At 39.3% G+C, this 72,089-nt stretch overlaps 2 long non-coding RNA genes and 1 other non-coding gene across 3 annotated transcripts; all 3 read right to left on the bottom strand.

The window, feature by feature from the left end:
• Positions 1-48,521: 48,521 nt before the first annotated feature.
• Positions 48,522-61,858, bottom strand: LOC141638432 (uncharacterized). Its single transcript, XR_012542089.1, has 3 exons — positions 61,776-61,858; positions 49,760-49,858; positions 48,522-48,834 (listed from the first exon to the last, which is right to left on the bottom strand). It is a non-coding gene; the product is annotated as an uncharacterized LOC141638432 (long non-coding RNA).
• On the bottom strand, positions 52,605-52,711 carry LOC141638573 (small nucleolar RNA R71). Its single transcript, XR_012542121.1, has one exon. It is a non-coding gene; the product is annotated as a small nucleolar RNA R71 (small nucleolar RNA).
• Positions 61,859-62,078: 220 nt separating the features above from the next.
• On the bottom strand, positions 62,079-67,496 carry LOC141638242 (uncharacterized). Its single transcript, XR_012542056.1, has 7 exons — positions 67,423-67,496; positions 67,176-67,277; positions 66,451-66,506; positions 65,891-65,957; positions 64,196-64,383; positions 63,200-63,286; positions 62,079-62,134 (listed from the first exon to the last, which is right to left on the bottom strand). It is a non-coding gene; the product is annotated as an uncharacterized LOC141638242 (long non-coding RNA).
• Positions 67,497-72,089: the final 4,593 nt, after the last annotated feature.

Below are 72,089 nucleotides of genomic sequence, written 5' to 3'. Positions count from 1 at the left end.
CGCCTATCTAAGTCACAATTGGAGATTTTAAGTTTGGTTTCTAAAACTACTAAAGATTAAAAGGCAAGAGAAATAAAGCAGGAGCAATAAAGTGAGAAAATGAGATATAAACGATCAGATAAGAGAGAGTATGTCAGGATTTCGGTTCACCATGGCAGTTTATCGACTCAGTTGTAAATAGCCTAGACAATCTAGTATGAAAAGGGCAAGGGAAAGGTCCTTCCCGTCCGCTATCCACCCTAGATTTCCACTAACTTAACTTCGGTCTTCATTAGGGTAGTCTACTGTTCATAGCAGGTCTGTTTATTCCAATCTTCCGATCCAGGAACAAAGTTAACCGAATTAATGTTATTTAGAAGCGTGCACTCAACTAAATATGTTACAGTTATATTGCTAAGGTCACAGATTCTCACATGTAAATCTTCTAGTCTATTCACTACATCGTCACAATTCTACCATGGATCCCCAAGTCCTAACATAGGGAAATTAGCTACTCATGTTCTTAGGTCAGTCAACAATAACAACAAAGAGCATGCTAATAAGAGACATAATAAAGAGATGATAATAAAGCATAAACAAGAATAAAGGAATAATTAATGAGAGCAAACAAGATTTAGATTAAAGAGAAAAGAATGATTACAATCCAAATCCGAGAGAAAAGAGGCAGAAAAATTCCAGCAGTCAAAAGAGAGCAAAGAACGTAATTAAGCAAAGTTTTTGAAGTGTAGAAGTGTGTTTTAGACCTAATAATCACTTCCTTATATAGGAGAGCGAAATTATTAACAAAATAAACCTAACACGGATTACTAAAACCCGTGTAACACAACAAAGTACTCGATCGAATACTTGCAGACTACTCGATCGAGGTCTTCTCCAGCCAAACTGTTCGATCGAATAAAAATGGCTCTCGATCGAACTCTTCCAATAAAGCGCATTTTGATCGAGTATAAAGAACTACCCGATCGACCTTCAGTTCCTGCCAAACCACTCGATCGAACTCCATAACATCTCGATCGAGTGGAAATCCAATGCATCAGCCCTGAACTCATCTTGGCAGCTTCCATTGACCTCCCTTCACGCATCCCGAGTTACGGCCTTTGCTCTAAGATCTCTGTCTCCCTACAATGCATGCTAAATGGGACGAATAAGGGACGATTCTGCTACTTTCGGGTCCATTTCTGCAATTAAGACAAAAAAACCAAAGTAGCCAATTCGGGGCATTTTGCAATATAAAGCGATACAAAAGGCATAGAAATGCGTACAATAAGAAGCTAAAAAGTCTATATAAATTGCACGTATCAAATCTCCCCAAACCGAACCTTTACTCGTCCTCGAGTAAACTAAATGCAAACTAATGGAACGGATATGAAAACTTAGAGTCAGCTATAACTTGTCCACTTAAACCATTTAATGCAATCAAAAATTAACAGTTACAGCTACAACAGTCAATACGCAAACGAGTTATATGATGTCTATAAATAAGCTGACTTGTCGACCTTGCAAGACCATTAAAATCGGACTCTCATGGGTCACTCTTCTCTCATGAAACAAAGGGTGAAAGTATATGTGTTAGAGAAGAAGAGAAGACAGTCACTCACCTAAACTGCGACTTACATAACATGCATGCAACAACAATGATAGACGATTCAAATACCATACATACATTCCAACCAACAATGTCCGTGACAGCCGAGGACTTACAAAAGATATGGGAAAGTGAGGTTACATGTAAGAAAAGGCAAAATAGATTATGGAAATATGGAGGTAAAGCGTCAAGCTAGCACCTAAACAGGACCATTCAAGACCATCCAATTCTCTGCTGACTAAAAATCAAACACAAGTGCCCTTCTTTGGCACAAAACTCACTAACCAATACAGAATCTCCTCAAAAAGATATAAATAAGAATGGAGGGAGTAGACTGTCACAAACTTCCCTTTTTTAATACGGTCTATTTTTCATTTCAAATTCTCTTTTTCTTTTTTTTTTTCTTTCTTTCTTTTTTTTTCTGATCACTGTGATTCACGTTTTTCATTTTTTTTCATTTTTTTTCCACGTTTCTTTTTATCATTTTATTCCCACATTCTTTATATTTCCACCAACTCCGTACAAATATGAACGAGCCAAACTCGCAATAATTCTAAACATACCACAAAAGTCACATTAAACTAGCTTGACTGGCAGGCTAAATTTGGGTGTAGCTAGGTTAAAAAGGCTATATTTGGCTAATGTGGAGCTAAATGGGTTAGAATGAAAGAAAGGGATATTGTAAGTACCTCCCTACATGTGACACCAACCACAAACCCGAATATATGCAATTGACAAGCAATCGAAATTCATAAATGTGCAAAAGTGATGAACATGTTATAGAAGGAGTACTACTCTCAGTTCCTATATGAATTGGTCATGAATGTCACCAGTTATATGGCTCTAAAACTCAGGAATTGTAAAGTAGGTTTGCAATTTATCAGGTCAAGTCTACACAGTCAGCTATATTTTATGACATTAACTCGTATGCGCATGACTAAACTAATAACTGCCAAATAGATGCAAGGCTCAAGTGATATGACAAGTTAAAGTGAAGTTTCATCATGGAAATCTATCGTTCCGACTCAACCTATATGCAAAATGAAACATGAATATTTTTTTGATTTTTAATTTTCTAATTTTTTTTTGGATTTGTTTGATGAATTTTTGAAATAAATTACAATGCAAGCATGAAAGTAAACGTGAATGCAAAACAAATGCAAAATGCAGACTCAAAGGATGCAATACCCTTCCAAACCAAAACTGACAGCGCCGTCGTTATCCTCCAGCATACACCAGCAGTAAATACAGGGGAATGGGGTAAAACAACCAATAAAAATTAAATGAATGGAAATAAATAAAATAAATAAAGGAGACAAAAAGGAATAAAAGAGCAAGAAGTACATACAAAATGACGAACTTCCCCAAACCAGCCAGAAAACTGGGGAAGTGAGTAGAGCAGTAGCTACACGTTAGCAGTCGCCTCCTCCTCTCCTACCACCGTGAAGTCAGGATCCTCCTCATGCTCCCTCCTCCTCCTCTCGTCAGCTCTAGTCCTCTCCTCCTCCTCAGCTGTGTCCGCCTCACTCTCTGGCTGCAGGTACCCCTCCGCCGGGTACCGGTAGAAAGAAGGGTATGGCCAGCCCTCAGGAATGCGACGTCCTCTCCTCATGTGATACTCGTACAGAGGGAACAAGGCAAGTGCCTGATCCCGCTCCATTGGAGCCTGCCTGGTAAGCAACTCTAGAAGCAAACCGTCATGGTGCACTTGGTCAATGACCTCGGACGCTTCAAAAGGTGGAGGAGGAATAAAATTAGCCGGATAGACCGGCTGTGTAACAGAAGGAGCGTCTGTATCAATATTCAATTTTCTCAGCTGGATTGTTTGTATATGAGTCAATAGAGGGTAGGGCATTGCAAGGTTGAACTTGCATGGGAGCCCTACAAGATTTGGAATGATGAAATATCAGCTCCACGTCTCTCACCTGAAATGTAAGGGTCTTTCCCCCGATGTCAATTACTGCACGAGCATTAAATAAAAATGGTCGCCCTAAAATGATAGGGGTGTGAGTGTCATCGGGGATGTCTAGAACCACAAAGTCTACGGGAATGAATAATCTCCCGATCTTGATAGGTATGTCCTCTATTACTCCAAGTGGTCGTGATATACTACGGTCGGCCACCTGAATGATCATATTAGTACAATTAAACTTGGTCAAACCCAATCTCCTAGCGAAAGACAAAGGTAAAACACTCACGCTAGCTCCTAAGTCGCATAGCGCGTTGTAAATCAAATGGATCCCTATATGACAAGGAATTGAAAAGCTACCCGGGTCTGATTGTTTGGGTGGTGTCTTATTCTGAACTATGGCAGTCCCTACTTCAGTCAGAGCCGTCGTTTCGTGATCATTTATATGTCTCTTATGCGATAAAAATTCTTTCATGAATTTCATGTAAGAGGATACCAAGGTAAGTAATTCGGCGAAAGGAACGTTGACGTGAAGGCTCTTCAGGATCTCAGCAAATTTCCCGAACTGTTGGTTAGCCTTGTTGTACTGCAATTGCCTTGGAAAGGGCACCGTGATAGGAATTTCGAGCCCTTTATTCCCTTCTTCCAATGTCTCGACAGGTTCAAACTCATTTCTATTCGATCGGTCCCTTTTACCTCTCCATCGAGGTCTTTCAGCAGCTTTTTCACTCGATCGAGCACTTTCAGACTCTCGATCAAATCCTTCATTATCAGCATTGTTCGATCAAGGCAAGATTTCACTCAATCGAACACTTTTCCCAGAATTTTCACTCGATCGAGTAATTTCACCCACTCGATCGAATCCCCGATTGTCCACTGTACTCGATCGATCAATAATTCCACTCGATCGAGCATTATCTTCAGCAATTCTACTCGATCGACCTCTCGAAATCAATCGATCGAGTATTTTCTTCGAATTAAGCATAGTTTCGTCAATGGAAGACTATTCACCATCAACAACGACATCCTCCGGGTCTGATATGTCCTCAACAGTTAACATTTTGGGTCCTTCATAAGAAAGACCACTGCGCGAGTTAATCAGGTTTATCGTCTCGTGTGGATTCTTCTCAGATTGAGACGGTAAGTGACCCGGCTTTCTCATAGATTGGCTAGCAGCCAGTTGAGCAACTTGGGTTTCGAGTGACTTTATTGATGCTTCTTTTTGTTGGTCACTTATCTGCAACTGTTTAGTCAATGATTGGAGCATCGACTTCAACTCAGTCAATTCACTTACTCCACTAGAAGAAGCTCCTTGATGCGGTGGTGGAAAAGATGAAGGCTTTTGAAAGCCTTGTTGAGCTTTGTGAAAAGGAACATAAGCTTGTTGCTGCTGCAAAGGAGGAGTAGGATTAAGCACATTCTGACTAGTCCATCTCAAATTGGGATGGACTCTCCTCTCATTATTATAGTAGGAACCTCCTCCTTGCCTATATTGCTGAAAGGCAAGGACTTGCTCCTTCTCTCTCGTTAGATACCAACAACGGTGACCGTCATTACTCCCACATCTCTCACAAGTAACGGTTTCCTGTCTAGTCAACAAGTGAACCGTCTGTTGATCACCAGCATGCTGCAACTCTAAATTGTCAAAACGGGCATTCATGGCTTCCAAGTGAGGCACTACAGCATTATCAACTAAATTAACTGTCCGAATACCGTCTCTCGGATTCCCATACTCAGCGCAATGGGTAGCCATCTCCTCAATAATTCCCCATCCCTTGTCATCATCATTGTTCTTGTGAAATCGCCCATTAGATGAGGCGTCCAATATAGCATGGTGGTCATCATACAACCCATTATAGAACTGGTTACATAAAAACTACTGATCAAAACCGTGATGAGGAAGAGACCGCACTAACTTCTTGAACCGACACCAAGCTTCATAAAAATTCTCATCGGGTGCCTACTTGAAACTTGTGATTTTTCCTCTCAGCTGATTAGTACGTTGTTGAGGAAAATACCTTTTATGAAAGGCAAGTGCAAGAGTCTCCCAGTTGGTGATACCAGCTGCTTCTCTATCAAGATCAGTGAGCCACTCTCGGGCTCCATCAGTCAAGGAAAAAGGAAATAGGACCTCCTTAATCTTGTCCTGAGTCACTCCCTTGGTAGCGGGAATGGTAGAGCAGTAGTCAGTGAAAACTTCAATATGTTTGCGCGGATCTTCACCCGCCACGCCTCGGTACAGGTTTTGTTCAACCAGGTTTATATACGATGGCCTGATATCGAATGTATCTCCATCCTCTGTCGAAAGCTTGAAACCGTTAGGGATTGAGGCAGCTGTGGGCTCCAGATGACTCGCAATGTTAGGCACCTTCAATGGCTTTATAGTAGAAATAGAGTTGTCTTCTTCACAAGACAGATCTTCTGCAAAGAGAAAATGTTCTAGCTCGTGTTCAAAAGTACTCAAGACTTCCTTTTGAATCTTCCTCTCCAGTCTTAGTCTATGCCGAAAAGATCTCTCTGGCTCAGGATCAGCTGGAACTAATTCTGACCTGCTAGACCTGGGCATACACAACATTGAAGGAAATAAGTGAGAACTGTCTCAAGGAATAAAAATTCCCTGAGACGTAGAAATAAACGAAGCAAAGAACAGATAAATAGGTTATTGCCTCCCCGGCAACGACCCTAAAATTTGATACGGTCGTTATGTACCAAAAATAAATACCTAAATATAAGTAACAGAAGCTAGTGATAGTAGGGTCGATCTCCACAGGGAGGCAAGGTATCTATCTGTAAGTCCGTATATCTAAGTCACAATTGGGGGTTTTATGTTTGGTTTCTAAAACTACTAAAGATTAAAAGCCAAGAGAAATAAAGCAGGAGCAATTAAGTGAGAAAATGAGATATAAACGATCAGATAAGAGAGAGTATGTCAGGATTTCGGTTCACCATGGCAGTTTATCGACTCAGTTGCAAATAACCTAGATAATCTACTGAGAGAAGGGCAAGGGAAAGGTCCTTTCGGTCCGGTAAACCAACCTAGATTTCCACTAACTTAACTTCCGTCCTCATTAGGGTTCTACTGTTCATAGCAGGTCTGTTTATTCCAATCTTTCGATCCAGGAACAAAGTTAACCGAATTAATGTTATTTAGAAGCGTGCACTCAACTAAATATGTTACAGTTATATTGCTACGGTCTCATATTCTCACATGTAAATCTCTAATCTATTTACTATATCGTCACAATTCTACCATGGATCCCCTGGTCCTAACATAGGGAAATTAGCTACTTATGTTCTTAGGGCAGTCAACAATAACAACAAAGTACATGCTAATAAGAGACATAATAAAGAGATGATAATAAAGCTTAAACAATAATAAAGGAACAATTAATGAGAGCAAACATGATTTAGATTAAAGAGAAAAGAATTATTACAATCCAAATTCGAGAGAAAAGAGGCAGAAAAGTTTCAGCTGTCAAAAGAGAGCAAAGAACGTAATTAAGAAAAGTTTTTGAAGTGTAGACGTGTGTTTTAGACCTAATAATCACTTCCTTATATAGGAGAGCGAAATTATTAAAAAAATAAACCTAACACGGATTATTAAAACCCGTGTAACACAGCAAACTATTCGATCGAGTACTTTCAGACTACTCGATCGAGGTCTTCTCCAGCCAAACTGTTCGATCGAATAAAAAGGGCTCTCGATCGAACTCTTCCAATAAAGCGCATTTCGATCGAGTATAAAGAACTACTCGATCTACCTTCAGTTCCTGCTAAACCGCTCGATCGAACTCCAGAACATCTCGATCGAGTGGAAATCCAATGCATCAGCCCTCAACTGGTCTTGACAGCTTCCATTGACATCCCTTCACGCATCCCAAGGTACGACCTCTGCTCTAAGATCTCCATCTCCCTACAATGCATGCTCAATGGGACGAATAAGGGACGATTCCGCTAATTTCGGGTCCGAAGTTTATAGAAATGCGTGTAATAAGAGGCTAAAAAGTTTATATAAATTGCACGTAAAGGCATAGAAATGCGTGTAATAAGAGGCTAAAAAGTTTATATAAATTGCACGTATTAGTTTTGTTGGAGCTTGTGTCCTCCAGTTAGTGCGGATAACGTAATTGCACATGCACTTGTACGGACAAGTGGGAGCTTGTTGGGGTTGGTGTCCTTAACAGTTAGTGCAAGGACTTACAAACCTCTAAAAGGATCAAAGGGCATACTTTGGTATTATTATCAGTTGATCCACGTTTATCAATAACGGTTGGCTTGCTAGATAAGTTTGACGTTATTGTCATACAGATGGCGGTGATCAACTGGTCCCTAAAAGTCACACCTATAGGACACGTTCGAGAGACGTGACCGTATGAAAATACAGTCATGTAGATGCCAAATTTGACTAACCAGTTAGTCCGAGTTATTTGACTAGTAATTAGTCAAAAATGTGATGTTGAGATATTATATTTAATACGGATTAAATATCATGGGCTAAGGCGAATTAACCAGTTAATTCGTAAAATTAAATATAAGCGATTTATATTTAATTAATGTATATTGAATATTAATTATACAATATTGTCTTTGTCGGACATGTATTAATACTTCAACTAATCCGTGTTATTAGTCGATGTATTAATAACCGATAACCGATGACAGTTTATAATACAAACCCGTCATATACATTTTAGCATTTGGCGAACTGGACCTCGAGCTAAAAGTAAGAGGAAGTGGAAGCCCACTTCCCCATGAGGGCTCTCGGTTTTGGCCGAAACACACAAAAGGAGAGCTCCTCTCCTTTTGTGACCTAGACAATTCATTTTTACAGAAAACTAGGGTTTTGGAGACAGTTTCTCTCTGAAACCTAGATCTCACATCTCGAAAACCTCACAATAAGTTCTCTCAATATTGCAAGGCAATCAGAGAACACCATCTAGCACAAGGGCATATCTCGGACAAGTCTTGGGTGCAACAATTAGGAGGGAATCTCGTTTGATTTCTGTTCTTTACGCCGCACTATAAAGGACCCGAGGTTAATTCTTGTTTCTTATCGTTTCTCTATTGTTCTTATGTTTTATGACGATATTCGCATGCTAAATTTACGTTATAGTCCTAAATTTAGAGGGTCTTATACGGATATTACCCCACAAGTGGTATCAGAGCGAGGCCACGTAAATTTTTCCATGTGTTTTTCATAAAACCGATTTTGAAACGTTTGTTTTGTCTTGAATTCCGTGCCATGTATACACGGCTGATTCGGTTTTTGTTCTTGTTGAAACCGTGACATGTTTTACACGGTTTTATCATCTTGTTTTCGATTTGTTTTTATGCATATTGTTGTTTTATACGGAGATTACAGCAACATGTCAAGTTTTGTCAATTGTTAAATTGTTTTTGATGCGTTTTTGATCAAAATTGCAATTGATTTTGTTTTGTCAAAATGTTTTCACGAGGGTTTCATGTTTTCCAGAAACTTTTTCCCTCGATCGAGCATGTTTTTAGTCGATCGAATGGTTTTTCTGACATGTTTTTACTCGATCGAGTCCTTGCTTTGCACTCGATCGACCGCTTTAAAACCCACCGCCGATCGAGAAGTCCTCGTACTCGATCGAGCAAAGATTGTCGATATAAGTCCTCGATCGACTACCGTTTGTCGATCGAGTACTTCTGATTAGCACACCTCTCGATCGACTTGCGATTCATCGATCGAGCCCTTTCATTCCTCGATCGAGCACCGTGTCCCTGGATCGAGGATTTCTGCTTTTGACATGACTTTGAAAATTTATTCTTTTTGCTTTAAATTTTCTTTTGGCTACAAAATGTACATTATACGGATATTGTACACTCGCTATGATTGTGAAACGGTTCACACACGTACCATTAAGTTATTTTAAAGCGTATTTAAAGTAACGGAGTGTATTGGATTAAAATTAAATGATAGAAGCGGTTTTATCACATGAATTTTAATCATTAAAAGGTGGTTTGGATAAATTTAACATAATTACGAAATTATGTCACGAATGAATTTGTTTTTAGTTGATGCATTTTTATTTATCGTTAATTTTGAATGCTTGTGAATGCCTCTTATTACGTATTTATTTATTTTGCAAACGGTTGTAACTTAGTGTGGCCTTAGTAGAACGTGTTACCGTAATGATGGAACACGGTCTTGGTTGTATTTTGCGATCTCGTATCTCCGTTTTGGTTTTTTCACTTGTAATTACAGTTTTTATTAGAATGTAATTAGGTTTATATTTTGTAATTTTAATTGTAATTTTTGAGAAGACCAAAGACGGAGACCAGATGCTCACTCCCGCTAACTGGATCAAGATGGAACAACAAGACAAGCTTCTTGGGTCCAACGGTGGATTCCAAAGTTGTATTTTGTTCTTTTTATTAGGATAGGCCACACTAGGAAATTTTATTTACGTATTGCATTCAATTATTTATTTTATCGTAACGATAGTATGCATCATATTCCGCCTAAAAACCAAACCACCTAATAAATGCATGAAAACTGACACATTTAGAGGTCACGAGTTAGTTTTCTTTGACATTCGTATGTCACACGATTTTTATAAGCCATCACCCAAATTAATTCATTCACGCAGACGCTAGTTATTCGTTCACTTAATATGAATTATAATTTAGTTGATGGGATCTTCCTCGTATAAACAAAAATTGAGAACGGTCTTTATAGGTCAAACTCCAATGAGTCCCTTCTTCGTCGGTAGGCATAATATGACCCCTTCTACGTCGGGTAAGTTGGAACCGATTGACCTATTTTATCTCAACACTATGGTCACTCGTACGATCCTGTGATGATGGTGGACTATAGATAGGATTTACGGAAATCTATCGACCAAGAGTTCTTCCTGAAGAATTAGCTAAACAGTTGGCTTATCAATTTACAGAAATTGAGTCTTGGGATCACTTGTATCATTCTTGAGGGAGATCAATTATGCAAGTGCGAGAGTCTACATGTTTAAAATGAATTTTAAAATAGACTTAAATCACCTCGATGAGTTGCTTATTTCGTTTTGTTTTTCTTTCTTTTTCGGTGTAGATCACGTTTTATTAAACTCGCAAATAACAAATGGTCTGGTTCTACGATAACCCAATGCCAAGTGCCACATTGGACCGTGAGTCCTGGCTTCGATCTTCATGAATCGGATGAATCAGGTCTACTCGATCAAGAATGATGGATCAAACTTCGCGGACCGGGAGGCGGCATTACGGAATGCCGCCGCTGGCGACGGAAGCTCAAATATCTATTAGAGCCCATCCCGGCAAAACCCAGGTCCCACGGCTAGAGTCAAAATCACAAAGTTTAATGATTTCTGTATGGAAGCGGGTGCGATTAAAAACGTACTCATTTTTGCAATGGAACCCAATTTGCCGAAACGCTTCATAGCCCATGGTGCAAACAAGATTTTCACCACGCTCACCAAGGAATTCTCGAAAGCACCGAGAATCGTGACCTATGAGCATACCACTCGGTTCTTTGATGCGAGACTCCGAAAGAACCAGTTAGCCCACACATTCTCGCATGATTGAGAATGTCGAGAAGTCGAGACCTTTGATTGTAAGATCAGTGAGAACATTGTGATCGACCGCATTCTTCACTCACTCCACGATGGTTATTCGCAATTTAGAGCGAATTACTATATGAATGATTTGAAGAAAACTCCCCATGAATCGCACTCCCTCCTCGTACGGGGCCGAGAAGGACATGAAGTTCAGTGGGAGCATGAAACAAGATGTTCTCGTTGTGACAAACAAGGGAAAGGGTAAGGGCAAAGCTCAGGCAAACCTAGCGGTAGGTAAGGCGAAGTTCAAGAAGTCGGGTTCAGGTAAGAGTGGGCCTGGTGAGTCGAGCAACTCATCAGGCACGACAAAGAGCAAGAATTAAAACATGGAATGCCATCACCGCCACAAGATCGGGCATTGGAGACGCACATGTCCTGTTTATCATGAGGACTTAAAGGCAGTCGTCGTTTAAACGTTGGTATGTCTTCCTCTTCTTCTACTTTTATTCATATGATTAAGATTAACCACGCAAGTTACGGAACTTGGGTACTTGATACTGGTTGTGGTTGACCTGTGTAATCATGTGCAGGGGCTCCGAAATCTCCAACCTCTCGTAAAGGGTGAGGTTGACCTGCGTGTCGGGAATGGAGCAAGAGTGGCTGCCGTCTCGAGGGGAACATATGTGATCCAGCTTCCTAGCGGATTTGAGTTATCATTATATGATTGCTATTATGTACCCAGTCTTTGAAAAACATTATTTCGGTTTACGCACTTGATAAACTTGGTTTTTCATTTGTAATAGAAAATAATACTTGCATTTTCTCATTACACGATATGATTTACTGCAAGGCAGTCTCCATGAACGGAATTTATGTTTTAGATCAGACCACGGAAATATTACACGTAATGAATAAAAAGTTAAAGGTTGGTGACAAAGATCAAACGTATCTATGGCACTGCCGTATGGGACATATAAATGAGAAACGCGTAAAACAGCTCATTAAACATGGAGCTATCTCGGCCTTTGATTTTCAATCATTTGGCACGTGTGAATCATGTCTCATCGGTAAGATGACTCGGATTTCCTTCAAAGGTGTTGGAATGCGCGGCTGACGACCTATTAGGGCTCATACACACGGATGTATGTGGTCCTATGTCAATCACCGCACGAGAAGGCTATAGGTATTTCATCACTTTCACGGACGATTTAAGTAGATATGGCTATGTCTACTTAATGAAGCACAAAAGTGAATCCTTTGAGAAATTCAAGGAATACCGAATAGGGTACGAACCTATTAGGTAGGAAGATTAAAACACTGCGTTCGGATCGTGGTGGCGAGTATCTTTCTCACGAGTTTGATCAAGACCTAAAGGATCGTGTGGGATTTCCCTACGATTAACTCCACCGGAACACCTCAGTTGAACGGTGTGTCCGAACGGAGAAATCGAACACTACTTGATATGGTTCGATCCATGATGAGTCACACGGTTTTACCTGATTCATTATGGGGTTATGCTCTTTTGTCAGCCGCTCTAATACTTAACCGAAGTCCGTCTAAAGCTGTTGACAAGACTCCATATGAACTATGGAAGGGAACGGTCCCTAACTTGTCCTTTATACGGGTTTGGGGCTGCGAGGCTTATGTCAAGTGGAGACACGAGGATAAGCTCGGCCCGCGATCGGTCAAGACATACTTTATAGGTTATCCTAAAGGAACACTTGGTCATTACTTCTATTCGCCAACCGAACAACGTGTTTTTGTTGCGGCTAGTGCGACATTCTTAGAGAAGGAATTTCTTGAGAATGCAAAGAGTGATAGAACCTTCGACCTGTCGGAGATTCCAAAACCAAACACCGAGCAACCATTGGAGGAACCTGTTCCTTCAATCCCGGCTGCGGTGAATATTCCCGAGGAACCTAGGAGGTCGGGAAGAGTCTCTATTCCTCCGGACAGATACATTGGTATGGTCGAGGAACATGACATAGATGACGTTCTACTCTTAACGAGTAGTGAACCCGCAACCTATAAAGGTGCCATGACTAGTTCTGACTCAAATCTATGGCTTGAGGCCATGCAATCCGAGATGGACTCCATGTATGAGAACAACGTGTGGGATCTTGTTGACTTACCTGCTAAGGTTCGTCCCCTTCAATGCAAATGGCTTTACAAGATAAAGCATTCTGTGGAAGGTCAACAAGATATCTATAAAGCACGACTAGTTGCTAAAGGTTTCACCCAAGTGCCAGGTTTGCACTACGATGAGATTTTTGCACCCGTAGTCATGCTGCGTTCCATTCGGATTATCTTAGCGATTGCCGCTTTTCATGACTATGAAATCTGGCAAATGGACGTGAAAACCGCCTTCTTAAACGGCTTTTTGGAGGAAGAGTTGTACATGGTACAACCCGAAGGTTTCATCGATCCACAACATCCTAAGAAAGTATGCAAACTTAAGCGTTCCATTTATGGACTTAAGCAAGCATCTCGGAGTTGGAATCATCGCTTCGACCAAGTGATTAAAGAAAATGGATTTACTCGATCTGTCGAGGAACCATGTCTATATATCAAGTCGAGTGGGAGCAAGATTGTCTTCCTAATATTGTATGTTGACGACATACTCCTGATTGGGAATGACATACCTCTCTTAACTTCGGTGAAAGTATGGTTGAAAAACCATTTCCAGATGAAAGATCTGGGAGAGGCACAAAGAATTCTAGGCATCCGTATCTATCGAGATAGATCACGAAGGATGCTATCTCTCAGTCAGGAGTCTTACATAGACAAAGTCCTGGAGAGATTCAGCATGACTAACTCCAAGAAAGGGTTTCTTCCTATGGCTCCAGGGGTGCATTTGAGCAAGTCTCAGTCACCAGAGACACCGGAAGAGAAAGAGCGCATGACACGGATTCCTTATGCTTCGGCTATAGGATCAATCATGTATGCCATGATATGCACACGTCCGGACGTGGCATATGCATTGAGTATGACAATTCGATTCCAACAAAGATCCAGGTGAACCACATTGGCTGGCTGTCAAGAACATTCTTAAGTACCTACGGAGGACTAAAGATTGGGCATTGACTTATGGAGGCGAACAAAGGCTATGCGCAACCGGTTACGCAGATGCTAGCTTCCAAACGGATCGAGATGACTCGAAATCTCGGTCGATTCGTTTTTACTCTTAATGGCGCTGCAGCACCGGAAGAGTTCTAAACAAATCTGTTACAAAGAGATTCTACGACCGAGTCCGAGTACTATGCCGCGTCTGAAGCTACAAAGGAAGCGATATGGATGCGTCAATTCTTACATGGGCTCTCTGTAGTGCCTAGTTCGAATGACCCGATCACCATCTATTGCGACAATAGTGGTGCCATCTTCCAAGCTAAGGAGCCAAAGTCTAGCAACAAGTCTAGACATGTACAACGGAAAGCTCATCTAATCCTGGATTACGTGGAGCAAAAGGAAGTAGTGATAGAAAAGATTGCTACAGATGATAACATAGCAGATCCTCTCACTAAAGCATTACGACAAGATAAGCATGAAGGGCACGTTAATTCCATGGGAATTAAACGTGTTCCTAAGTTGTAGTACTCTTTTATGGATCAGATTCATTCTCTCTTGTACTCTATACGACATCATCGTTTTGATATTTTATATATATATTTTGTTTGTCATGTGGATTTGTACGACAAATTTTGAACACCACAAAGTGAATCGAACGAACATTATATCTTTTCAGTCCTTGATTGCCCACATGAGCTGATAACTCGGCAATTATTTTGTGACGTTGGTTGATGGTGGGTTCAACGAGCCATAAGTCAACCGGTTGACTGACCAATCACAAAGGCGATTTATACGGATATTTCGTAGGACACAATTGTGACATCGACGTGGAGTCCTAAATGTTTTATAACATTCGGTGCTTGGTCGTGGATAGGACCTCCATGGTGATCCTAAGAGTCGATTCTTTTGACTATCGACTGTCTCTTGAGACTACGGCAGATTTTGGGTGACTTTGGTTTCTTTCTCACGGTCATCCGTAACAGGGGGCCAAGTAGATTTTTTCTGGGTCATTTCATGCTGCGCTTAGATCGGAAGGAGTTCGAGTTGAAGGAAATTTTCAGCCTTTATCAGGTACTCGATATTTCTCGGGGCCACTCGAGGAGTCAGAATCGAAATGCATGGCCATGCTCGGATACGGATTCGTTTTATCAGTTAAGTTACTCTCTAGTCGGGGAAACCACTCTAGATACAGATCGATTGTAAAATACGACCTTTGTGGATCCGGATCTGCAAATTGTTTTACATTGAGTGGGAGAAATTTTAAATGAATATGAGAATCGGTTATCGCACATACACTTGTACGGACAAGTGGGAGTTTGTTGGAGCTTGTGTCCTCCAGTTAGTGCGGATAACGTCATTGCACATGCACTTGTACGGACAAGTGGGAGCTTGTTGGGGTTGGTGTCCTTAACGATTAGTGCAAGGACTTACAAACCTCTAAAAGGATCAAAGGGCATACTTTTGGTATTATTATCACTTGATCCACGTTTATCAATAACGGTTGGCTTGCTAGATAAGTTTGACGTTATTGTCATACAGATGGCGGTGATCAACTGGTCCCTAAAAGTCACACCTATAGGACACGTTCGAGAGACGTGACCGTATGAAAATACAGTCATGTAGATGCCAAATTTGACTAACCAGTTAGTCCGAGTTATTTGACTAGTAATTAGTCAAAAATGTGATGTTGAGATATTATATTTAATACGGATTAAATATCATGGGCTAAGGCGAATTAACCAGTTAATTCGTAAAATTAAATATAAGCGATTTATATTTAATTAATGTATATTGAATATTAATTATAAAATATTGTCTTTGTCGGACATGTATTAATACTTCAACTAATCCGTGTTATTAGTCGATGTATTAATAACCGATAACCGATGACAGTTTATAATACAAACCCGTCATATACATTTTAGCATTTGGCGAACTGGACCTCGAGCTAAAAGTAAGAGGAAGTGGAAGCCCACTTCCCCATGAGGGCTCTCGGTTTTGGCCGAAACACACAAAAGGAGAGCTCCTCTCCTTTTGTGACCTAGACAATTCATTTTTACAGAAAACTAGGGTTTTGGAGACAGTTTCTCTCTGAAACCTAGATCTCACATCTCGAAAACCTCACAATAAGTTCTCTCAATATTGCAAGGCAATCAGAGAACACCATCTAGCACAAGGGCATATCTCGGACAAGTCTTGGGTGCAACAATTAGGAGGGAATCTCGTTTGATTTCTGTTCTTTACGCCGCACTATAAAGGACCCGAGGTTAATTCTTGTTTCTTATCGTTTCTCTATTGTTCTTATGTTTTATGACGATATTCGCATGCTAAATTTACGTTATAGTCCTAAATTTAGAGGGTCTTATACGGATATTACCCCACAAGTTTTGCTGGAGAAGTACTCGATCGAGAGGAATAAAAAGCCTCAATCGAGTAACTAGCTAGAGTACACGGGTTAATTATTCCGTGTTTAGGTTTATCTTTTGTTAATTTTCTCTTCCCTATATAAGGGAAGTCGTCATTAGGTCATAAACATCTATTACTTCATACTTTCATACTCTTAAACACTGCTTTGGCTCTTAATTACTGCTGCTATTTTAGTTCTTTACGCCGGATTCACACTTTTGTAATCTCTCTTCCTCTTAATCTTAATCTAATACTTTCTTTGTTCTTAATCTTCGTTCTCTTGTTTATTATCCTTGTTATTGTTATTGTTTATGTTTAATCTCTATCATAATCTATTTATCATGTCTTCCTTTAGTATGCTTATCGTTGTTATTGTTAAATCTGACAGCATGAGTAACTAAACCCTTATATATTAGGATTAGAGGAGCCATGGTAGTAAAGTAACGATGTTATAGACAGGCTAGACGATTAATTGTGAGAACCTGTCCCCATAGCAATATAATTGTAATATGTTTAGTTGAGTGCAAGCTTCAAAATAACTTTAATCTGGTTAAATTCATTCCTAGATCGGAAGATTGGAGTGAACAAACCTTCTATGAACAGTAGACTACCTAATGAGGGCGGAAATTAAGTTAGTAGTAGTCTAGGGTGGATAGCGGACCGGAAGGACCTTTCCCTTGCCCTTCTCACAGTAGATTGTCCAAAATATTTATGATTGAGTTAGTAAACTGCCGTGGTGAACCGAGATCCTGACATATCTCTCTTTATCTGATCAATCTTAGCTTTTTCTTGCTTTTATCGCTCTTGCCTTTATTTCTCATACCTTATATCTTTAGTAGTTTAGAAAACAAATTTCAAAACCCCCAATTGTGACCTGACAAACGTACTTATCAGATAGATACATTAGCCTCCCTGTGGAGATCGACCCTACTTATCACTTGCTTCTGTTAGTCGTACTTAGGCATTTATTTTTGGTATATAATGACCGTATTAAGTACAATAGAACTACTCGATCGAACATTTATTCTATCCAAACCTCTCGATCGAGGACTTCACTTCTTGATCGAAGGCCTTCAAAATCCCACCTCTCGATCGAAGGCAACAGACCTTTCGATCGAGACCTTCTCTTCACCATAGTCGCTCGATCGAACAGATTAGCCAACAAAAGGCTTCGATCGAGTACATTGCCACTGAACCAGCTCTTGTTTCGTTGATTTAGCTTCTAAGACCACTTCACACTTCCCGAGGCAGAGGCACTCTTGCTCCAGTTATTCCATGTGACACCCTCACATACCAAGATGCCTTACCAGGACCACCCTAGCATGAGAGACTGTCACCATCTCGGTTTCCCGAGGTTAGTATATCAAAGTTACCATTCCAAAACAACATTTATTAAAGTGTAAAGAGTTAACGATTACATTATCTCAAACCAACTAAAAAAAAAAGTATAAAGATCTCAATACAACTGAAATCAAAAACAGCTAAACTCGTAACAGCAGAAGCTAAACTCGAAGTGATAACAATCCCATCTCATCCCCATAGCTAAAGGCAACCATCACCTATCACAGTCTGCTCACCATCCCTGAATGGATCACCAAAGGTTTACAAAACAACAACAACGGGGTCAGATCACTACCTAATAAAAATAAGACAAGTACGAAAAGACAAACTGCTGATCACCATCAACCTCCAACTCCCGATCTCACATAGTAACTGACTACACACCGAAGTGTGTAGCCCTGCCAGATTACCCATCGGAATAGGTAATCCTCGCCGCTAGTGGGGGACCGCAGCCAATCCCCACCTAAGCTCTGCTCATCAACGAGCCATAACCATGTTCATTAATGTGCACATCCCCTTCTGTGGCGGGTTCCACAGAGGGCGAAACTAGGGCGTGAAGCCACTCCCGCAAGTGACTCCACTCAGTCGAGGACGCACCTCGCAAACATCATCATCAACCATCACAACACCAATACCAACAACGATCAACAGATAATCAATAGTACAACAATTACCACAAAGTCATATATTAATTAAACGATAAACCGAGTAGGGAAACCCTACCTTTCCGCAATCCAAGCACAGACAAGCAATCAATCGCAATACTCCATAACACCGTCACCTACACAGAACAATCACATACCATCACTATAAACCATTCCCCCAAATTAACCTAAAACAATAATTAGGGCCAAACCTTAATTAAAAGACAACCTATTAGCTGATTACAAAGAACTAGAGACTTACCAAAGAAATCGAGATAAGAGATAGAAGTGTAGACTTGCGATCGATCAATTAGCCTTGAGAGTGATGATGGTGATTAGAGAGAGAGAGAGAGAGAGAGAGAGAGAGAGAGAGAGAGATGAACGTCGTTAGGTTTTGGTAAAAATGATTTAGAAACTGTAAAAGCATAATTTATATAATCTCTAATCACCTTAACCAAACCGCGGAATTTAACCCGTCAGACTGGATACTCGGTCGAGTATTACCATACTCGGTCGAGTATTCCTGGACAATAGCCTGACCAGAAACACGCGACGCACTACTTGGCCGAGTTAGCCCTATTCGGCCGAGTATACTAGACTCAGAAAACCGTGGTATTACAGTCTTCCCTGCTTAAAAAGAACATCGTCCCCGAAGTTCATACCATACACAAAACAAAGCATACACACATGCCACTCAGCCAACCAACATCACTCAACTCTCATCCTACATTCTCGACGCTCACTCACTTAACAACGCCTATCTAAACCACGCAACTTAGAACACAACATCAACCGTAGAATAACTCAGCCAACTCCATACTACTATCGAATGCCAATAACATAAGTATTGCCAACTCTGTCTTACTTCCATAACACTCACTAGCAAACTCGATATCAAGACAGTCCACCAAACAAGATCAACCACCAAAACAGAATGTTACATTCTACCACCTTTAAAATGAATTTCGTCCCCGAAGTTTAATCATACTCCTAAACATCGTCACCCAAACCGTCAATACTCACACTCATAATCCCCATACTAGTAAAAGCACTGCCCGTACCTTTAATAAAATCAACCATAACACAAATCTATCCTTTAAACTACACCAAGGCGTAAACTTCCAAATATACTTACGACATGCACAACCATCAAACTCTCTTTGTTGCATCCTACTCCTGTTAATATAAATGTTACGCCCTCGTAACCCACTAGTACTAGATCCTTAGCTGTGTTCTTCCTCTTATCCTCATCCTATATCACCTATCATCGACTATAACTTAAACACGACAACCATCCTATATCCAAGGCTCTCTCCCGAACAGCTCTTGTGCCTCCAATTATTCTACACTCCATGTAACCTATATCATGAAATCCTCAGTATAACCACTACTCTATCTCTTCAACATTACCGTCAAAATGATATACTTCTTTATACATGCACTTATCTCCACAATCATAACTCACGATCCACAATTGTTACACACACTCACTTTAGATCCTCAAGTTTTCCTATTTATTGCCGTAAAACTCATCTAACTCAACATAATACTAGTTTCCAACACCCTTTACTCACTGCCTCAATAACAGAATATCATTGTACCATGACAACGACGGAAAAATACGCAACTTTCTTCCATATCCTACTCTACCATCACTCCCAAGCCGAAACTGGTAAGAAATATTAATAAACAAAATAACACTCTATATGCCCAGACCGACACTGACAGCAAACAACAGTAAACAAACAACGATCTATATAACTGATATATATACTTTAGAAAATTCATCTCATCAGAAAATAAACAACAATCTATATAACTCTGCCCAGATCGCCACTCGAGGCACAACAACCATATCGACATTCATCGCAACTTTTGCAATCTCATAACACTGACTCAGTACAAGTTCCTTGACTGGAAGACTTTCTTTAAACCGTTTTACTAGATCACAACGCAACATATTACACGGAATAACATATAATGACTTACAACCAACACACCATACCAGTACTCGTGAGGTCAGAACCTAACACAAACATTTACACATATCATGGACCCATAAACAAATCTAACTAGCCAATCCTGATCACGTAAGTTACCACTTGACAATGGATATCTCTCACCTGAGGTTAACTCAGATGCCCTTCATAACATATCCTCCGATCCACACAATTATCATCACCCGATATAGTACGTAACCATATCATAAGTACCCAACTACCAGCAAACACCTCATATATCCACATCTTATACTCTCTCACATCCATACTTACCAATCAGGCATGAACAAAATCAACCTTTTTAGAACGACTAACTTCCTTATTTAACATCATCCTTAACCACTAGTGACAACACTACGACACCACCATCTTTCATGCCACTACTCTCTTACTATCACTTCTTAATATAACAATCTGTTTCCTCTCTTTGGCTATCATCCCGAATAATGAACACCAAATCCATCAACAAAATTTACCAACATTCTTTCCAATTCTATCTTTAGTTGTATCGTTACCTAACTCTCCACCAAAATCTCATATCGTTCAAACACTCTACTAGCTTCTTACTCCCTTCATACCTCGAAACTTACGGCTAACATGTCGTCCTGAACTCCTATATAACCATTAACTCCCTACCCTCTCATGATACTATCTTACCTTTCCATGATTTCTTACTTTCATGTTCCATAACTTTGGTCAACATTCTCCCAGCTTGCTTCCATCCAATAATACCAATTAATAATTTATCTCCTTCCTTCTTCTACCTAACTCTTTAGTAATCCGGTTACCTCCTTATTGCTCCACAACTCAAATCCCATTCATTGATCATATCAATATCTTATCATTCTTTCTTATCATTGATCCTCTCCCATCATACTACTCACTTACACTTGTCACCATCAACTCCACACAACTAAAGCTTACTCTTTAATTAGTTGTATCTCCCTTTCGTATCCCTAGAAAACCAAATATTCACCTCATATCGTTAATTGCCCAAAGAATTACACACTAGGCTTACCTCTTGATATTCCAAATTCCCAAACTCGGTCACTATCCACAAATCCACGTCACGACATAACTCCATCTAAGTTCACTATATACCCCTCTTCTCCATCCCTCTACAACCTTTCATTACATATATATTCTTAACCAACACAATCATAACCATCTCCCTCCATAGATCCTTACAACACTCAAGTTGTCACTATTCACATCCTTACTTTCAATCTTTCATTCTCACATTTCTTTACACTTACATCACCCTTGCCCATATACACTTACTTTTATATTACTCAACACGCGACTATATCACTCACCATATCTCACAAAACATGCTCCTTGCCTCGATTAGCTCATCAATCTTCCCTTTCTTTTTCCATTATCCCTCACAACCACATATAACTCAAGTCCTCTCTATTCAACACATATCCCTCATAAGCCGGCATTTCCATATCATAGCATCCGGTAACTTACGTATCAAGACCTTCACATATATAAAAGAATGCTTTAAGATCCAAAACATATATGTGCACATAACCTACTACTCAAAACATATGTGAGAACGTAGCTGTCGACTCAAAACAACCGCCCAAAGAGATACTCGATCGAGTACTTGACGACTGACGTACTCGGCCTAGTACAGGACACTCGGTCGAGTAATGAAACTACTCGGCCGAGTTCACGACTCCAGAAGCTGAACAAGATTATTATAGAAAGATTATTCGGCCGAATATGGGATACTCGGTCGAGTATCAAAGATACGCGGCCGAGTAGGGCCTACTCGGTCGAGTATCGGTCGATTCTCGAAAACGTCCGCCAGTAAAATGCAGATATATCTCACTCGTTACTTGGTCATTTTGGGCGTGTGACCTATCGTTATAATCTTAAGAGGACAAGCTATCACCCCAATAGGAATCACAGCAGTATCATATCTAGAACTCGACTTATGACTATTTTAAAACAACCCTTCCATAATCGGTCTTCATACAAATCATTTTTTTCTTAACAAAACAACTTGAACATGATGAGGCAAACAATAACAACTCAATACTTTTAAAAACCAGTACATAGGAGAACTTTTATCATATCCACATGTACATTAAACACAACATAAACTTACGATAACATACTTAAACATGTAATTCTATCAAAGTATATGCATATGTACCACTACCCTTTCGAAAGCCACGTATTAAACAGGTAACATGTTCAACATATTTCATGCTCAAGATCTATCATATACGAATTCACATTCCACCTTTCATATATTACCAAGTTCCAACACTTTCACTATTCATCCAACAATTTCACAGGATTCAAGTTATAGGTATCACACGCACATGAGTCAACACACAACAGTTCCTAAGACTGACTTCCCCCATGTGACCGGCTAGAAATCGTAAGGGCCTCAATGCGACTTCGGGACGTCTCCGAAGCCTTTGCGGTAGCTCCAAACAAATCTCCTCGGGTTCATTTTATTTAGACTCCCTATATTCATTGGGTTCATTGGTTTTAGGTTCCAGAATCGTCGCTCTGATACCATTTTGTGACACCCCCACATACCAAGATGCCTTACCAAGCCCACCTTAGCATGAGAGACTGTCACCATCTCGGTTTCCCGAGGTTAGTATATCAAAGTTATCATTCCAAAATAACATTTATTAAAGTTTAAAGAGTTAACGATTATATTATCTCAAACCAACTCAAAAGAAAAGTATAACGATCTCAATACAACGGAAATCAAAGACAGCTAAACTCGTAACAGCAGAAGCTAGACTCGAAGTGATAACATCCCATCTCGTCCCCGTAGCTAAAGGCAACCATCACCTGTGACAATCTGCTCACCATCTCTGAATGGATCACCACATGTTTACAAAAACAACAACAACGGGGTACCTCGCTGCATAATCAAAATAAAACAAGTACGAAAAGACAAACTGCTGATCACCATCCACCTCCAACTCCCGATCTCACATAGTAACTGACTACACACCGAAGTTTGTAGCTCTGCCAGAACACAAATCGCAACAAGTAATCCTCTCCGCCAGTGAGGGACCGCAGCCAATCCCCACCTAAGCCTCGCTCATCAACGAGCGATAACCCTGTTCATTGATTTGCACATCCCCTTCTGTGGCGGGTTCCACATAGGGAAAAACTAGGGCGTCAAGCCACTCCCACAAGTGACTCGACTCAGCCGAGGATGCACCTCGCGATCATCATCATCAACCATCACAACACCAACACCAACACCAACAACGATCAGCAGATAATCAATAATACAACAATTACCACAAAGTCATATAATAATTAAACAGTAAACCGAGTAGGGAAACCCTACCCTTCCGCAATCCAAGAACACGCAAGCAATCAATCGCAATTCTCCATGACACTGTCACCTATACACAACAATCACATACCATCACTATAAATCCTTCCCCAAAATTAACCCAAAGCAATAATTAGGGCCAAACCCTAAAAGACAACCTATTAGCTGACTACAAAGAACTAGAGACTTACCAAAGAAATCGAGACAAGAGACGGAAGTGTAGACTTGCGATCGATTAATTAGCCTTGAGAGTGATTAGGGTGATTAGAGAGAGAGAGATGAACGTCGTTAAGTTTTGGTGAAAATGATTTAGAAACTGTAAAAGCATAATTTATATAATCTCTAATCACCTTAACCAAACCGCAGTATTTAACTCGTCAGACCGAATATTCGGTCGAGTATTGAGAATACTCGGCCGAGTATCCCTTACTTGGTCGAGTATTACCATACTCGGCTGAGTATTCCGGGACAGTAGCCTGACCAGAAACACACGACGCACTACTCGGGCGAGTTATCTCTATTCGGCCGAGTATACTAGACTCAAAAAAATCGTGGTATTACATTCCATCCCCGTAAATGCAAGCTAAGGGACGATAAAGAGGCTCAATTCCGCCTTCTTTGGTACATTCCTGCAAATAAAGCAAAGCAGCCCAAAGTAGACTACCCAGGGGACATTTGTAGCATAATACTACGAGAATCGCATATAAATGCGTGCAATAAATGTGGGATTTATCTGTATGCATCCCTTTAATTTTAAGGACTATAACGAATTATAATGATGATGAAACTAGTCATAAAATAAATTGAATAAACAAAATTGTAAAGGATTAAGAAATAATCTTCGGTCCTAGCAAATACGGCCTAAGAACAATATCAAAGTAGATATTCGCCTATCAGTTGTACCCAAGACGATATGAGATATGCCCTTTGATTATGCTAGAATTGATCCAAAAATTAACTATTAATTTTGGTTTTTGTGTTTTTTCTGATGAGATGGAGGCAAGAATGGGAATAGAATTAGGTTAAGAAAAATTCCCTCATCTCCCCTTATAACAACCGAATATATGGAGAAATAGGGTGGATTTTCTTTTCCATAATTTCGGCCCAATATTTCCGAAATTAAGAGAGTTATTTCTCTTATTTTCGGTTATTCCAAAAATGTATAAAATGTGTTTCTAGTGAGGATCGAACCCATAACCTCTTGGTTTGAGTACCCTTACTATTACCACTATGACACATTCAACTTGTTGATTAAATATAACCGATTACATTTAAGTACGAATTAACAGATTAATTCGTCCAAGCTAACATTACATACATTTAATTCAATATAACTTATTATATTCAATTTACGAATTGACATTTAATTCGTCTCAACTAATATTATTTAATCTTCATTAAATAATTGTCTCATCAACACATTGACTAACTGTTTAGTCATATAAGGCATCAATGTGATTATATTTCTATAACCACATCTCTCAAACACATCCTATAGGTGTGACCTTTAGGGACCAGTTGATCACCGCCATCTGTATGATAATAACGTCAAAATTTCTAGCAAGCCAACCGTTATTAGGTAATCGTTAATCAACTGATTAAAATACGAAGTATACCCTTGTGAACCTGTAAGAGATTTACAAATGTTATCACACTAATTTGTGGAGGACACAAGCTCCAACAATAAAGGCTAAAAAAGACTATATAGAAAGCACATATCAAATCTTCCCAAACCAAACCTTTGCTTGTCCCCAAGAAAACTATATGCAAAATAATGGAACGGAAAATAAAAGCTCAGAGCTAGCCACAAATTGTCCACTTAAACTGTTTTAATGCAAACAAACTGACACTTATAGCTAAACTTGTCAAATGCAAACGAGTTGTAGGATGTTCATAATAGAGCTGAACTGTCGACCTTACAAGACCTTTGATAATGGACTCTCGCTGGTCACTCTTCTCTCATGAAGCAAAGGGTAAGCATATGAATTGTAAGAGAATAAGAAAAATAGTCGCTCACCTAAACTACGACCCACATAAACATGCATGCCACTATTTGGATAGACAATTCTAACTACCGTACACATACATTCCAACCAATCAAGGTCTCGTCACAACCTAGGGCTTATAAAAATATGGAGAAGTGAGGTAGTGGGTAAGAAAAGGCAAAACATTTTGGATATGTGAGGTAATAGTCAAGCTAGCTACCTAACAAAACCAAGTGAACCATATCTGATTCTTAATCCATCAAAAATTAATGCCTTTAATTGGCATACACACTCACTAACCAAACAAGTACTCCTCATAAGATAAAAATAATGCATAGCAGAAAAACCGTTCTTATTCAACCTCTTTTTTCTCTTTTTTTTTCTTCACGGTTTTTTTTTTCTGATTTTTTTTTCTGATTTTTTTTTTTTTTTTCATTTCATTTCATCCTCCTTCTTCTTCATAAATTACCAACTCCCGATAATCAAATACAAACAAACCAAGCTCCGATCAAAAGCAATATACCGCATAACAATCACTAAACTAGCTTGACAACGCAGGCTAAATTTGGATGTAGTTAAGTGTCAAAAGACAAATTTGGCTAAATGTGGAGTTAAATAGGTAAAACTAAGAGAAAAGGGAATGTAAGCACCTCCCTGCATGTGACACCAACCACTAACCCGAATGTATGTTGGCAAAAAAGCAATTGAATTTCATATACGTGCAAATTAATAATACATGATATGCAAGGAGTAACTATTCACTATCCTACATGAACTGGTCATAATGACACCAGTTTTAAGCCTCTAAATCTTAGAAACTATGAGTTGGTTGCCAAAATTTCAGGTGAAGTCTATTTATTCAGCTAAATTTTAACATTAACTTGTGGAAATTCAATAAGACAAAGCTAGAAAAATATTAGTTTTTCGCAAGGCTTAAATGAAATGTCTAAATCTAGTGCAATTTCATCATTGAAATCTATCGTTCCGACTCAACCTATATGTAAAAATAAACGTGAATAATTATTTTGAATTTTCATAATTTTCTGATTTTTTTGGATTTTTCATATTTTTTGAAAATAAAATACAATGCAAACAAAAAATGTAATAAACGTGAATGCAAAACAGATGTAGATGGAGACTCAAAGGTGCATTACCCTCCCCAAACCAAAACGGACACGCCCTCGTTGTCCTCCAACATACACCAGCAGAATAATAGGGGACGATAAAAATACAACCAAATGCAAACAAATGAAATAAACTAAAAGGAGATGAAAAAGAATAAAAAAACAAGAAATACTTACAATATATACGAACTTCCCCAAACCAGTCAACAAACTGGGGAAGTGAGTAGTCCAGTAGTTACTCGTCAGCCTCCTCCTCGTCAACCACCTGGTAGGAAGGGTCCCCATCCTCCTCTCCTCTCCTCCTTTGACGAGCCCCATCAGCAAGCTCAGCACAGTACCTCTCCTCCCTCTCAGCAGTGTCGTCCTTGCTCGCAGACTGTGGGTATCCCTTAGTCAGGAACCGGTAGAATGAAGGATGTGGCCAGTCAGCAGGGACAAGAAGTCCTCTCATCATGTGATACTCATATAAAGGGAATAAGAGAAGAGCCTGATCCCGCTCCATACGGGCCACTCTCTTGCACATATCCAATAAAAGCGCATCACGATGCCTTTGGTCCATGACCTCGGGCACCTCAAAAGTAGGAGGAGCAACAAAATTAGCTGGTAAAACCGACTGAGGGACATAGGGTGTAGGTGTAGGGGTAGGGGTAGGGATAGGTGTGGGCATGGGCGTGGGCGTGGACGTGGATGCATGCCCAGTGTGACGATCCGCACACTTGAACCCTTAGATTTATTTATGCTTATGTAATTTCATTTCCCTTGTACATTTGTAGTAAGTATTTTCTTAGTAGTTTTAGAATAGGTTTCCATAAATAGGTATATCGCTATTCTGAACTAAACTTGTAAAATCAATGTTTCCTGCTACCAGGATGTAACTATCATATTTCCCTCTTTAGGGAGTACTAGTGAATGAAAATCTACTTCCTACCTTGTGCCTTCGTATTGCTTGTTGTTGCTTTGTTGTGAACGACTCTTAGCCTTCACTTTACTAACAAGCCGTGTTTGTGGGATCGACACTAGGGTCCCAACTTACACCCCGAGACCCGAGTATCGTGCTAGTGGGCGATCCCTCACTAGTACGAAGATCCTTGTCGCTTGTATCTTGCCTTGAGACGGGCAAGGGTGCGCGCCACGGTCCGACAAAAGTAGCGGACCGTGACATTTGGTATCAGAGCCCGGTCTTCGGACGGGCGTCTGCAAGCCGCATTTGTTTATCGAGATCGAGAAAATGGGCGAAACAATCGAGGACCGAGTGGATGCCTTAGAGGACACAATCGACGTCAAGCTTCTCAAACTCGAGGACATCGTTATGCGGATGGCCGCGAGCCTCGAGGAGTTGCAAAAGACGGTTTGTGACCTTGAGACGAAGGTGGACGGGATGGACACCCGCATCCAAGCGATCAGTGGTGCGATCCCCGACGATCGGGAGGAAGAGATCAATCATCTGCATCGAAAGGTTGAGATGTTAGAGAACACTTGCGCCACGCTCGTGAAAGCGGTGGCCAATGACGGGAAATCTGTGGGGAGCCATAAGGTGAAGGCACCTCCACCTCGTGCCTACGATGGGGCGAGGGATTCGAAAGCGGTGGATAACTTTATCTTCGATATGGAGCAATACTTCCGAGTAAGTGGGCTCGACGAAGACGCGGAAGTTGTCACGGCAAGCATGTATCTAGTCGACGATGCCAAGATGTGGTAGAGGGCTAGATACAAGGAAATCGATGCGGGCACGATTACGGTGACATCGTGGGCCGACTTCAAGAGGATCTTGAAGGATCACTTCTACCCCGAGAACACGGAGTTTGTTGCTCGGAAGAAGCTGAAGGAAATCAAGCACACCAAATCAATCCGGGAATATGTGAGGGAATTCTCAGCGTGCATGCTCGAGATTACCGAAATGTCCGAGACGGACCGGACATTCGAATTCATTGATGGGTTGAAGAGGTGGGCACAACAGAGGTCATGAGGCGTAATCCCAAAACTCGTCTTCGGCCATATCACCTGCGGAGCGCCCGCTCGACTTTCACGGGGAGCGAGAGGCACCAAGAGTGGTGGCACCAACGGGGAATACTCAAAAGTGCGTCACGAGTGGGTACAATGGACAAAGGCCACAAAACAGCGCCATTTCAGTTGGGAACAGCCGGTTCCGCTCGCAAGGAAGTCAAGCCCAATCGGCGAGCACTACAAACTCGCCCTCAAGCTCGTCTTCGAAGGTGGGAAACTCTACTGCTTCCACAACGAAGAGACCGTTCGCGTGTTTTTTGTGCAAGGGTCCTCACAAGATGGCCGATTGTCCGAACCAAGCGGAGTTCAATGCCATGCTCAAGAAGATGCCGAAAGGGGCTCAAGAACGTCTTGATGGGGCGTTGGCCGACTATCACCAAGAGTGTAACGAAGACTCGAGTGATGGTGAAGACCAACCACGGATGGGCTCACTCCAACGGATCAGCGCGATGGGGAAATACGAAGAGTCCTCCGCCAAGAAATCCAACGGGCTCATGTACGTGGACTTGATGGTGAATGGGAAGAAAGCACGAGCCTTGATCGACTCGGGCGCCTCCTATAACTTTGTTACGAAAGATAAAGCGGATCGGTTGGGGCTAGTTCTGCGGGATGCTAACAGCTGCCTGAAGCCGGTCAATGGGAAAATGAGACGCGTCCAAGGAGTGGCTAATAAGGTCGCGGTCCAAGTGGGTGAGTGGGCAGGGGAGCTCGACTTCACCACCGTTCATTGGATGACTTCAAGTTAGTACTCGGGATGCAGTTCTTTCAGAAAGCATTGGTGGTATTGAAACCGAGTGACGGATCAATGCTACTAATGGGGTCTATCGTAGTGAAGACGGTAGACAGCGACGAAGACAAGGGGCATCATCGAATTTCGGCTATGAGGGTGATACCAACGCCGAAACAAGGGATGCGACCTTGGAGAATGCCTAAAGGTTCGGTGGAGCCAAGGGCGAACAAGACCCAGGCTAACTACGATGCTAAGTGGCCTGGGGGACGAAAAAAGAGTCTACCCCCTCACCGAGGAGTAGACAATGAGGGCCAAGATGCCCAAAGAAGTAGGCCTCGTACCATCAGGGGGCCGCGTCGATGTGCTGAATCGACGTCCTGGTTTGCGGGTCAGTCGACCCAAGAGATAAGGCCTCGTATCATCGGGGGGCGCGTCGATGTGCTTGAATCGACGTCCTGGTTTGCGTCGGTCGACCCAAGAGATAAGGCCTCGTACCATCAGGGGGCCGCGCCGAAATGCTGATTCGGCGTCCTGGAGATCTCACGTTCCTTTGAATGCAGGTGCGGAAGTGACGAGAGACAAGATGAAGGCCCGTTGGGGCCAGTACTTGAAGGAATCCCGAGAGAGGACTTTTCAAGCAGCGGCAAAGTGGACGTTCCCGAGAGACAAAGAGCACGTGGTGAACTTGGAGAACATGATGTTCGGCAGCTTCTGTGTCAAGGAACTCCAGCCTATCCTTGAGGGGACGAAGAGGCCAATCATTGGTTGGGACGAAGCGCACATTCAAGCCGAGTTGTACAAGCCAATCCCCAACACTTTGCATGGACAGTCGAGCTCACCGAGGATGTCTCACCAAGCACCATTCAAGATTTTTGTGTTGCGAGGCGGCAACAGTTAGGTGGGGGGAGAGTGTGACGATCCGCACACTTGAACCCTTAGATTTATTTATGCTTATGTAATTTCATTTCCCTTGTACATTTGTAGTAAGTATTTTCTTAGTAGTTTTAGAATAGGTTTCCATAAATAGGTATATCGCTATTCTGAACTAAACTTGTAAAATCAATGTTTCCTGCTATCAGGATGTAACTATCATATTTCCCTCTTTAGGGAGTACTAGTGAATGAAAATCTACTTCCTACCTTATGCCTTCGTATTGCTTGTTGTTGCTTTGTTGTGAACGACTCTTAGCCTTCACTTTACTAACAAGCCGTGTTTGTGGGATCGACACTAGGGTCCCGACTTACACCCCGAGACCCGAGTATCGTGCTAGTGGGCGATCCCTCACTAGTACGAAGATCCTTGTCGCTTGTATCTTGCCTTGAGACGGGCAAGGGTGCGCGCCACGGTCCGGCAAAAGTAGCGGACCGTGACACCTAGCCTGTGTCTGTGTGGACCCCTCTCCAGTATCCCTAACAGTAGTGGGATGCCTCTTCCGGTTCCTAGAAGCGGGAGGAGCAAGGTCAAGGAGATAAGAAGGTGGAGGTGGTGGTAACCTACCCGACATAGTAGTTAAGGGTAAAAGACGGGGTAGGTTAGGTGAAGGTAAAGTCACGGACGCGAAAGTGGCAATATTCCACGTCCGTTGGTCTTTTTCTAACCAGTTCATAGCAATCATGGCTGGAATATCAATGACTACATCCATATCTACATATTTAAGGCCACGGGGAAAATCGGGAAAAAGGCTGCGGGCAATGCGAGTCGCTAACCAACCACAAACAAATCGTGCCCATTGCTTTCTGCCCGACAGTGTTAAAATGTTGAGCGTTCAAGAAAGAAATGTAAAAAACAAAGGCGTTACCGCTGCCAATGTTTAGGTAACCCGCTAAAATAGACAACTCGACATTGTTAACATTGTTGGGCTCGTGACGACCAAAAATGGTCTCTCCTAGCAGACGGAGAAAGTAACGGGTTGGGGGTAAGTGGACGTGAACAACACGTCGCTAACTGAAAGGAGTCTGTGCAAGTGTAGGCTAAAGGAGAGCCAGGGGCTTCCTAAGAGGATCCTGAAGACCGTCACTAACTCAACCCAACCGCCCCCTCTCAAACTCAGCTACAGCCCAGGTGTAGGTTGTGTTAAACAATCTAAAAGTGATGCACTTGCTCCGAGGGCCAGTCGCATAGGCCGCAGGAGAAAAGGTGAAAGAGCTGAAAAATTCTAACGTCAATTATCTATAGGTGAGATCTTTCAAGGTGGCCAAACTCGACATTCCCGTCCCGTTGAACAACTCAACAACGGGACCAAAAATTCCCAACTTCTCTAAGGATGGTCGACACAAGAAACAGGTCAATGTCATGTCACATTCCATTAAATTTAAGAAACGAGTGTGATGGGACGGGGAAATGAAAAGTACCTCCGTATACTCAGGTAGAGTCTCCGTGGAAGTATCGACATTGCGTAGGGCAGCAGCCCGTAAAGTAGCGGCACGAAACCCTGTAGTCATCCCAGAACGAGAACCCGTAGCAGCAACAGTAGTAACTATTTTGGTAAGATTTTACCGACTACAGATTTCTGAGTCAATGCGGCTATTCCAATTAAAATATCGTATTAAAGATTTAAGCAGGTCGGTAGTAAGAACATAGCGAGAACGAAACTAAGCAACGAGTACGAAAGGGAAACAAACGAAAAGAAGGAGAGACAAATGAAAAGAAAGAGAGACAAACGACACAAGCAAAATGGTGACGCGGAAAACCCAAAATGTAAAACCGCGGGGGGAATGGTATCCCGCCAATGATCCACTAGTAAAAATAGCATTCGAGGGTAAACCTAGCTGTAACAATCAGGAGGAACAGCAGAACAATCTCCAAATGGTTAAGTACAAATGATACGAATGGTGTATATGATGCTATATATATTAATAATTGAGTATTGCAGGCTGATGAGTGGTATTTCTTCAAGTGGAGTTGATGAATGAATCAAGAATGCCCTAAATCTCATGTTTGTTGCTCTTTTATAGCCTTCCTTGAATTGTCGCACATGTTCCTATATTCGCTAAACCATATGCTCCACTTCCTATGAAATAGGAAGTGGTTGCTGACTTTGTCAAAGCTCCTGCTGATAACCACAATGTTCCTGCTGACCATTTCAACGTTCCCGCTGGATGTTTGTTATTTAGTTCAACTGTGGCCTTTGTATTTCATGAATGTCCAGGTTCGTCTCCCCTTGCTTTTCCTTGCGTCTAGCAGCCTGCTACCTTGTCATTGATCCGTGTGCCTCTATCTTACCCAATAGCGAGTTGCCACATCATGATGAAAATGAGAGGGTATTTTTACCCATACAATTACCCCCCAAGCAACTGCTTGGAGTTGTTTCCCTCCTGGATGTTGCATGTAGTGGTGATGTCATAGCGTGACGTCAGCCCACTTGCACTCTTATCCACTGAGACTGACCATTAAAGGTCCAATCAGTCAGTTTCTCTTAGTAACTTCCCACCTCCCCCACGTCTTCTCACCCTCGATTCCCCCCTAACCTAAATCCCTCCCTTAACTTCCTTCTTTTAACTCCCTCCTGCTAACCCCCTCTCTTAACTCTCTCCTTTTTGTTATAAATACACCCCTCCCCCTCCCACTTCCCTTATTCCCGTCTTTATTAACCTCTTTCCTAAAAACCTTTTTACTCTTCCTCTCCTATAAAATCTCCCTATCTACCAGGTAACTTCTCACTTTTTATTCTCTCTCTTAATTTTTTCGCCTCTAAACTCCGCAATCATGGTCAAAAATTCCATCTATTGTACCGTTCCTCCTCCTTCTCCCCATGGGAGTCCATCTGCTGCTACTCTCTCTCCCTTCCAATCCTTTGGGATTCTCCTAGACCACTATCTGTGTGATTCCAGCTTTGCTGACACCCCCTTCGAGGAGGTGAGAGAGAGGTTTGGCCTTGGGCAGGAGGTCGTGATACACATTCCTCAGCTTAGGGAGGTGTCGGATGCCCATAATCCTGGTTGGGCGTGCCTGTACGAGTACCCTTTTAACCAGGGTTTGTTTTTTCCCTTTCTTCCTTTGGTGCAAAGGATCTTGCGCCACTATAAGTTGGCGATCTGCCAACTTGCGCCTCATGCATGGCGCATTCTGGTCTCGTTTTGTATCCTTGCTAAGGATCACGATCTGGGGATTGGTCTGGGTGACCTCGCCCTGCTCTATACTTTCAGGCCTTTTGTTGCCGGGCTTATTACCTTGAGGTCCTGTGATCGCAGCAACCCTAGCGTTATCCTTCCTCCCAAAGAGGGATGAAGGCTGGAATACAAAATTCATCTTTGTTAGGATTGATTCTCTTACCCCCACCCCCGAGTACTTATTTGATAAGTGGGGGAGGGAGGGGGGGCTCTAAAGGTAATTTTAGTTTTTGGGCACTTGCTGTTTTTCTTTTACCTTAATGTTCTTACTGGTGTACTGTTGCAGGTTTGAAGCAGCCTGCTCCCTCAAGAGATCATAACTTGGCTAGCCGTTTATTTGCTCTCCCTGTTGCAACTGGTTCTTACCCTTGTGTACTTTCTTCCGCTGTTGGTGCATCTGCCTCCGTGCCTCTTGACATTAGTGAGGTAGAGCACGAGGAGGAAGAAGAGAGAGAGAAGAAGAGGAAGAGGAAAAAGAGGAAGAGGAAGTTGGTACCTCCACCAGTCAGCAAGAACCCCCAGCTGCTGAATTCCAAGGCTCACGTGGAGTACCTCTCCGGACTCACATGGAACAGTTCCTGCTTCCGGTTGCTGTCCATTCTCTGGGAAATACTCCCCTCCCTGATGTGCTAGATGAAGCTCCTGGGCGCGCCCTGCAGGTACCTTTTTAATTCCCTTTACGTTTTACTGGTCTATTTTGTTCGTGCTGCTGACCGTTCCTCCGACACGTTTTGCAGGATGGCCTGTTCCTGCGCAGGGAGGTTGCCAGATTGATGGGGGGGGTGATTAACCTCAATGTCAACCTGGGGAAGGTGGAGGCAGATCTGGCGCTGGCTAGGAGGGAGAAGGTGGCTTTCCAGAAGAAGCTGGCAGAGGAGAAGGCAGCTACCCAGAAACAGTTGGATGCTGAGAGGAGGGTGGCAGAAAGGCGTATGAAAGAGGCTCACAAGGAGGTGGAGCTGTTGAAGCACCTGTTCTTGGACTCTACATTGGTTTCCGCCTGGGAAACAAAGATTAAATGTATCAAGGAGTTTGAGGCGGGTGAACACTCTAACAAGGACCTTGCTTAGGAGGAACGGTTGTTCAATGCTGCATATCCAGTCAAGCCGGACTTCAGCCTCATCAACACCTTGCTGGATGGTGATGATGGAGAGACCAGTGCTAGAATTGAACAACCAGCTGTCGCATCAGTTGAGGAGGTCAGGGAGAAAGCCCTCGTTGCCCGGGGAGGGGAAGGTCCATCTAGAGGAGAGGCTAATGTGGAGCCTAACATCCCTGTGGATGTTCCTGCTGATGTCGCCCCATATTGTGCTTCTGTTGCCTAGTTTTGGCATTTTAAATTTTAATTTTTATCTTGATGTTTTGTTGGGAACCCTGTGTGGTGGCCCATTGTAATCTAACTCTTGGTGCCTGGCACCTTTTGTTACTTTTTTTTGCCTCGTAGGAGGGGCACAAAATATTTTCTTTTCAAGTTCCCCTGTTGAGGGATGTTTATGAAATTTTCGTTTTATTCCTTCTGTTGTTTTGCTAGCAATTTTTTTTGTTCTTTCTGTTTATGTGCCGGCTTCGTACTTGTTGAGGTGCCTATGATGGTTTAAGGAGCTTTCTGTCCATCAGGATGCTCAAATCCCTCTGTTTCGACCACGCGCATATTGGGTACTTCCTGCAGGGGGAACAATTTGCTAGTTCCTGTTCAACAGTTAGCCTACTAGGACATTGCCTTAATATTCAACTTACCATATCCATATTCAATCCAAAAATAACGATAAACTTAAAAATGGAAGCAATTTCATAAATCCGAAATAGTTTATGGAGCACAAAGTGTGTTCCCCCATAATTTTTACAACTTGAAAGAAATAGAGTTTTATTTTGGCCTTTTGAGATACTAAGTACGCTGCTTCCCTATTTTTCTTCTTGTGACACCTATGAAGTGGACACCAAGGGAAAAATAAGAAAAAAGGGTTTTGACTCAAAGGATTTGAAAGATACGTTGTAAGTTATCATTTCCTTAGTTGTACCTACTGAATTCAGGAGACTTAGCACGTGCGTACTGAACGAAAGACCTTGCCTAGTGACTTAGTTGTTCCTGCTGTGAAAAGAGATGTTACTGTTAGACCAACGCAGGTGGTACAGTTAGGCGGTATGGGACAAAATGATTAGTTCTTTGCATATGTACCATATGAGAGAGTGAGTTGTGGCTCCAGCAAGTGGGTTCTGGGGTTGTTCCCCTTCAAGCGATAGCTGCTTAATCAATGATACTTTTAGCAAGTTAGTTCATGTTCTAAGGTTTCTGAAGTACTGAATGCTAGGATTCAAGAGTCCTGGGGTGTACCTGTTGGAGGTGGAACTTCTGGGTCCTGCACCTGGAACCTTAGACATAATACTTTTTAAGGTGAATGATGGTCCAAGATCTAGGGACAGCTTTGTTAGGTTCATATACCTATTATTAGACTCTTCTAATAATGAACAAATTAACATTTTAATTTCTAGTTCTTTAGATCTAGTGCATGCATAACAAAATAAGAGATTTATAAGAAAAATAATGTCCCTTACATTATTATTTTCGAATTTATGGGCACAAGTAAGGTCTTCTACCTTCACTTGTTCTTGAGCTATAATTATTATTAGGATAATCCTCCAAAACTCTAAATTAAGAGCTCTCCTCTTGATTGCACCCAAGATTTAACCCTTATAACTACTTAATAATATTTGCTAGATATTTGTTTAGTAGTCTACCTTAAGATTGATTACTAATACTCATATATTACACTAAAAATATTAGTAATGTAGTTGAACAATTTGGACCATCATTTCTCAAGTTTTAGAGAAAGATGAACAAGAATGTGTGAGAGAGGATAATTTTGCATGTGTAAAAAGAGTGTGCATAAAGTGAATGAATATAAGAACAAAATCCTCCAAAAACATGAAGGGTGTACCGATTTTGGGGAGGGAGGAGGACCAATATATGGTCTTTCACTTTTCCCTTTTGTTCTTATCTAAACATTAGGTGTGGTTATGCGACGAGGTTTTTAAGTTTTTGGAAGACTAGGCTAGTGTACTCATCACATATGTCATACACTATGAACAAATGCAAACAAACAAAAGTCATTTCAGCCTACCCAAAACCGGTTTGTCCTCATAAAATGGACTACCATTTTATTTTGTCAATTTGTCATTTGTCACACAATATGTCACATGTAGTATGTTACATGTTATTAATTAATTTAATGCATATTTATCACACAAATATCATTTTATAAATTAATTAAATTACATACAACAAATTGACTAGTGATACTTGATCACATAAATAAAATGGGTCATATAATTATAATTCACAACATCTTGTAATTATAATTAACCATTCATTCTTATCTCAATTGTTTCACAAACAATAAACAATCTTAGTAATAAAGTATTTCAATTACTAAAATAAATCTTATTTAATCCCATTAGAATAAGATATAAATTTTCTCTCTCACAAATGAATTGTTCATGAAGGAAATGTAGATTTATATATATATTAACATACTCAAATATGTCTAAATAATTTGTCATAAAATTAATTGCGGATTTTATGCATGCAAACAATAATAAAATAGAGGAGAAATCATGTCCTTACATTGTTGATTTTCGGTTATTAGGGCACAAAAGAGATCACCTTTCTCTTTTGATCTTGAGCTTTTCCTTATGGATGAACAAGATCTAAGTATAAGATCTCTCCCTAAGCTTTATACCCAAGGCTCCTCTTAATTTTAATTAATATTACAAATACTAGTATAATATTAATCAAGTAGAAAATTGACCCAAAAATAATGTAAACACTTGATTATTTTCGGTTATTAGGAGGGAGAAGAAGAGAGCTTTTTATCTCTCTAGATATCTTATTTTTGGATGATGGAATATTAGAATGAATCACTAACTTAATCAAAGTAGTGTATATAGAAAAAAAAGACAAAACCCTTGCATTTTCTCTCTAAGAAAACCGGTGGGTGGAGGTGCTTTTAGGGGAGCCAATGCGTGCCCATATTGGTCTTCACAACGTGAATAGGGTTGCATGGCTACCTAGCTTTTTCATCATTATGTTTTATATTTAAAATATAAACACAATTTTAGCTAATGCACCTCCATTATTTCGGCACTTTTAGATAATATGGGTTCCATATTATTTTGTCAATTGTCAATATGTTACATGTCACATGTCACATAAATTTGTTATGTATTTTTAACATATTAAAAATCAACGTATTAATAAAAATACGTCACATACAAAAATCGACTTAGTAATTTCATAATTACTTGTGCCAAAATATTTTACCAATTCATAAATCATATTTACAAAAATTCATTCAATTCCAATTGTTTCCTTAAACAATAATTTCATCCGAGTAATGAAACAATTCGATTACTCAGACCGTATCTCATTTAATCACATTTCAATATGATACGTAAATTTTTCTTCCAAAATCGTCCGTCAATTTTCAAGTAATTTAATTAACTCGTAACGTTATACGATTAATTAAATAATCAATTAAGAGTATTGCCCTTTAGGTATGACCTAGGGGGTCAACTGATCACCACCGTCACACGACAGTAATGTCAAACTCTAGTCAGCCAATCATTACCGATATATGTTGACCAGTTGACAGTAACAATATTACTTCCCAATTGTATTCATTTTAATGAGACTTAAACATGTGATCATCATGATCAATAGTCGTGATCGCATTATTGTCGGAGGACACATATTCCAACAATCTCCCACTTGTCCTCGACAAGTGTGCGTCACCAATTCTCTTGTCCTATTACTATCTCCCACTCAATGCAAGGTGTCTTTCAGGTCGTACTTGCAAGTGATCATATCGAGAGTGGTTTCCTCGATCTGGAGAATAACGATTGACCGGACTTATCTATCATGGATACATTCCGAGCGTGGCCACGCATTTTCCAATTCATTACTCCTCGAGTGGCCCTGAGATATTGTTATAACCCTGACTAGGGGTGGACAATTCCTATCGCACTCATTCCCTTCGACTAGCCACAGCCATCATAACCCAAAATATGCCCATTTGACCCCATTTACGAAGGTCGTAGTAACATAAATCAAAGTTAATCTGAAACTGTGCCATCTTAGGAGAATAGTCTTTAGTCAAAAGAATCGACTCATTTGAATACTATAGTAGCTCTCGCCACGACCAGGCTATATAAATTTGCCAGAACTCTATAAGCGGTCATAAGGCCCGACAAAATGTTCCTAACAGTCTGCCTATGTGATCGACTAGTCATCGCATATGACTCTATGGCACTTGAACTTGCCATCAATCGCCTCACACTCTAGTCACTTCGAGACGTCACCTCATACAAGTGACTATGGGCAAATACTATGTTAATCCGTGTTCACTTTAACGGGGTTCAATTGTCTCTACAACCCGTTTGGATGTAACAAAGTATAAATTAAAGATAAAAGACAAATGTGATTATGAACATGAACAAAAACAACACTTTTATTTCATTTCAAAATCTAACAAAAACTTGGTACATGTTTAAGTCCCATTGACGTAACATGTCCATCATGCTTAGCCTGCGATAAAGGCTTGGTGAGCGGATCGGCTATGTTGTCATCCGTCCCAACCTTACAAATCGCAATTTCCTTTCTTTCAATGAAATCTCTTATTACATGATACTTTCTAAGTACATGTATATATCTATTACTAGACTTTGGCTCCTTAGCTTGGAAGATCGTCCCACTATTATCACAATAGAGAGTGATGGGATCATTGGCGGTAGGTACTACTTTTAGACCTTCCGTGAATTGCTTGATCCACATAGCTTCCTTGGCGCTTCGATGCTGCTATGTACTCGGCCTCCGTTGTCGAATCCGCGATTCTGACTTCCTTGAAGCTTCTCCACTACGGCACCACCATTGAGCATAAACACGAAACCAACTTGTGATTTCATGTCATCTCTATCTGTTTGAAAACTTGAGTCCGTGTATCCATTAACACGCAACTCGGTGTCTCCTCCAAACACAAGGATAGAGTCCTTAGTTCTTCTCAAGTACTTAAGGATGTTCTTGACGACAATCCGGTGACTCTCACCTGGATTTCCTTGATATCTACTCGTCATGCTCAAGGCATACGAGACATCGAGACGTGTGCATATCATGGCATACATGATTGATCCAACAAATGAAGCGTAAGGGATCAACTTCATGCGTTCAACATCATGGGGTTTGGAGGGACATTGAGTCTTGCTCAATATCGTTCCGGTTACCATAGGTACCAAACCCCTTTTGGATTTGTCCATGCTGAATCGTCGAAGAATCTTATCAATATAAGACTCTTGACTTAGTGCCAATATCCTCTTGGATCTATCTCTATAGATTCGGATACCTAATATGCGTTGTGCCTCTCCTAAATCCTTCATTTGGAAGTGGTTACCTAACCACTTCTTAACAGAAGACAACATTGGAATATCATTTCCAATGAGTAGTATGTCATCGACATACAAGATTAGGAACACAACATTGCTCCCACTGAATTTCATGTATAAACATGGTTCCTCAACGCTTCGAGTGAAACCATTTTCCTTTATTACATGATTGAATCGATGATTCCAACTTCTAGATGCTTGCTTAAGACCATAAATGGATCTCTTAAGCTTGCACACTTTGTTAGGATTTTTAGAATCAACAAAACCTTCGGGTTGTATCATGTACACCTCCTCTTCTAAATGCCCATTTAGAAAAGCGGTTTTGACATCCATTTGCCAAATTTCATAATCATGAAATGCGGCAATCGCTAACAAAATCCGTATGGATCTTAGCATGGCTACGGGGGCGAAGGTCTCATCATAATGTAGACCTTGGACTTGGGTAAATCCTTTTGCCACTAGCCTAGCTTTGTAGACATCGTCATGTCCTACATCGTCATGTCCTTCTATGCCATTTTTGACCTTGAATATCCATTTGCTTTGGAGGGGTCTTGCCCCTTTAGGCAAATCTACCAAGTCCCAAACTTGGTTTTCAAGCATAGAATCCATTTCGGACTTCATGGCTTCAAGCCATAAGGTGGAATTAGGACTAGAGATTGCGGCCTTGTAGGTGGCGGGCTCGTCACTTTCCATAAGCAACACATCGAGTGTTCCATCTTCCTCGATAAGTCCCACATATCGATCGGGATGGCGAATAACTCGGCCCGTTCTTCTAAGAGGAGGAGGAACAACCGCGTTAGATGACGAAGGAACTTCTTCTTGCGCCTCTATATCGGTTTGTGGCTCTTGAACTTCATCAAGTTCAAAATTTCTCCCACTCTGTCTCCTAGAAATAAAATCACTTTCTAGGAAGACAGCATCGCGAGACACAAATACTTTGTTCTATTGAGGCTTATAGAAGTAATAGCCTCGTGAGGCCATGGGATAACCTACAAAAATGCATTTTGCGGATCGTGGTGCCAACTTGTTATCATTTCTAATTTTGACATAAGCATCACAACCCCAAATTTTCATATGTGATAGATTTGGAACCTTTTCTCTCCATATCTCATATGGAGTCTTTTCAGTTGCTTTGGTTGGACTTACGTTCAACGATTTTATTGCGGTTTGAATTGCAAATCCCCAAAACGAGTTCGGTAACTCGGTTTGACTCATCATGGATCGAACCATATCAAGTAAGGTTCGATTCCTCCTTTCGGCAACACCATTGAGTTGTGGTGTTCCGGGTGGAGTAAGTTGTGATATAATACCACAACCTTTAAAGTGTGAATCAAATTCAAGACTAAGGTATTCTCCACCACGATCGGATCGTAGTGCCTTAATCCTTTTGTTCAATTGGTTCTCTACTTCGTTTTGAAATTCCTTGAATTTCTCAAACGCTTCACTTTTGTGTTTCATTAAATAGATATACCCATATCTACTCAAGTCATCGGTGAAGGTTATGAAGTAGTCATAATTACCACGGGAGGTGATAGTCATTGGTCCACATACATCGGTGTGTATGAGTCCCAATAGCTCACTAGCTCGTGTCCCTTTACCACTAAAAGGATTACGAGTCATTTTGCCAAGTAGGCAATATTCGCATGTACCAAATGATTGATAATCAAATGGTGTAATCACATTAGTAGAAATTAATCTTTTGATGCGATTCTCGTTTATGTGACCTAATCGACAAAGCCAAATGAACGCTTCACTTGGGTCACTTGTTTTGAGTTTCTTTGATTGAATGTTATAAATATCATTAGTCGGATTTGAGGTCTCTAAAATGTAAATGCCATTGATATAGGAAGCTTGGCCTATAACCAAGTCGTTCCTAGAAATAGTACAATGATTGTTCTTAATGACAAAACAAAAACCGTCCACGTCTAGCATGGCGATTGAAATAATGTTTTTAGAGAGTGTAGGTACATAAAAACAATTATGCAAATACAACTCAAATCCATTTGGCAAAGCTAGAACATAAGTTCCTTTGGATTCGGCCGCTACCCGAGCTCCATTTCCAAGGCGTAGATCCACATCTCCCTTGCTAAGCCTCTCCACATCTCTTAAACCCTGTAAATGATTACAAAGGTGAGAACCACAACCGGTATCTAGTACCCATGTCGTAGTGGAAGTATAATTTATATCAATAACATAAATTTCTTTAGGAATTGTACCTTTTGGAGTAATGAGTCCTTCCCTTATATTTCGCAAATACATAGGGCAATTCCTAAGCCAATGTCCCATGCCATAGCAATAATGGCACTTATCATTAACTTGCTTGAAGTTTTTGATTTTCTTTCCTTTCTTCTTGAACCTCTTGCCCTTTGAAGCAAGAACCTGATTGCTAGAGCTCCCACTAGCTTTGGCATCTTTATCTTCCAGAGACAAAGACCCTATAGATCGTATGAGGTAGTCTTCCTGAGACGGACTCACACGAGGTCTAGTAGTAGTGGGTGGTTTAGAAGAAGTGATGAAGTTAAGGTTTCCATCCGAACCTATCCCAAAATGAAGTTCTCTAGTTGTATCGAAATCGTTGTTGGAGCATACGTCGTCAAGAACATTGTGATATGACTCAATAGTTATTGGTGCGGTAGCATTTGATGGATTCATTGTAAAGAACTACAAATATGGAGGAAAAGGAAATATTAACATTTGTCTTTTAAAATCATACTTGCAAATTAACAAGATATGAACATTTATATAGTGACCTCTACCCAACTATAATAAATGATTCCAAGACCCAAATTCATATCAACTTAGGGCACGGTGTGCCGAATTACCCTTTATTAACATAACTCGGTGGATTAACCTTTTAATCGATTCTACTTTTAGAACTCTTGGTCGATGATGTTTACATTAATATTCATCTCTAGCCCGAAACACATCCGGAAATCGTCGTGAATACTTTCGTTGAGTACAACCCAAATTTCGAATAAATGTGTCCATAATCCAAACCCATATCAATTTAGGGCACGGTGTGCCGAAATACCCCTTATTAACATGAATTCGGTGGATTAACATTCATCACCCACTTCCCCTACGTAACAAGGTTTGTACCCCGGGGTAGCCGAGTGCACTCCCTCGCGAAATAGGTTTTCATGGTTTCTACTATTTGGTAAGGCTATGTCTCAATTGTTTGTTTTTGCGAGAGGTCATGTCAATTTATTATCTATCACGTTTTAAGTGAACTAAAGCGGTGAACTACGATAATTTTAATTGACACGGTCGATAAACTCGATAAAATAAGGATGCATGTTTTAGTTATGGCGATTTAGCGATGCATGTGACATAAAATAAAATGCAAGCATAAAGATAAAAATCCTAGTATGGCCTTTCCTAAAATAGAAAAACTCTTTAACTATTACATATTCGGAAACCAACTCCATTGGTCCCTTGAACTTCGGTTGTGGCACGCATCTCGATGTAACACCGTCTTTATGTATCGCCATTCTTAAAAAAATCCGTCTTTGGGAACTCCGGAATGAATAAAATTACATAATAAATTACATAATTTCCTATTATACATTTGTAACTAAAATAAAATAAATCTATTAAATTACAAAACGGTGATACGAGATCACAATAAAAATTACAACCGAATCGATATTCCCATACATTTCGGGAAATACCAATTAAAAAACTAAGGCCATACTAAGTAAAATTACATAATTCAAAAATTACATAAATTGAAATTATGACAATCATAAAGAAAATGCAGCATTATAATATGTAAGAACATGCTCAATTTTATGCTAAATCGCCTTTAAATAGCCAATATCGTATATTACTCGGTTTTTACGGATTTGCGTGATTTCAACATTTTATAATCACAAAAATGCATAAACTCATATTTATGCATAAGTTAATTACCCTAACCTTTTAGGACTCAAAATATAGTCTTCACTAATAATTTGACCATAATTAACCTTTATTTACAAATTTGTTCATAAATGGACCAAAAATTACAAAAATAAGCCATTAAACTTCAAATAAATCACAAAATTTCAAATAAATTTGAAATTTGAAATTTAAATTCATGAACATTCTGGAAAAAATCCATGACACTCATAATGTTCAAAATCTTAGGTTAAAAATTTCGAAAATTTACCGGAAAAACAATGTTGCGGTTTATCGATTTATAATAAAATAATCATAAAAACATGGAAAAATTATTTTCATTAACTTTTCAATTTTAGATCTGAAAAAATATAATAAAATGCAACATTAGACGTTTTTCCTAAGTCATAGATTATGTTTTATTAATTTTCACTAATAATGTCACTATTTATGCTATTTTTCTTCAAAAATCCATAAATCATGTAAAAAGACTTCTTTATAGCCAATTATTTTACACACATCTTGTAAAATTACATGTGACAACATATTAATTTTCTATGACCAGATTCGAAATTTAACTCATATTAACCTATTTTTCACTTAAATCCGTATTTAACAATGAAAAATTCATTTTTCGAGCATAACAAGTCCAAAAATTATGAAAATTTACAGGTTATCTCAAAATAATATATGTGAATACATATCCAAAAACCAAGTGAAAATTCGAAGTATAGCTAATTTTAGACCAAAAATGACATTTTTACTCATAAAATCATATTTAAATGCCATTATTGTAAATTATGAACAATAAAATCCGAAAAATTAACCAAAATATCCTAAAACATTTTAGGACCAGAAATATTAACATGCATGTAATAATTTCGTGATATATCATAATAACACGAATTTTACAAGTTTTATTTGTTATTCTTATAACTCGGAAAAACTTTTAACCAATTTGCATGCAAACAACCGTGGCTCTTGATACCGATTGAAGGAAATGTAGATTTATATACATATTAACATACTCAAATATGTCTAAATAATTTGTCATAAAATTAATTGCGGATTTTATGCATGCAAACAATAATAAAATAGAGGAGAAATCATGTCCTTACATTGTTGATTTTCGGTTATTAGGGCACAAAAGAGATCACCTTTCTCTTTTGATCTTGAGCTTTTCCTTATGGATGAACAAGATCTAAGTATAAGATCTCTCCCTAAGCTTTATACCCAAGGCTCCTCTTAATTTTAATTAATATTACAAATACTAGTATAATATTAATCAAGTAGAAAATTGACCCAAAAATAATGTAAACACTTGATTATTTTCGGTTATTAGGAGGGAGAAGAAGAGAGCTTTTTATCTCTCTAGATATCTTATTTTTGGATGATGGAATATTAGAATGAATCACTAACTTAATCAAAGTAGTGTATATAGAAAAAAAAGACAAAACCCTTGCATTTTCTCTCTAAGAAAACCGGTGGGTGGAGGTGCTTTTAGGGGAGTCAATGCATGCCCATATTGGTCTTCACAACGTGAATAGGGTTGCATGGCTACCTAGCTTTTTCATCATTATGTTTTCTATTTAAAATATAAACACAATTTTAGCTAATGCACCTCCATTATTTCGGCACTTTTAGATAATATGGGTTTCATATTATTTTGTCAATTGTCAATATGTTACATGTCACATGTCACATAAATTTGTTATGTATTTTTAACATATTAAAAATCAACGTATTAATAAAAATACGTCACATACAAAAATCGACTTAGTAATTTCATAATTACTTGTGCCAAAATATTTTACCAATTCATAAATCATATTTACAAAAATTCATTCAATTCCAATTGTTTCCTTAAACAATAATTTCATCCGAGTAATGAAACAATTCGATTACTCGGATCAGTATCTCATTTAATCACATTTCAATATGATACGTAAATTTTTCTTCCAAAATCGTCCGTCAATTTTCAAGTAATTTAATTAACTCGTAACGTTATACGATTAATTAAATAATCAATTAAGAGTATTGCCCTTTAGGTATGACCTAGGGGGTCAACTGATCACCACCGTCACACGACATAAGAATGTCAAACTCTAGTCGACCAATCATTACCGATATATGTTGACCAGTTGACAGTAACAATATTACTTCCCAATTGTATTCATTTTAATGAGACTTAAACATGTGATCATCATGATCAATAGTCGTGATCGCATTATTGTCGGAGGACACATATTCCAACAGTTCAATCTTAAGGAATTGATCAACTTGTATCATCATACAGTTAATCAACTTTACTGATTAGGGCATAATCCTTTAGGTGTGACCTTAAGGGATCAACTGACCACCACCGTTCTACGACAGTAACGTCAAACTCTAGGAAGTCAATCGTTACCGATTAATGTTGATCAGTTGACTATTTAATTTATCATCCCTTACGTATTCTTAATATGAGATTTAATTATGATATTTAAATCATGTGATCGCACTATTGTTGAGGACACATATTCCAACAATCTTCCACTTGTCCGAGACAAGTGTGCGTCACCAATTCTCTTGTCCTATTACAATCTCCCACTCAATGCAAGGTGTCTCGCAGGTCGTACTTGCACTTGATCATATCTTGAGTGGTTTTCTCAATCTGGGAGTGTAACTGTCTGACCGGAATTATCTACCATAGATACCTTCCGAGCGTGGCCACGCATTTTCAGTTCACTGCTCCTCGAGTGGCCTTGAGATTTCAAATAACTCTGACAAGGGGGTGGAAAATTTCTATCGCACTATTACCTTTGTCCAGCCACAGTTCATCATAACCCAAAATATACCCATTTGACCTCATTTACGACAGTCGTAGAGTATAAATCCAAGTCAATCAGAAATTTCTGCCAACTTGGGTGAATAGTCTCTAGTAAAAAAGAATTGACTCACAAGAATACTATAGTAGCTCTTGCCACGATCAGGCTTTATGAATTACCAGAACTCTATAAGCGGTCACTACCCGACAGAGTGTCCCATACAGTCTGCCCATGTGATCGACTAGTCATCCCATATGACTCTATGGCACTTGAACTTGCCATCAATCGCATCACACTCTAGTGACTTTGAGACATCACCTCATATAAGTAACTAGGGGCGAATACCATGTCAATCTAGTTCACTTTAATGAGGTTCAATTTGTCTCTACAACCCATTCGGATACGACAAGGTAACGGGTGAGTTTAATGAAACTCAAACGATAAATGCGATTTATCACATATAAATAGTCAATACACTATTACTAATTCATATCTTATAATCTTTAGTGTATTATTAACACTAGTTAAAATGCAATAAAAGTTAGGCAAGTGGATATACCCTATATCCATATATTCCAACTTTGGCAATTGCTATTTCCTTCAATTCAATGTTATTTCTAATAACTTGAATTTATCTCTAAGTATTTGTCTAGTCTTCTTACTAGACTTGGACTCTTTAACTTGACTAGTTGTCTCTCCGCGCGCGGAGATCCAAGACGCGTTTCTATTTGTTATTGCAGCGAATCTGTTTATGGCTCAGTTTTGGCGAGAATTACCGAATGTATGTAGATGTAGTTGCGTTTTGTTCTAGGGTAGAAACCTTTTTTTTTACGTGTAATGTTCAACGTAGTTGCCTTAATTTGACGTTTTAGTTTCTTAATCTATTGCACTGTCTTCAAATATTTAATGATATAATTGTCATTTGTGCTCTATCAAATTATTCGGTGCACCAAGAAACAATAGAATTGAGCATCTTTAACTCCAAGGACCATATTCGTCTCTTCTGAAAATATTTAGCTTTGCCATGAACTGTAAATAATATCTGGTCACGTACACCTTTTAAGGTAACAATTGTTAATAATAACTACAGCTTTGTATAGCAAAAACATTATTAGATAATTAGCTAAAATTCACGATACATTCTATGAGCATTCCAGGTTATTTGACCCAAATTATATATTGAACGTATACATTGACTGTCGTATTTGACCAACTCTTAAACCCCAACATTAAAGTATACATACCCAATGTACTACCATCACAAAGAATAATATCAGCTTATACATCATGAAACCTACATAGTATAAATTGTAACATTTCGCCATCGCTGCTTATAATTAACGACCGACTTGATTGTTTACTTTTGAAAGTGTTTTACGAAAGTGCCATTAAAATAGGATAAATGAAAGAAAGTTATAACAAGCAATTTTCAAAAAAGTCAAATGTATAAGACAATAGTTATAGCTAAAAAGTAGCGACTTCCGCCATTCTCACTATGATAACCTAATTCCATAAAATGAAATTCATCATCCTTCACTCTCCGGTCCTCGTCTTCTTCTCCCTATGCATCTTCATTATCTATGAACACCACCGGTCCTAATGTAACTGAACTCAATCACCCGTCTAAACCCATCTTCATTATCTCGGCTATGGTGCTCCACATACCAAGAGCCGCATCAACAACCATACATAGCAGTAAAGCTACATCTCACGGAAATACTAACAGCAATCGCAAAGATGGGGATAACAACAGATTTGTAGTCCAAAGCCAACCCGAAAATAATATTTGGTGTGGCTTCAGTTTTGCAAGACACTTGTCAGAAATTGAATAAACTATTGTTCTATTTTTCATATTAATACCCGTATGCATTGCTATTGTAGCATTTCCTCACAAATCCAATGATGAGCCCAGACCACAAGGCAATGGCAACATATAAGAACAGTTCCCTCACTTCCCTGCATAGGTAAACGGTAAAGTCACCATCAGTACGGAGACACGTAAGATTGAGATGGAGTACCAGAAGAATGATTTTAATGGGGAGGATGTTGAGAAAAGCAGGGAAAAACTGAGTACGACAAATATCCTAACAGATTCATCATGCAAAGACAATCTGATCAAAACAATGCACAAACTCTATCCCTCCTTCCTCTCACTCCCACCCCCACCCCCACCCTATCCCTCTCCATTCTATCTCAATCTGAACAAAACTAAACAGGGAGTCTCCCTCCCCCCCCCCCCCCCTTCCCTACAACCCTCTCCACTTCTCTAAATCTGAGTTAAATTAAGCAAATACTCTCTTCCTTCCCTCCCTACCTTCCTCTCTTTATCCCTCTCCCCTTCTCCTCTTCTCCCTTCCCCTCCCCATCACCTGTGATTCCGTGTTGATGTGATAGGTATACCCTATACAGTTAGTTGTATAGTTTTCCCTCCTAACGTATCCCTCTCTCTTTCTCTCCCTCCCACCGATCACCCTCCTTCCTTTTCACCTCTCAATCTGTTATCCACATAACATGAATTTAGATACTCTAGGAATATATAGAATAAGAGAGGCACATAACAGAGCAATTTGTGGTGGTTGGCCACTAACAACAGAATACTGTTGTCCAGGCATAAAAGTACCTTTCTAAATGTTTATTAAGACCACTCTTTTTTAGAGATAAAAATATCATACGAGAGGAGAAAAAGGGGATTAATACTGATGTCCAGACAAACACAGTTGAATAACATTAGCTTGAAATCGAAACACACAATTAATACTGAACCAATATAACATACCAGAGAAGAGAAAAGGGGATATGCCAAGGAAAAGAGCGTCACGAAGAGTAAAGACAACCACCAGCACCAACCCTAATCAGACATGAAAATAATACTAACAATCACCTGATTTAACTTTGCTTCCTCTAATTCTGGTATCTCCATGATCAGTGTCAATCCTGCCGCCACCAGCCCCGGACTCCTTCATCACCATCATCGTCGGAACTGCAAGCCAAAAGAGTGAACATTAAAAATTGACAAAGGGGAAGCAGAAGAAACTCATCCTGAAATCTTAAATATAAGAGCAGATTAATATGTTAAACCTCTCGTCGGATTGCCTTCCTCGGCAAAGATATGCAACAGGTATAGTATTCATAATAGTCAACTATTAAACAACAGAAGACAGGATGTATATACAAAGAACCAAAACATTTGATATGAAAGCCGTTGGTGCTTCATATAATCTCAGTTTCAAAAATAGAATAAAAAAAACTTAGACCATCTGATGTGACCATAATTAGCGCATATTTAGCCCCCCGAATTAGCCTTGTTCCCATGCTTTTTAGTGCCTATTTGGGTCATTTCTTATCTTTAGTTCTTTGTTTTGCATATTCTTTGAGATTTTGATCCCTTGGTAGGAAAGGAGTAAGAATCTTGCATTTTCATGGCAAAACGAGGCTAAATTGATTGTATTCAATGACCAAGCATCAAGAAGAGACAAGACTAGAAGGCCTTTGTACATATCATAGTAGAAGAACAATGTTGAGAAAGGATCCTTGCGTCCCCAAGGAAATCCCCAAGGAATTTATGAAGAAAAGGGAAGAAAAGAAGAAGAATTGACGCTGACCAACAATCCGAACGGATTGCACAATCCGCCCGTCCAGCCAGAACAATCCGAGCGTCCCTCCTTGGAATCCGCTCAGATTCCCCCTCAACAATCCGAGCGTCCCTCTCCTGAATCCGCTCGGATTGCACCGCCCAAATCCGGCCGTCCCGACTCTAATCCGCACGGATTTCAGTACAGCACGGATTTCATTCTTCAAGCTACGAAAAGAGAAGCCCTTCTCTCAGAAAATACCGGGTCCTCCTTGCTCAACTTAAAAAGTGTAATTACTAGTTTAGCCCTTAGTTAACCCTAATGCATCCTCCCTAATTTTCACTATAAATACCCCATTAGTCTAATTAGAGGAGCATGTTCTTCTTATCAATAATTAGTGTAGTTAATATCAATCAAATCTCTCTTCAATATTGTAATCAAGTATTAATCAAGTTTTAATCCAAGTTTTAGTTCTTTAATCTCTCTCTTGTTCTTCCTTTATTTTGGGTAATTGAAGATTATTTGGATTATTATTGGGAGATTGACAACCTCTCAATCTAGGATTCAAGTACTTCTATTATTCTTGCTTTATTATTGGAATCATTAGTAGGTATAATCTCTTAATCCCTTTTTAATTATTGTTAATTACTTTCATTTATTCATCATGTTTCATATTGTTGGTATGATTGACAACCTTGCTAGCATGATCAACATGATAATGAGTGAGTAGTCTCTTAGCTAGGGTTTAATGGGTGATTAGGGGAAACCAACATGGGGAATGATTCATGCTTAAATCAATATGCTTTCATATCTTATTTGCTTGCTTGTTTTGATCTTAATACATGCACATGTTATATTTGATGAAATGCTAAGCCTATGAATCCTTGCATTTACTATCATCTTCTATCTTTTCAATGAGACTTGTAAGACATAACCCAACTCGAGTCTTGTTAGACCATGCATGTGTTGAGTAGGAAAGATTAAGTCGACTTGTAGGTGTTGTACAATCTAATCGATTCGGCTCCGGGACCCAAACTTTCCTAGGTTTGTAAGATATAACCCAACTCAATCCATCACAACAATAATTGCTTGCTTATAATTTGAGAACATGTTTGTATGATCATATCCCATGATTCCCCTATGAACCCATGACACCCTAGTGCTTTTAATCAATTGTTTACACCCCTTATTTTATTCATCTTGCTAGTTTATTTTCATTGTTATTTTAGTTTAGTGACCTTCTACACCAACTCAATTTGTGACACCCCTAGACACTACTAGTTGCAATAGAATTCTCATTTCAATACCCGTCCCATGGGATCCGACCTTTACTTGCCTCTTTACTAATTGTAGAGTTGTTTGTGAAGTATAAATTGTGTTTTGTATCGACCATTGACCAACGACCACATATACTTAATTGTGAACACGAAATGGCACCGATCAAAAATGGCGCCGTTGCCGGGGACGGTGTTTAATTGATTTAAGATTTCTTTTTATTGCTATTAGTTGTGTCTTTCTTCACCTTGGGGAAGTAAAACTCCTCAAGGTTTGTTCTAATTGTTTTCGAGTTGTTTGATATTTTGCATGTCTAGAAGGTTACAAAGTGATTTGTTACCTTTTGACCGTGAAATCGAAAGAACCTTGACGAATAATAGGAGACTTGTTAGGAGGAATTTGAGAGGTGTTGGTGAAGTTGTTCAACCCACTAGTGAGTTTGTCAATCCTTTCGCAATAGAAGGAGAAGAGAACCCATTAAACAATACCACACAAAATCCACCTACAATGCCTAAATTCTCGTCACACTCTATACCCACCGAGGAGAATCTACCAAATGGTACTCCAACACCACAACATCTCACCGGAAATTTTATTGCCAAGTCCGCCTTCATCCAACTAGTTGAGAGGAGCCAATTTGGGGGGATGCCAAGTGAAGACCCTCATTCTCATATGGAAACCTTTTGCGACTATTGTGATGCAATCTCTCAAACGGGCGTGACTCAAGACCAAATTAGATGGGTCTTATTTCCTTTTTCCTTAATCGGCACCGCGAAGCAATGGTTGAAGGGCCTTGATAAGGCCACCCTTGGAATAGATTCTTGGAAGAAGTTGGCTCTAGCTTTCTACAAAAAATTCTACCCACCGGAAAAGACTAACATGCTAAGAGCTCAAATTACGGGTTTTAAGCAAAGGGATGAAGAATCTTTGTATGAAGCTTGGGAGCGGTTCAAAGGTATTTGTCGCTCATGTCCTCACCATGGACTTAGCGAATGGTTTTTGGTACAACAATTTTGGAATGGTTTATATGAAGATTCAAGGAACATTCTCAATATGGGATCAAATGGAATGTTCACCGAAGTTGATGACAATCAAACATGGAACAAGATTGAGGAAATGGCGGTCCATAATTCACAATATAGTAGACCTCGCAAGGCTACTAGAGGAGGAAAGCATGAAGTGGACTCCGTTACTCAATTGGGTGCTCAACTTAGTGCTCATATTGAGACAATCAACTTGAAGTTTGAACAAGCTATGGCTAGACTTGAGGAAAACTCAAAATCATCGAAGCATCATGTCAATGCCATGACGGCATCCTCATCAATCCCAAGTGGGATATGTGAGAATTGTGGAACTTTGGGTCATGACCCAAGTGAGTGTAGGGGAACAACCGAACAAGTTAATGCTTTCCAAGCTTACAAGAGTGGTACCCCTTATTCAAATTTTTACAATGAAAACACCAAGTTACATCCAAATCTCTCATACAAAAGCCAAAATGTTCAAAACCCTCAAACAACATACACTCCACCACCCATGAGAAATCAAAATCAAAGACCCTTTTACAATCAAAACCAAGGTTACCAAAATCAAAATCCATACAATCACCAAAATGACCAAGGTTTTGATGTCCAAAAAGCGGTCCTCCAAATGCAAAAGAATCAACAAGAATTTTTCACTCAAATGCAAAAAGATAGCCAAGCAAAGGACACCACCATCAACAACATTCTAGCTCACACCAAGATGTTGGAAACACAATTGACTCAACTAGCATATTCAAGCTCACAAAGACAAAAGGGGCAATTACCACCTCAAAGTAATCCCCCTAGACATGAAACGGTTAGTGCCATTCACTTGAGAAGTGGTACAAGGTATGAAGCACCGAAGAAGCAAGTTGAGAATGAAGTTGTGAAAGCTAGTGAGAATGAAGTTGTGGTGCAAGGTCCCAAAGAAGGGGAATCATCAAAAGAAGAAAGTTCAAAGAAAAATGAAGACAAGGCCAAAGAGAAGGAGCCCATTGTGATTAGACTTCCTTTTCCAAGTCGTCAAGCCAAGCCCAAATTTGATGATCAACTTGGAAAGTTCATGGAAATTGTGAAGAACTTAGAAGTCTCAATTCCTTTCACGGAATTAATCAATCACGTTCCGGCCTATGCAAAATACATGAAAGATATCCTCACAAAGAAGAAGTCGATCCGGAAACTTGAGACTATCGCCTTCACTAAGGTGAGTAGTGCAATACTTCAAGGGAGTTCACCTCCAAAGTTAAAGGATCCGGGAAGCTTCTCAATACCGTGTACCATTGGCGACACGACGATCAACAAAGCCTTATGTGATCTAGGGGCTAGTGTGAGTGTCATGCCGTACTCGGTAAGTAAAAGGTTGGGAATGGGAGAGCTTAAATGCACCAACATCACACTTCAAATGGCCGATAGATCGACGAAGACACCATTAGGGATATGGGAAGATGTCCCCGTGCGAATTGGGAAGTTTTTCATCCCGGTGGACTTTGTCATTGTTGATATGGAGGAAGATTCCAACATTCCAATCATCCTAGGAAGACCTTTCCTACACACCGCCGGTGCGGTGATTGATGTGAAACATGGAGAGCTCACTCTAGAAGTGGGAGATGAAAGCATAACTTTTAATCTTGACAAGACCATGAGAGCTCCTCGTTTGCATGAGCCATGTTTCATGATTGATCATTATAGCCGGAAGGATGAAAGGAAGAATTCGGAACTCCAATGGAAGAAGAGAGATGAAGATGCTCCATTCAAAGAGCAAGTGAATTATGACAAGGAGAGCTTGCAAAGCTCATCAAAATCAACTAAGGAAGAAGAGGATGGCCTTATTGGCCAAGAGAAGAAATTGGGAGAGTTGTCTCCATCTAAGCAAGAGATTTTCAATGATCAACTCAATGAAGTTTGTGGTCTTTGGGACGATGAATTTGAAGGGATTTTTAATCCCTACATTGGGCATGCCATCGATCATGATCAACAACAAGGGCCACGGTCTATTGAGGACCTCTACCATAATAATGAACAAGCTTTTGACTACTTCTTCAAGGTGTTGAGCAACATCAACAACACCTTGAACATGCCCCCTTGACATCTCATCAAGAATGAGAGTTTGGTGGAGTCCTCCCTAAACCACCACTTGTAAATATTTCTAACTCCCTAACTTACATTTCAATTTTTGTATTGCATTTTTGTCATTTTTAGATTTTATTTACTTTGATCAAAATAATTGTCATGCAAGAGAGAAGTGAGGGAGGGACTAACGATTTCAATTGATGTGTAGTGCTTTACCTTAGTGTGGGGATGGCAATTGCCTAGGCTATTCATGCCTTAGTAGTGCCCCCACAATGAAGAACACAAGATTTGAAAGAAAGAAAGAAAGAATGATATGGGAATGCGTTTGTGCACGGGTGGAACTGAATCCGTGTACAACAGGGAAGAATCCGAGCGGATTCCTGAGAATCCGCCCGTCTTCAACAATCCGGGCGTCCTGCTGAGAAGACGCCCGTCCTGAGCTGAGCTGAAATTGAAAATTTCTTGACTGTTGAAAAATCCGAGCGGATTTCTGGAAAGACGCCCGTCTCATAGAATCCGTCCGTCTTGTGAACAAGACGCCCGTCTTTGCAGCTGAAGAAAACAAAGAAATTTCTCTGGACTGAAATCCGTCCATCCTGCAGCAAATTCGCCCATCCCATCACAGAAGAATCCGAGCGGATTCCCCAGAATCCGCCCGTCTTTAGGCGAGCTTCTGAAAATTTTGAAGCTGCAGAATCCGCACGGATTGTGCCTAATCCGCACGGATTGTCCCTGCGTTTTTAATTGTCGACTTCTTTAAATCCCCTCCCACCTTCATTCCTTCATTCATTCATTCATAAACACTACCCACAACATCAAAACCCTCATCCTCTCCATCACAAAAACAAAAACCCTCAACAAAATCCACCAAAATCAAATCAAACCATCCTTCAAACAACAAATCAATCACTCCATCTTCAATAAAAATCAAAACCAAGCACAAAATCTTCAACCTTTGAGTCGATTTTTGATTTCATAAAGGCAAAGCCTTTCACCTTCAAATCGATTTGGGCATTCTACAAATTGAAGATTTTTGATTCTTTTCTTGGTTTGTTCATCAAATGGCAAGGACAAAGGGAGCAACAAAGGCACCAAAGGCAAAGGCTCTCTCTCAAAGGCAAAAAGCTCTCCAAACAAAGAAAGCTTTGGCAATGGTGGTATCAACACCAAACTTGGAAGTGCAACAACAACAACAAACTTCTATGGGAGCATCACCTTCTACTCCGGTAATCGATCAACTCTTGCATTATCCGGAGGTAACTTTTATTTCCGATACCCATAGAAAAACATTTGCCAAGTTTGCTATGAAATCAATTCAATCCACCAAATTCATATGTAAAGATGCCTTGGAGAAATTGGGTGTTCTTGAACAAACAAAAGCCTTTTTCAATGCCATGGGTTTGAAGAAATTGTTTGAAACAAAGGAATTGACATACCCCTCCCTTGTCTTGGAATTCTTAAGTTCTTTAAAAGTCACCAAAGTTGAAGATAGGGAAAATCTTGAGTTTCGTCTAGCTAACATTAGTAGACGCATTACCTTTAAGGAATTGGGTGAAATTTTGGGTCTTAGCGATGAATCGAGATATCTTAAGCATTATGGAAAGTATGACCCCGAGCCTCTTTGGGAGGCAATCTCCGGGAAGAAATTTGATCATTTTCATGCTTGTCGTGCTCTTTTGGTCCATCATCCGGGCATAAGAGTATGGCACAAAGTTGTGGGAAATACCATAATTGCTAGGAAAGACACCAATCATTTCACAAGACTTGATTTTATTCTCCTTGAATCGGCTTTGAATGTCGGAAGAATCCATACCAAGCCTTTCAATTCTTTGAGGCTATTGGTTGATAGATGGCTCAATGTTGATAGTGGGAAGAAGGGTACAACCGTTATTGTTAATGGCGGCCTAGTCACGGTCCTAGCCAAGCACTTTGATCCTAATTTCAATAAGGATAGCAAGTACAAGGCAAAGGAAGGTGGCCATCTTATTGATATGACTATCATGATTAACAAGTTCAAGTGGGTTGCTCAAAACCCCCTTGACACCAAGTGTGGATGGCTTACTAGTGAGGCTCGATCATTCACTTTACCCGCGAAGATTTGTCGTCTAAGTGTCCACCGGACCAACTATCTACTTCCCCTATCCGAAGAAGCCGAGTACATCATTCAACAACAAAAGGGTGATCATGAAACCCCCTCCTCTTCCATTGTTATACCGCCTTACCCCTTTGTGTATGAAGAGTTCAAACCGGAAGGAGTTGAAATTGGGAAAGACTATGTCACTCTTCTTATGCAAGCAATGCACAAGCAAGCTTATGAAGATAGGAAGAATGCATATTTGGCTCAATATCCTCCCCTCCTACATTTAGCTAGGCAAGGACTCCTTGATCCATCTTGTCCTTTGCCTAGTTGGGCGGATAAAGAATCCTTGTTTCCGGGTGCATCTAGGGACGTGGTGGGAGATAATGAGGTTGTTGGAAATGGTGAAGAAATTGATGATAATATTGAGGAAGAAGCAATTGGAGAAGGAGATGGAGAAAGAGATGGTGAAGACGATGATGAACAAGATGATGGAGAAAGTGAGGAAGAAAGTGACAAGGAAAGTGGCAATGTGACCACTTCTCATGAGGGAAGTGGTGATGCTGATAGCATGATGGAAGACTAGCAAGCCATGGAGACTCCTACACTCCCACGGTTTGTCTATATCTCTTTGTATTTTACTTCATTTTGATCATTGTTGGTTTAGTCCTAGCAACATCAAAGGACTCACACCTCGGTTCCATTGAGGTGTTCTTCTTTTATTGTTCCCATTTGTAAAATCCAAAATGACAAAACTAGTTTCATGCATAGCATAGTGTGTGCATGAACTATACCCATCCTTGAACATTAGCAATAGTGTCTCACTCGGTTTGGGGAAGTTAATGCATACACAACGGGAGGTAATCTAAATTATCCTCTCCGTCATAACAAAAACCATGCATCATGTAGTGTAGCTTAGTATAGAATTGCATTTAGTATAGAAATCATGCATCATCTTTGCATAATTTCCATCATTTTGGCCATTGAGGACAATGCCCATATTAGTGTGGGGATGGGAATTCTAACACTTAACTTTTATTCAAAAACCATAAAAATGGAAAATTTTCAAAAATCATAAAAATTGAAAAATTGAAAAATCCAAAAACAAGTTCATTTCCTTTGTATATATTGTCTTGTATATATTGTGTTTGTTTATCCTTGTTCACATTGATTGACTACGCCACATCCGAGACATGAGGATATTGAAGACCGCATGGTATGATCTTTCCAATCTCCTTTTTCCTCTTTATGTTAATGACTATGTGGCTTTATTTTGATTGATGCGGTAAAAACAATGTGAACTTAGGATTGTATTTAGTTTATATGGCATATTAGTTGGTAGAATCATTTGCATTAGGATGTGTATATGCTAGTTGCATCATGGCATGTAGTTTGCATGTTAGAAAAGTTTTGTGAAACCGTCTATTTGGGAAACTTGACAAGTGTATATAGGCCCTAGTAGATGCTTTTTATTCTTAAGACTTTGCTTGTTAGAATACTTGTAAAACACCGTAGGATGTGTCATGCTAGTATCCTTTGACCCATGGTTTAAGGCCTAGTCAAGAGTACCTTGTGGTGTGATAACTCCTTGGCTACCGTTTATTCCAAGGTGACCCTTGAAGCCATGCAACCATCATTCATGCATGTTCTACCATATTTTTGTCATCAAAGGGAATGGGCACAAAAAGAAATCAATTTGAGTTCAATGAAATAAAAAGTGAAAGAAAGTTTGCAAAATGCATCAAAAGAAAAGAGGAGCAAAAATAGAACTCCAAAAGCTTCAAATACAAGGCACCCTCGTTACTAATTGGGGTGACTTTGAAAATATTCAAAAAGAAATGCAAAAAAGTTGTCAAGTATTGAAATGCCAAAAATCAAAAAGAAATGGCAAGAAAGTGTTCTCAAATGTCAAATGCCACATGAAATTGGGGGGAAAAACAACAATGAAAGCAAACTCCCAAAGTGAAACTCAAATACTATCGATCCCTTTATCCATCGTATCCATTTTTGTGCATGGTAGAGAGGGGACGACCCTTCTTCTTGTCTAGGCAAGAGGGGGAATTCCGCGATCCTCCAGTGTTTCTAACACCATAGGGAGTCTACTCTTGACAAAAGCATTTAACGATTGAGGACAAAGGTACCCTAGCTTGACACATTTTGGAGGTGATTTATTGGCATCCTTCTAGGCTTAGTAGTTTGAACAAATTGCATCTATGAAGGATTGTGTACCCTTGAATTGCTTCCCTTGTAGATAATTTCCGCCACTTAGATGAGGAAAGTGGCTATTCTTTTGTAGATGCATCCATTATGTGATTTTATGTGCTTTAATGTTTGGATGTGTCGCCATTTTGGCAAGACCCACCTTGCCTTGCAAGAAGGCATCCTACCTCATGGTTGTCTTGTTGTGAGTTGAAGGGGCGGAGTGAGACCCGCTAATTATCTCATATCGGCTATTATTATTAGGATAGGATAGTTTTGGTCCTAGTCTTTGTCACCTCTTTACTCGGGACGAGCAAAGGTTCGGTTTGGGGATATTTGATGTGACCATAATTAGCGCATATTTAGCCCCCGAATTAGCCTTGTTCCCATGCTTTTTAGTGCCTATTTGGGTCATTTCTTATCTTTAGTTCTTTGTTTTGCATATTCTTTGAGATTTTGATCCCTTGGTAGGAAAGGAGTAAGAATCTTGCATTTTCATGGCAAAACGAGGCTAAATTGATTGTATTCAATGACCAAGCATCAAGAAGAGACAAGACTAGAAGGCCTTTGTACATATCATAGTAGAAGAACAATGTTGAGAAAGGATCCTTGCGTCCCCAAGGAAATCCCCAAGGAATTTATGAAGAAAAGGGAAGAAAAGAAGAAGAATTGACGCTGACCAACAATCCGAACGGATTGCAGACAATCCGCCCGTCCAGCCAGAACAATCCGAGCGTCCTTCCTTGGAATCCGCTCGGATTCCCCCTCAACAATCCGAGCGTCCCTCTCCTGAATCCGCTCGGATTGCACCGCCCAAATCCGGCCGTCCCGACTCTAATCCGCACAGATTTCAGTACAGCACGGATTTCATTCTTCAAGCTACGAAAAGAGAAGCCCTTCTCTCAGAAAATACCGGGTCCTCCTTGCTCAACTTAAAAAGTGTAATTACTAGTTTAGCCCTTAGTTAACCCTAATGCATCCTCCCTAATTTTCACTATAAATACCCCATTAGTCTAATTAGAGGAGCATGTTCTTCTTATCAATAATTAGTGTAGTTAATATCAATCAAATCTCTCTTCAATATTGTAATCAAGTATTAATCAAGTTTTAATCCAAGTTTTAGTTCTTTAATCTCTCTCTTGTTCTTCCTTTATTTTAGGTAATTGAAGATTATTTGGATTATTATTGGGAGATTGACAACCTCTCAATCTAGGATTCAAGTACTTCTATTATTCTTGCTTTATTATTGGAATCATTAGTAGGTATAATCTCTTAATCCCTTTTTAATTATTGTTAATTACTTTCATTTATTCATCATGTTTCATATTGTTGGTATGATTGACAACCTTACTAGCATGATCAACATGATAATGAGTGAGTAGTCTCTTAGCTAGGGTTTAATGGGTGATTAGGGGAAACCAACATGGGGAATGATTCATGCTTAAATCAATATGCTTTCATATCTTATTTGCTTGCTTGTTTTGATCTTAATACATGCACATGTTATATTTGATGAAATGTTAAGCCTATGAATCCTTGCATTTACTATCATCTTCTATCTTTTCAATGAGACTTGTAAGACATAACCCAACTCGAGTCTTGTTAGACCATGCATGTGTTGAGTAGGAAAGATTAAGTCGACTTGTAGGTGTTGTACAATCTAATCGATTCGGCTCCGGGACCCAAACTTTCCTAGGATTGTAAGATATAACCCAACTCAATCCATCACAACAATAATTGCTTGCTTATAATTTGAGAACATGTTTGTATGATCATATCCCATGATTCCCCTATGAACCCATGACACCCTAGTGCTTTTAATCAATTGTTTACACCCCTTATTTTATTCATCTTGCTAGTTTATTTTCATTGTTATTTTAGTTTAGTGACCTTCTACACCAACTCTATTTGTGACACCCCTAAACACTACTAGTTGCAATAGAATTCTCATTTCAATACCCGTCCCTTGGGATCCGACCTTTACTTGCCTCTTTACTAATTGTAGAGTTGTTTGTGAAGTATAAATTGTGTTTTGTATCGACCATTGACCAACGACCACATATACTTAATTGTGAACACGAAATGGCACCGATCACCATCCAAAGTGGAGTTATTCATTGCCAAATCTAAAGAGTAGTGGTTGGCTGGTTGTGGTGTCAACAAGCTCAGTTGATAAAATCATTGATCAGTTCTCATGACATTGGATTTGAAACTGGACAGTGCGACAAGTACCTTAGTGTCCTGTAAATGGTGCATAAACTAAAACAAAAACACATATGCTAGGCACACAATTCATACCGCAAATTCTTCTGCTTCATAATACATATCACCATAGTTTGTCACTACTTTCTTTTGTTTTATTTTTGATACTACAGCATTCACAATCCATTGTTGTAATTAGAAGCAATACAAGGAAAATCGAGATGAATTCATTGATTTGATTGACTATCCTTACCCTTAATACAGCTGCAGACAATTACTAATCACCCAAAACCCCTCAATAACCTGAGATCTATTTATTAGCACCGAGGCTATTACCATTAGATCAAATCAATACTGATTACGTACCAGAAATTGCTGCACGTGATTGAAAGGGTTGTCGCACATGATTTAAAGGGAGTTTAATTTCATGTTAGTTAAATAGGATGGTATCGTCTAGAACAAGGAACAAGGGAGGGGCAATACCTGAGAAAGGGCTGGGTTTGCCGAATTGGAACCGAAAGAGAACCACAAGAGTAGAATCAACGATTTCCAGCGCAGCAGAAGCTGAAGAATTTAGTAAAAGAAGACAACAATTAAGATGAAATTCAAAGTAGATAGATGGCGAAATTAGTATGTGAAAAAAACATAGTACTAAACATTCAAACTTCAAAGTAGATAGATAATAATATTTACAGAAGAAAGTATTGGTACAATTCATTCCACAAATGCGACAATATAACAGAGATGCATATATTGTCATTGAATAGAGGAATACCTAATCGACTATTTTGTCATTGAGCCTAAACTGGAGTCCAATTCTCTTCGTCTTCAAGAACATTCACCTTACCCATAACAAAAACCCAAATATAAGAAATATCTTAAAGAGCACATGAAAAGGAAATTAAATAATAAATAAAGATGAAAAAAATTCAAATTCAATATCCTTTATAATAACAGATCCTAACCTTTTTTCTTCTCCCTCGTTTCTTCCTTCAATCACTCATCATAACATCATAACCTAACCTAATTTTTTTCTCCTTTTTACAATTAATTATTTTCTTCACCGCTGACTGCCTCTCTCCCTCAATCCCCAAGTATCCGATAGTGACTCAATTATACACCATCTATATAAGAACCAAATGAAAGACCGACTCAAACCAAAAAGGGTGAGCTACTGTAATATATTTTTAAGATTTTGTATCAGCTCGTGTTCCATAGTAATGAGTAGAGTAGTATATAACCTGGCACTTACAAATTGAAACTCTTAATCCATTAAATTGTACATTTGAAAATAAAGACAAAAGGAGCTAGATTTCACACCCATACACAGCGAACTATCTTAGAGATAGTCAGAGAAGCATACTTGATTTATTTCAAAATCTTTAAAATGCACCACATATGATAATGTTAAGAAATGCCTATGTAATTTGGTACCATCTAATTGTCTATACCAATGTAGCTACAAACTATATGAGCAACCCAAACGTACAAACACTTAATACAAAAGAGAAAAGGTACAAAGGATCTCCCCGCCTCTAATTATAAATAAAGTAAAATAAAAAATTAAATTTTTCTTTTTTTTTTCTTTTTTTATAAGATGATTCTAATTAAAATGTGATTCAACAGCTGCTTTTGTAGTTGTTTCTATTTGATGCAAAGAAAAATATCGTATATAATATAAATCAACACGAGGAGCGTTATCAAGCTCCGATTCCTATATCTTAATATAAGTCTTTCGCGCCAAACCAAGCAAGCGCATTATTGAATTCATATTAAACCAAACCAAGCGCATTCCATTCTTACTATCATCTTGCTTAGATGGAGAGTTATGCAACATGAATTTTGATTTAGTAAACAAATGCAAGAGTAATAACAGGCTATGTTAATGTGGTCAAGCTGACACATACCTAAGTCGCTCCTTTTTTGTCATTTTTCGGACATATCACTCTCTTCATCAAATTTTATCACAGCCGTCTCTCCCTGAAATTGAGCACCTGAATGTCCATAACATTAGGCAATATCTAGACTCTAACCGCTTCAGCATTGTCAATACGATAGAAAATTGAACTCCTAAAAATAGTACTCCAACTATAGCCGATAAAATACTCCACAATTTGTTTTTTTGCTTGCTTTTGTAACAAGGGCACTACCCTACAATGATCTCACTCCATAGACAACTTCACATTCACAACATAGTCTGTGGTCGGAGTATATCTACCCAATTGGTACCCCAGTTTCTGTAAAGATGCTCCAATCTCCAAGCTCATTTGGTACGTCAAGATATACACAGTCCACAAATCCAGGAAAGGTGACAACATCCCTTCAATGTGACAATGACTGTCAGAATATTCTTGGTGTAACATGAGATATTGACATTATGTCCCCCCATCAACCACCAGGTTAAAAGTAAGGCTTAGAATCTACTAATGTTCAGGGCAAACTTTCACTGCAATCAAATCAGTAAGGATCTAATATTGAAGCTTAAGTCAGTTTTTCTAGCTAGGGAATACAGAAAGAATATGCTTCTCAAATCAGCTATGGACAAATCTATGAAATGAAGACAGAAGATAGCGATCAAACAAGTTTATGTTTCAAGTAAATCATTTGCATATTCAGTTCAGCAAAACAAGTTTACATAACCACTCTTTTTTTGTGATTTACTTTAAGGCAAACATAGCTAATTGTATGTCTTATATAAATATGCGACCGTCTCAAAAGAAACAGCTGCCTTCCTGGTACCCTAGAATCACCATATAATTACGGATAAAGTTTTATTCCCTCTGTCTCGGACATTTTTTTACCTTTGCTTTTGGCATAAAGACAAAGGAGAGGGGAGGGGACCATTCGTCAGTAGTGTCATTGGATGACAAGTCAACAATAATGAAATTAGATTAGTAGATTACCCATCATATGACAGAATTAAATTGCCCCTCAAAGTAGTATGCATAACATCTAGTGGGCAGTAAGTGAGCGAACCTTCTAGCCGCCCTATACCGATCTTAAAAAACTCAAATGGCATAGCATTGTGAACAACCAACCGATGTTTCATATTGAAATAACAGGTCCCCTAGAAGCTGCACATAACCAGTCCCTGTACAAAATAGCACATGTACTATAATTAGGCCTCCAAACTCAATAAGTAGTAGTCAGTAGTCATACAATTCAGGTGGCTTAGGCCAAATGATGCAACAGAAAAACGCATACACCGAATCACAAGCAGTAATGGTTAATACTCCAGTGGCATATTGATACCCGTGCAGATGATGGGGGCGCGATCAGATACATGGATATTTGAAGAATCCCGAACATATAACTTACTAAAGTTCAATACAACACAAACAACAGTAAGAGATTGAAAATGCTTGACCAAGCATTTTAATGGCATAACTGTGTACCATGTAATCAACGTTCCATGTATTATTACTGTTAAAAAACCAAGCAAAACCAAACAGCAACTCTTAAGATCCCGCCAATTCGTAACCATTTTCTAATGCTTATCATCCACCAAAAACACCATCACAGGACCACCAAATTTCAATAAAAGAGGCAGAGACTACCTCTCTTTCCCTTCCTCCCACCTTTTCCCTCTCCTTCTCACACCCTTGTTATCAATCTAGAAAAATGTGGCAGAGGCTACCTCTCCCGCCCTATCAATTTCAGCAGTACCAAGCAAATCAAGTGAGTGAAAGATTGAGCAAACAATAGCACATACCACACAAAACAAAGCTTCCAGCCTTCGACCATCACATCCCCGCTTTCATCACCACTCACCACCACCAATTCCATCAAAGCAGCGAGTATAATACTCAAGCATCAGCCACGTTGCTTCTATCTGTCCTCCGGAAGCCCCACCTTATATCCTTAATGACCACCATCTCGCAAACTATTCAATTGCAGTATGCCAGAACGGAAATCTAAACTTTAGACCAGGACCCACCACATCCCTTTACACAACCATGGTTAGATCTTTAACTGGTGAAATAACTTAAGAAGGGGCATGACCGAACAAATCATTGGTCTAGGGCTTCTGGGAGTAAATGCAATTGCAGTAACAGCTCCAGTACGCCCCTGTAATATTGATATTAGGTACCCGTCTGGCAAGCGCCACTAAATAACAAATAAAAATAAAATTCAATAACAAGACACAAATAGGCACAATAACAAAGTTGTTTGAAATAGATGCCACCAAAGCATTGTTCGAGCTTACAACCAAGTCAGTGATGTCTCCTTTGCAAAAGCAATCAAATCCATTACAATTAGATCAATACTATTAATACAGTACTTTCCAAATCTCGGAATTGGAAAGCCTATGATTTCACAAGCAAGTTTTTAAAATGTTCTATTAATGGGTAAAGAAGGAAATCAAAACACAACAAATCAGTAAATTCAAAAAGAGGAAATCAGCAAATGAAATCAATACCTGGGCTTGAGGGAGTTATAACCAACCGCACGAAAAAACTGCAGATCCACTACCAACAAAAAACAAAGTCAAATAAGATGTACTAAGAAATAAATAAAAGATTCGGAAAAAAAATAATGATTAGTAAACAAAAAAAATGAAAGTGTAAACTTAAATTGAACAGGGGAATGATATTGACCCGCAATTTTGTCCAGTCCACTGTCACTCACCACTTTCAACCACAGTGGATGTCGTCACCTGCAATCCTGACCCCCAATAGCTAGTCACTACCACCAATCAATAGCGATTACAGTGTAAACCAAAATTAAAGCGAGCATATTAAATAAGAACCAAAAACACCCAACTTACAATACATGCAACAACAGATACAATATGAGTAATGGGTTTGTGAATGAATTAATGAACACCCATATTCAGACCAACCTATGATCCACAAAAAGAAGACCCATTGATAGGGGAAAGTCCCTAATTCACCATTTACTATCTTTAACTAACCTAATGACGAATTCAAAACCAATCTTGAGTTAATCTTATAGATAGTTTCCGATGTTTAATTGCGTACAATAAAACTTATAATGGAATTGATAGAAATAAATTAAGCTGGAGAAATCGAGTTTGTTGCGATCGCAAGGAATCATTTTCAAATTGGGAATGCTGGGAAGAGAAACACTGAATATAGGAAATCAAAATTCGACAGTAGAACAGAGATGTATATATTATTGTTGAATAGAGGAATACCTGATCGACCGTTTTAACACTGGAGTCCAGTTTACTTCGTCTTCAAGAACATCTCCCTACCCAAAACAAATACCCAAATACAAGAAACAATCTTCAAGAGCACATGAAAAGGAAATTAAATAATAAATAAAGATGAATAAATTCATAGGTTCATAAAATTGGTCGGCAAGCTAGATCTAAAGGAACTCCGTTTCACTATGGACGATGCAATTTGATGATCAGCCTCGATCAAAACTCCAACTATTCAACAATGGCTAAAGCGGTGATATAACCACAGTATAAGTACAAGAAGGACATCATACCAAATTAATTTGTGGAACAAACTAAAAGCCCTTGAATTTGTATAAAAAGTATGTAATTTGTATAAAAAGTATGTATAAATATAAATAATTGAAAAGTATGTATAAATATAAATAAATGATATAGAAGAGGAAATTAAAGGCAATTGAAGGGAGTACATGGGAAGCCTGGAAAGGAAAAATAAGAAAAAATTAAGAAATGAGGAATGAAGAAGGGATAAATGCTTTAAAAAATGAAGAGGAGATTGAAGAGGAATAATGAATGAGTGGCTATCACTCAAATGATACAAACTATCACAGTTTGAAATAACAATCAAAGACAACATCAAAATTGAAAAATCATCAACTGGATGAACCTGATCACCTAAAAAATGGAATCGTAAAGCCAATAAATTCATGCTAACAAACAATAATAAATGAAATTACCAGAACTTTTGAAATCCACCATTGAAATGATCTCCGAAAGTTTGAGAACATCCAGATTCAAGTAATCAATCAACCAGCTTCAACAAACACAATATCTAAAAACTGTACCCAAACGAAAAATACATCAAAACCCTAATAAAGTGATCGAAAGCAGTAGATGAAAAAAAAAATAGGAGATGAGTGTGCAATAAAATGATGAGAGATGATTAAAGATGAAGAAAAGGAGAATGAAAGAGTAGAAACTAACCAGATCTAGGAAAGAAGGAGGAGGATAGACGAAGAGAAGCAAGAGAGCAGGAATAATAGAAGTAGAATACAGAGAGAGCAACAGTGCATACACTGTATCTCACGTGAGCAGCACGAAGTTTACTGGCCTACTGTTCATAAGCCCCCAATTTTCACAACTTTGGACATTTATAAGGGTTTTAGAAAGATGCTTGCACTGTTATCGCATAACTTGTGATAAAGTCATTTGTAGAGGGATTCACCCTTAATCCCTACATTGACCATTTTATCACAATTTACTTAGATTCCTTTTGTAGAATTTGCAATGCATGAAACTAAAACACTTTTCTAGTTTCTTACTCCTTCGTCAATAAAATCAGCCTAGGATTTCGACAAATCCTTCTCCGTTTGGAAACTAAAGTTTGTGCTGGTTGCTGGACATCGAGTTAGGACAGGTTCAGGAGCTACCTTGTGGACGCTCGGCTTGCACTCAAGGACGCCAAAAAAATGGCTTGACATAGCAGCAGTTGTTACAGCTATATGACGATATAGCAACAGCTGACCGAAACCTCCAAATAGCAAAGGAGGAGAGGATGGATATCATAGAAGAGAATAAGACTCTCTATGCATATCTAACAATTGCATTTTTAACAATGTAATTCGTTTTTTTTATGTATTTATATATATATATATATATATATATATATATTTATATATATATATATATATATATATATATATATATATATATTAAGGTTATTATGCATTCCTCTCTATCATCTTCTTCTTTGTTTTATTTTATTTAATTTGTTTTACAAGCGAATAAACGCAGAAAAAAACAGTGACAAAACTAATTAAGCGAATAATACTTAGAGAAAGAACATAATGATCGATAAAAACACATGCAAATGAAATAATTAGAGAAAGAAAATAATGACTGAGATGACAAAACGTACCTAAATTAAACCATGCATATTTACCTGATAATCAGAGATAGTAAGAGACGATGACAACAACAGTGACGGAGATGATAAAGCGACGATGAGAAAGAGAGAAAGAGACGATGAGAAAGTGTGTGTTTGTGTTTGTGTTTGTGTTTGTGTATGTTTGTGTTTGCGTTAGGTTTATTTGTGTTTGTGGTTGTAGCTGATCTGTGTTTGTGTGGTTTATATTATGGAAAGTATTAACATCGGTTTTTACACAAAAACCCGTTGTCATTAGAGAATATATTAACAACGGGTCCTTAGAAAACCGTTGTTAAAAAGTATTAACAACGGGTTTAAATATAACCGTTGTAATTACTTTTCACTAATTTTGCGTGAAATTATTGATACCTGTCTATGTGAGTATCAAAAATAATATTTATAAAACCAAACTACTACTAGCAACCGGTAGTAAGGGTCGATCCGCAGGGAGGTAGGGAGATAATAGTTGTTATTAATTCTAGTCTAAGGGTAACAGTTGTGGGGGTTTTGATGAGAAATATAACTAAATCTAATGACATAAACTAAATTATAGATACACGTATCCGTCGATATTGGAATTTATAGAGTACCCGACAAACACCCGATGATGATAGGACACATGTATTTATTAGTTGTCATTGTCATTATTTGGAGCCCGTTTTACGATGTAGAATGGGCGTCGTCGATGAAGTATTTTATTAATTTAAATGATATTTAAATTAATGTTTCTTAAGTGAGTTCATTTTATTAATTTAAATTAAAGTCTTTTTAAAGTGATTTCAATTTAATTTATTTTATTTTGAATTTATTTTCCCAAGTTTATTTTATTGAAAATAAAATAAATATTTGATTTGAAAAATCATTTTGTGAGTATATTTGGTTTGAAAAATCATTTATTTTAATGTGTTAGTTGATTTGAAAAATCGATTTGAAAATCGAAAAGAACTCGTTTTGAACATGCGTTTTTGAGCTCGATTATAGCTCGGTTTTTGAGCCCGTTTTCTTTACGAGTTGGCACGAATATCGAGTACACTAACCAACCTATACCACTACCCATCCAACCCCAGTTCGAACCCCATAACCACGGCCCAAATCCCATCCCAAATCACCCCCAACAGCCCGCATACAAACAGCCTACCCCCTGTTTTGCGTGATGAATCCCGAGCCCAAAACCCGCTCCAAATACCACAAAAACCCGTGCCCATTAACCCTAACCCATACCCTAATATCCTACCCATATTACCTTACCTTAACCACCAAGAAAAACCCCCAAACGAACCCTAGAAAACCCCCCAAAAGCTGCTGGACAGCAGCTATGCTCAGCCGAGCCCGTCTGCCTCTCCTCCCTTTTAACCTACTTTAACTCCTTATAAATATCCACCCTTCACCATACATTCATTCCTCTAAGTTCTCCATACATCCTACCATCACCCACAAGCTTTAAACCTCAGAAACAAACTCTAATGGCCTCCAAAAACCCTAAACAAAACCGACACACAAACTGAACTGTTTGTGTGTCCTCCTCGAAAAGCAACTCGTTCCTCCATCAAACCTCCATCAAAACTCGATTTTCTTGTTCCTAATTAACCACATAACATCCATCTACACATTAGCCAAAGATTTACGAGCCAAATTGCCCTTGAGAGTACACGAAATCCCTCGAAAAACAGAGTGTTATACACTCTGTTTTCGCGGTTTATTCTTGTCTGTCCAGTTCTGTTTGTGCTCGTTTTTCGTGCCCAATAACCCAAAACGAGCAGGGGTTGCTTTAAGATCCCTGTTCTCCTCTCTTTCTAGTTTTCAAAACATCTTTTAAATCGAATTTTCGTCGTGAAACGAGGGAGAAATCATCGTTTGAAAGTTGCTGTCCAGATTTGTCAAAAAACGCGTGTTTGCTTTGTTTCTTCGTCGACGACGGCCTCTCGAGATAAAATCTACCATCGATTACGACCCAAGACGGTGTCAACAATACATGTAGGTTGAGGGTGCATCAAATCCTCCTCTTTCTCCCTTTTTATTTCGTTTTTCATGTTTGTTTTTTATAGTTTGTTTTTTATTCGTTTATCGTTTGTTTATCGTTTGTTTTAATTAACTATGAAACTAGTTTAGTCCGAGTATGAGTTAAAGTACCACCATGAACACCCGCGTTGACTTGAGATGGGAAAATAAACCGCTACTTCAGTCGGTCGTACACCCCCGTCTCATTTACATATCCTCGTGTTCAAGGTAGGGCATAAATAAACGAATTTCTAACTTCGCTCTTCGCTTTTGACCCCTTTGTTATTTCGGCCAATTCGACACACCCTAGGATCCGTTGTATGTTAGTTTAACCTCTGATTGTTAACATATGACGTATTTAGATGACATTAGATTAATTTAATAACCTAATTAGACATGTTAGGTGGCATCGACATAGCTTTAAAAATCGATTAACAATTCTATAACCTAATTGAATACATCTTTCTTTTCACTTGATTTCTCGCTAGCATAGGAGTGCGTGATTAGCACCTTCCTATTAACACTCGACGAGTAAGCATTAATCTTATGATATCTGACCTAATTGGACCCTTTAGGCCGCGTAGAATAACACACTCGCGCGTTTCTTCTCAATCGATCAACCTGTTTTATAACTTGTTTTCTAATTCGTTTTCTAATCCGTTTAAATCATTCGATCTAACCAATGAACCTAACCTAGGAACTAGGATGGCCTTGTCTTGGCCGTGAGGGTGGCCGTTGGTTTGGGCCGTGAGTTGGCCGTGTCTCCCGTCTTTCTCATTTCGTTTTTCTTTCCTTGTTTATCATTTGTTCTTTGTTGTTTTGTAGCTTGTAATTTATAGTTTGTTTATCGAGTTGTAATTTTCGAGTTAGTTTTCTTTTATCGAGTCAAAAACCTCTTTCAAAAACCCTTAGTCTTGTTTGGTTAGACGGTTGTTCCCCAATGCTTGTAGGAGCGTAGTAAACCGCATGTTGTTTAAAGCAACATGGCCCGGTTTATGCTAATGCATGCTTTGGTGCGTAGCCCTATGTCTAATTCGATAAGATTAAGTGAAAGCACGCATTACGAGGAGTGACCCAAGGCCGTGTGTCATGTAGGCCGTGAGTCATCCCCTTTGTGCACGGTTTTCTAGGCCGAATGGCCGTGTTTTGTGTCGTGTATGGTTCCATATGTAGCAATTGTATTTAGATCGAGTTGTATCTTTAATTTCTTGTTGTGTCGGCATGAAATGCCTGGTTTGTAATAGGGTAGATCCCAACGGCTCCCCCCATTCCCCCTAAGCCTTGTTTGCTTTCGTTTATATGTTGCTTAGATCAATTGTAATACCCCGTATTTTATTTGAGCGAGATATTATTATTTAGTAGTATCGTAAAAGTAATTAATTGATTCATATTGTAAGACGATTCGGGTTTATAGTTTTAGGTGGCATTTTTGGGTCAAGATGTTATAACCCATTTACCCATTTACCAAATGTTATAACCCATTTACCCATTTACCATATAACCTAATTTTAACCTAAGTTTAACCTAATTCTACCCTAACACAAAACGTCCTACTCCCTCAACCCGCCACCCTCATTTCAGCAACACCAATCCCCATCTTCACGCAATTCGAGAGAGAGTGAGAGGGCGTGGGCAGTAGCGGCACATCAGGGATGAGGTAGGGGCTTTTGTCGACGACGGTGGGTGGCCGTGGTGGCTGTTATGGCGGCGGGAAGGTAAGTACTCA

This window comes from Silene latifolia, unplaced genomic scaffold (assembly GCF_048544455.1).
Source record: "Silene latifolia isolate original U9 population unplaced genomic scaffold, ASM4854445v1 scaffold_20.1, whole genome shotgun sequence".
Classification (NCBI taxonomy): domain Eukaryota; kingdom Viridiplantae; phylum Streptophyta; class Magnoliopsida; order Caryophyllales; family Caryophyllaceae; genus Silene; species Silene latifolia.
The sequence above is the reverse complement of the archived record's forward strand: the minus strand, read 5'-3'. Positions and strand labels throughout refer to the sequence as shown.